The sequence below is a fragment of the Mya arenaria genome, chromosome 6 (genome assembly GCF_026914265.1).
Source record: "Mya arenaria isolate MELC-2E11 chromosome 6, ASM2691426v1".
In the NCBI taxonomy this organism is placed as follows: domain Eukaryota; kingdom Metazoa; phylum Mollusca; class Bivalvia; order Myida; family Myidae; genus Mya; species Mya arenaria.
In genome coordinates this window covers 72,095,766-72,167,854 of record NC_069127.1, presented here as the reverse complement: position 1 = coordinate 72,167,854, position 72,089 = coordinate 72,095,766, and the positions used below count along the sequence as shown (strand labels likewise).

At 37.3% G+C, this 72,089-nt stretch overlaps 2 protein-coding genes across 5 annotated transcripts in view; one reads left to right on the top strand and one right to left on the bottom strand.

Annotated features, from left to right (window-relative positions):
* Positions 1-611, bottom strand: part of LOC128236391 (uncharacterized) — a 3,835-nt gene extending 3,224 nt beyond the window's left edge. The window contains exons 1-2 of the mRNA XM_052951241.1: positions 453-611; positions 44-109 (exon numbers count right to left, since the gene is read on the bottom strand). Coding sequence (XP_052807201.1) covers positions 44-109; positions 453-455 — 69 coding nt within the window. The 5' untranslated portion in view covers positions 456-611. The remainder of the gene's footprint in view (positions 1-43; positions 110-452) is intronic.
* Positions 612-43,958: 43,347 nt separating this feature from the next.
* LOC128238197 (protein TFG-like) lies at positions 43,959-65,217 on the top strand. Of its 4 annotated transcripts, XM_052953827.1 has the most exons (13): positions 43,959-44,094; positions 45,903-46,113; positions 46,262-46,345; positions 47,213-47,374; positions 49,161-49,328; positions 50,709-50,798; positions 51,861-51,956; positions 56,867-56,965; positions 57,498-57,605; positions 59,247-59,276; positions 60,481-60,830; positions 61,403-61,620; positions 62,697-65,217. In XM_052953827.1, the coding sequence occupies exons 2-12, from the start codon at positions 45,927-45,929 to the stop codon at positions 61,598-61,600; spliced, it is 1,572 nt and encodes a 523-aa protein (XP_052809787.1). In that variant the 5' UTR covers positions 43,959-44,094; positions 45,903-45,926; the 3' UTR covers positions 61,601-61,620; positions 62,697-65,217. The 4 variants fall into 4 exon arrangements, with proteins under 4 accessions (XP_052809787.1, XP_052809788.1, XP_052809789.1 ...); XM_052953828.1 differs by lacking the exon at positions 59,247-59,276; XM_052953829.1 differs by lacking the exons at positions 56,867-56,965; positions 57,498-57,605.
* The last annotated feature ends 6,872 nt before the right edge of the window (positions 65,218-72,089 follow it).

Here is a 72,089-nt window from a genome sequence, read left to right as displayed (position 1 = left end):
ATCTAAATAAATATGTATATAACATGAAGGTGAAGGCACTTACTGATCTGGCTTCGGCAACAATGAGGCACAGGGCCAACACGGCAACAACTACTACGATTGTCTTCATCTGAAACATACATAAAGAAAGACTGAACATGAAGTCGGGTGGGGATTTTTCTAGTATTTACCCTTGCGTTCGACCAGGCCCATTCAGCAGGCATAGAGAATGAGACTCGACTCCGTTAAAAGCAATATAAAGTACGATGACGCTTTGCGCCCAATTATTTAGAAGATTGCAGTGAATGTTTTATTAGAATCTACAAATTATTGGGTATTATGAATATAAAATATTTGATGATAAACAAAATGTACATTTAATATATAAATATCAATGAAACCATGCAAAATAAAAATAAAATAAAATAAGAAATGCAAACAATTAAACATGACATGAAGTCAATGTAACGTACCATTTTTCCTTAGTTCCTGAACTTCAAGAATTTAATAGTTTTCTTCTTGGTGATATATTCCTTGTTAGTCCCGACCAGCAGGCTAATAGCGAGATAGTTGAATGTATTTTGTATTGGGCTCGGAGCTCAGCGCCAATTTATACCCACCCGGCACCCCATACACCCGAAAATCGTGACACCAGTCTCACGATCTCCCCTCAAGCGGAAAGTCTGAACAAACAATTCCCATTTATGCCATATCATTATGTCGTGAGATGATATTCGATATTCATGAGACGTTTGATTTTGTCAATAGACATGCCCTTAACATTGCACCTTCTGCGTCATTCAAAACTTAGTCATCACAAATCACATGAAGAAAATTTATTTTAAGCACGGTCATTTAAATATTTGTTTGTTAATATTTGGTTGATTATTCGAAAATCACGACCTTATTAAAAACACTAATACATGACTTGCTGTATCATATTTAAAGTAAATATTGGAATTCTAGTCTAGTTAAAGCAAATGAGACCACTCTAAACCTTAATTAAAAATATTATTGGTAGTGAAATCAGAAAAAAAAATCCTTTAGTTAAGACTCAAATAATTATGTTATACCATGCAGCTTTGGCATTATTCACGCCTTGTCATCAACACTTACCAAGAACAATTAACATAATAATGTGTTTCAAACGCTGGCATTTTTGTTTTGTTTTCATCTGTAACACACATACACACACACGCGCGCGCACACACGCACGCACACAAACACACACGCCCAAGCACACGCACGCACGCACGCACACACACACTCATGCAATGCAAACAGAAATTGAAATTATGACTTTGATTAAACTGTTTCGGTGCCGCGCGCACAATCGCTGGTACTAGAACTGTCTGTTATAAGTGACGGTATCTATACTGCCCGTTTCTGTACCACGCGACACGCCAACACCAACACTGCTTCTTTTCATACCGCTCACACAACAAACGGGCACAAGCTCGCCTCAATTGTAACAACTCGGCGATCTCCGGCAAGCTTAGAGATAGACAATTCCTGTTGGATACTGGGCGAGGTGTTCCGATTGAAATTCGCCTGCTATCTTACCACGCACGAATGTTGGTACAAGCACTGCCGGTTTCCGTAATTCGCACAAGACCGCCAGTACCAGCACTGCCGGTTTCCACACCTCGCAAAAGAGCGCCAGTACCAGCACTGCCTGTTTCAGTACCTCGCACAAGAGCGCCAGTACCAGCACTACCGGTTTCTTTACCTTCACACAAGAGCGCCAGTACCAGCACTGCCTGTTTCAGAACCTCGCACAAGAGCGTCAGTACCAGCACTGTCTGTTTCCGTACCTCACACAAGAGCAGCGGTACCAGCACTGCCTGTTTCCGTACCTCACACAAGAGCAACGGTATCAGCACTGCCGGTTTCCGTATCTCGCACAAGAGCGCCAGTACCAGCACTGCCTGTTTCCGTACCTCGCACAAGAGCGCCAGTACCAGCACTGCCTGTTTCCGTACCTCAAACAAGAGCAGCGGTACCAGCACTGCCGGTTTCCGTACCTCAAACAAGAGAAGCGGTACCAGCACTGCCGGTTTCCGTACCTCGCACAAGAGCGCCAGTACCAGCACTGCCTGTTTCCGTACCTCACACAAGAGCAGCGGTACCAGCACTGCCGTCTTCCGTATCTTACACAAGAGCGCCAGTACCAGCAATGCCAGTTTCTGCACCTCGCACAAGAGCGCCAGTACCAGCACTGCTCGTTCCGTACCTCGCACAAGAGCGCCAGTACCAGCACTGCTCCTTCCGTACCTCTCACAAGAGCGCCAGTACCAGCACTGCCAGTTTCCGTACCTCGCACAAGAGCACCAGTACCAGCACTGCTCGTTCCGTACCTCGCACAAGAGCGCCAGTACCAGCACTGTCGGTTTCCTCACCTCGTACAAGAGCACCAGTACCAGCACTGCTCGTTCCGTACCTCGCACAAGAGCACCAGTACCGGTACTGCTCGTTCCGTGCCTCGCACAAGAGCGCCAGTACCAGCACTGCTCGTTCCGTACCTCGCACAAGAGCACCAGTACCAGCACTGTCGGTTTCCTCACCTCGCACAAGAGCACCAGTACCAGCACTGCTCGTTCCGTACCTCGCACAAGAGCGACAATACCAGTACTGCTCGTTTCAGTACCTCGCACAAGAGCGCCGTTACCAGCACTGCTCGTTCCGTACCTCGTACAAGAGCGCCAGTACCAGTACTGCTCGTTTCAGTACCTCGCACAAGAGCGCCAGTACCAGTACTGCTCGTCTCAGTACCTTGCACAAGAGCGCCAGTACCAGTACTGCTCGTTTCAGTACCTTGCACAAGAGCGCCGTTACCAGCACTGCCGGTTTCCACATCTCGCACAAGAGCGCTAGCTGGTGCCAGTACCAGCACTGTTTGTTTCCGTTCTTTGCACGGTGCAAAGTGCAATGAATGACTACACTGTGGATGAAGTACGTTGAAAAACTACACTGTGGGATGACGTACTATAAAATGACTATATTTCGGACGACGTTCGATAAATAACTACACGGTGGACAAAGTACGTAAGCAATTTTAATGTCCAAAAAAATGACTAGACATTCATTCGATGGACAAAATTATGAAGCGTATAATTCATTTATTATGATTTTTTAGCTTAAGCTGATCGAAGTTATAGTTCAGTGCTGGATGTTTACTTGGTATATAACACATTACTTTCTGAGTCATGACCCACCCTTAAGAGTCTAACATAGTGTGTACTAAGCTTGATAACTCATAAAGACAATTTATAAAGTAATATGAATAATAGCACATATGCATATGGAGATTCCTAAAATGGAGAGGTATCACACGTGCGCGACTATAAATATCCGGTGCGGTTTAAGTTTAAACACCTTGACCTCGCATGCCTTGAGATGACCAGATGACACAAAAATGGTCAGGTCCGGGCTGAGGTCTAGCCCCTTCGGATTCAAGAACCCGTGACCTTCATCCGCCACGTGGCACACGAACGCCCCATCGTGCGTGAACATTGAAAAACCAACTGATTCTGACGGGAAATTTCCTTGATTTTTAGCAATGTTGCAGAATCCCTTATAACTTATAACTTATAAGCAAGGGTCTTGCAACAGTGACCAGATATCGTTAGGACGACCACCAGCGCTCATCCAAATACACAATGTATGACATGCTGCTGGCTGGAGAGGAGACCACTCGAAGGAAGACTCTCCGCTATACAGGGTTGCTGATGTGTTTGGGGTGAGTTGAGTGGCAATTTTGTAAAGCTTGATGATATTATAATTGTTTATCTGATTTAAGTGTAGAAAACTTACAATGTAGGTCATAACCGGAACCAGTCCTTTATAAAAGTATACACATTCATTTCAAATATCTGAAATGGTTGGAAACAGTTTCTTCACATTGTGGTATATTACCCTCTTTCCCATTTTTCTTGCTGGAAAGTACGACTTTATTTCCTGTGTAAGTAAGTTTTCCCTTTCCGGCCATCCATGCTTTGTGTACGTAATAACATTTTTAATGTTTTCATCATTTTGTTGTGACTGTTTTATTTGCTGTAGGCGAATGTCACTTAAAGAAATATTTTTAGTGGCCACTTTTATATATGTAATCACTTCATTCTCAAAAGTTTGATCAAACTCATTCAATGGAACCCTAGAAAGGGTATGTGACACAAGCATTTTTGCCCGGAATATAACTGCATATTGGATTAAACTTTCTCATTCGCATGAGAAGCCTCTGACATCTGAAAGGTGCTTGGTCAATGTCCTGATTGTTAATAAGCGATATCAGCGGCTTGTGATCTGTCAATAGAACAAATGAATCTAGCCCTATAAAATATTTTTCAAACTTTTCGCATGATCAATACGAGGCGGTCATTTCTTTCTCAAGCTGCGCGTATCTCTTTTCTGCATCGGACAACGTTCTCAAACAATACGCTACCGGCTTGAGATTCGAACCTTCTTAAACGAACAGTGATCCACCTAATCCGTAACTACTGCTATCAGCGTTTACAACTAAAGGTTTTGTTCTGTCATAATACGCTAAAGTCGGCGCGTTTGTCAACAAATATTTGATAGTTTGGAAGGCTTTTTCCTGCGGAACGCCCCATTGCCAAACAGATTTTGACTTCAACAATTCAGACATCGGGCTGTAGACAAATTTGGAGTGTATCTGCCTAGATAATTAATCATCCCTATCACGCGTCTCAATTCCGCGACATTGTTTGGCGCACTAAGGTCTTTTACTGCTTGGACCTTTTTGGGATCAACATTGACCCCTTTAACACTAATTATATGGCCAAAATATTCAATTTTGGTCTGTCTTAACAATTATTTGTTTTTGTTTAATTTCAGTACCGATTTTTTTATTCTTTGCAGGACTTTACTCAAATTTCTATCATGCTCCTGTACGTATTTACCATAGACGACAATGTCATCCATAATGGCAACTCTTGGCAGACCATCTAAAATCTCAGACATTTTTCTTTGAAATATTTTAGGAGCTAACGTGATCCCAAACGGAACACGTTTGAACGCATATCGACCAAATGGCGTTAAAAAGCTGGCGTCAATCGCAAGCTATTGTCATCAAGATTTAACTGATAGAAACCATTCGCTGCATCTAACTTTGAAAAGACTGGCACGTTCACAAGTTTCAGTGAAACTTTGTCAAGTTTTGGTATCAAATAGCGTTCGCGTTTTACGGTTTTTTATTTTTTATTTTTTAGATCGACACATATTATTACATTTCCTTTCGGCTTAACTACTGGTACCATCGGCACACATCAGTCTGTCGGTTCCGTTACTTTCTCTATGACACCGTCACTTAGCATGTCATTTAGTGCCTTTTTACACTTCGGCAATAGTGGAATTGGTACGCGGCGCGCTGTATTCACACTCTAGGGCTGTGCATCTGGCTTGAGCTCTATTCTCACAGGCTCGCATTTTATGAACCCGCGGTTCCAAATATGCTTTGTGAAATTACACCTAACAGCTGTACTAATTTCATAGCCTTCAACGGCTCCTCTACTTAGTAGACTATTTTCATCGTTTCCTGCGACCACGAACACGAACACTATGCCATCACGGATTTGTTCTGATTTTACGGCAGCGTTGAACTCACAGCTCTCAGCTAACTCGTACAGACTCCTGATGAAAGATTCGACCGATTCGTCTTTTTTGTTTTCGAGAATGAAACTCTGCTCTTTCATGAATAATGTTCTTTTTCGGTGTGAAATGTCCGTTGAATTTTTCCAATTCGGTATCAAATTTCTTTTGATCCTCTGCCGTAAGTCTAAAACTTTTAAATAAATGTTCAGCGTCTTTCCACATAAAGTAGATTAAACATGAATTTTCACCTCTTCTTCTTCTTTGTGCAATTTTGTAGCTGTCCTATAAACCCTGGTCGGACCTCATTTAACCGGGGCTGTGATTCATTGCAACATACCCAATGTGATACGCATAGAGCCTGGTCGGCCGCCAACTAAGTGGAGCGGTGATTCATTGAAAATGAACCTGAAAGATGCGCACTGAGCCTGGGCGACCCAATTTATCCAAGGCGATGATTCACTACAACAGAACCAAAGTGAAATGCACAGGTGGTCCCCATTTTACCCGTGCGGTGATTCATTCCAACAAAACCAAGGTTATGCGCAAAGGGCCTGGTTGTCCCCATTTGACCGAGGCGGTGGTTCGTTGCAACTGACTCAAAGTGATGCGCAAAGAGTCTGGTCAGTCCCCATTTAACCGGGCGGTGATTGATTGCAACTGACTCAAGGTGATAGGAAAATTACCTGGTCGGTCCCCATTTAATCGGGCGGTAGTTCATTGCAACAGACTCAATGTGATAGGCAAATATCTTGGTCAATCCCAATTTAACCGGGCGGTAGTTCATTGCAACTGACTCCAGGTGATGGGCAAATTGCCTAGTCAATCCCAATTTAACCGGGCGGTAGTTCATTGCAACTGACTCAAGGTGATATGAAAATTGTCTGGTCGATCCCCATTTAACCGAGCGGTGATTCATTGCAACTGACTCATGTTGATGGGCAAATTGCCTAGTCAGTCCCAATTTAATCGAGCGGTGATTCATTGCAACTGACTCATGTTGATGGGCAAATTGCCTAGTCAGTCCCAATTTAACCGAGCGGTGATTCAATGCAACTGACTCATGTTGATGGGCAAATTGCCTAGTCAGTCCCAATTTAACCGAGCGGTGATTCAATGCAACTGATTCAAGGCGATTGGCAAATACCGTGGTCGGTCCCCATTTAACCGGGGCGGTGGTTCATTGCAACTGACTCAAGGTGAGTACCGCGTCTCGGCGTACCAGCCTCTTGAGTACCGTGGTTCGGTGTACCACCCTCTTCATTACCGCGTTTCGGCGATCCGACCTTGTGAGTAGCGCGTTTCGGCGAACCACCCTCGTGAGTACCGCGTTTATGCCTACCACCATTGTGCATGAGTACCGCGTTTCGGCGTACCACCCTCATGAAAACCGCTTTTCGTATGCAACCTTCCTGAGTCACAAATACCCCCCTTAAAAGTCCCTGAATAACGCGCAATCAAAAAGGCGACTGCATTCTCCTCTAGGATCGCTTGCTATCGTCGTTTGTCGGTCGCATATATTCCATCGTTAGACCAAAATGATGGTGCTAGAAAGGGCAATTTCAACATGTATTGATTTATTTCACAATACATTTTTGTATTTAAGTTTTTTCAACGATCACGTTTTTCAAAAATGTGTTTGTCTTTTTTATCAGCAATGAGCATATTTTTTTAACGAATTATTTGCATTCAATTGGATTGAGATGATGATGACGATGATGATGAGGAGGAGGAGGAGGAGGAGGAGGAGGAGGAATGATGATGATGATGATGATGATGAGGAGGAGGAGGAGGAGGAGGAGGAGGAGAAGGAGGATGCTGATTGCATGATATTTGCATGATAACTTCATTGCTAGTACTTGTACCTTCCTACCAAACTCATCGCTACCATACTATGGCTTATCAAAGCGTTATAAAACCATATATATTTGATAGAAAAAAGTTTGCATGTCGCGACACACCATGTACGGAATGACGTAAGGGCCATCGCCTATGAATGTGTTGATCCGAAACGCAATACTACGACGATGAAAACGCGAAATCACGATATTACGATGGTGACAACGTGAAAGTACGATGGTGAAAACACGATAGTTTATCGCATTATCATCATCGTACTGTCGTATTATCGCGTTTTCGTTATCGTACTGTCGCGTTTTCATCATCGTACTGTCGCGTTTTCACCATCGTAATATCGTGTTTTCATCATCGTAGTGCCGTGTTTTCAGCATCGTACTGTCGTGTTTTCATCATCGTACTATCGCCTTCCGGTGCGCATGCGCATTTACCCTTCATGTGACAAAATGTCGGTTTTGGGGTTGCTTGTATTAAGTTATTATAATCATATCTTTAACTGAAGCTTTTATCGCGCATTTCGAATTGATCTGAAATACTGTTCATCATCATCATCATCATCAGCAGCAGCAGCAGCAGGCATCACCACCACCACCAGTAGTAGTAGTAGTAGTAGTAGTAGTAGTAGTAGTAGTAGTAGTAGTAGTGGTAGTGGTAGTAGTAGTAGTAGTAGTAGTAGTAGTAGTAGTAGTAGTAGTAGTAGTAGTAGTAGTAGTAGAAGTTGCAGTAGTAGTCATTTTACTTCAGGATGTGTTATTCGCTTGAACGCTGCGCTATCGATAGTTTAATGCATATATTCTTCTTTTCATCAGGGCACGTGACAATTGTCGGCAAATCGTCAAAGAAATGTTTGTGCTTAGGCGTTGCTTAAAATATTGTAGATTTTGCAAGAATGGAATCAGAAGAAAAGTTCCAGCAACGAAGCACAAATGCGGGAAGAACTGGACGGGCTCTTCAAAAGCAATGGAGCCTTTCCTGACATTGAAATGCCTTCAGGATTTGAAAAGAAAAGGCCTCGAGGTGAATGCATTAACAATGGACGACGACACGTCAACGTATGCTAGAGTGAAACGATGCCTTTTCCCGTCCCTTCGAAAAAATAGTGATAAAAACCATGTCGTGAAAAACATGACCAACTGCCTTTACAAAGTAAAATCAAAAAAAAAAAAAAAAATAATAGACAATGAAACCATTTCATTTGCAAAGAAGTGCTTTTCTTACGCTGTATCCCAAAACCAAGGTGATCCAGCCGGCATAAAGAAAAACCTTACCGCCATTGTTCCACACAGCTACGGGGAACATGGCGGCTGTGACCAGAAGTGGTGCCGTGCTGGGGACGCAAATTACCGTCATTCGAGCTTGCCGCGCGGGAAAAAACCTCACGGGAGGCAAATTAGTCAAAATCAACCCAAAGTGCTATGAAAAAATCGGACAGTCGTTTTCCCGTGTGATCCATCGGGACTGTAAAATATGACGCTATATATCGGGAGCCACATACTGTCTTAAAGCTGCACCCTCACTAATTGATCGAATTTTTTTAAATTATAGCTAAAAGCCTTTGTAACGCTTTACGAAAAACGAGTTCTTCAGCAGTTTTCAAAACAATTCTGTTCTATTGTGAGTTATCTTATATGACTGAATTAAAGGAAATGATGCCAAAATCCACTGATTCTAAGACAAAAAATAAAAAAATAAAAAATGTCAATCAGTGAGTATGCAGCTTTATCACGGCCTCTAAACGCCAGCTCCACCACTTTACGGTGGTGCAAAGAAAAAAACTACCGACACTTCCGTGGTGGAGCTGTGCCCTATGTTTACATGAACAAACGTGAGTATGATTCCTATTTTATTTGATTATTTCATTTAACGGACATATTTTGAAAATCGGAGAATGTGGTACCGTGTAAGAACATTTCTACTACAGGCTGGTTACTATTTCGTTTCAATATTGTGCAAACTGTGGTGCCAGGAGCTTTTCTCCCGATTCGGACTTGTGCATATTTTAAGGTTCTGATTGCATAGCATGTACACTTCGGTGCTTACACACCCCGTAAGAACATTCTCACGCATGCAAACATAATACCAGCTATTAACTATAAAATAGCTGTTGTTATCGAGAATAATCAACCCGTTTCAACACCTTTATGTTTACGTTAGCAATACACATCTAATCATTCAACAGATCCGCTTGAGGGCGCCTTACAGTATTACGTAATCAAAAGATTACCGCGCCCGCCATTTCGTTAAAGCATTTCATTGGTTAAAACTTAAAAAGAGATTCAGCGCATGCGCTAAATCGAGCGCGCAACCCCACCGATTCACTTTCGTTCAGGCAGTCGAACCGAAAGGTCAGTTTTTTTAAGAGCTAGGATTGCTATTTAAGAAAAAATAGTTGTTCGAATTAAAATAGTTTTGCTTAGTTAGTTGATGAATTATAGTACAGAACATTACATATACATTCAAATCATTAAATAAATCTTTCTATTTTACTTTGTTTTGTCTACTTGATCAAGAACTCGATCAATTTGTCGAGGAATGAGGTTTTAAAACACGCGCATACATATTTATATATAAATTGTAAATATTTATACGTCAGATGACGGTTATTAATTTTGCTTTCTTTTTCCGGATGGCATTCCCGCTTCGAGATATTGTGGAAGAGTTTCGGGCCGCTAAGCGGGCAAGGAGGACCCCTCCAGTACAGACAGGCCAGACGCCAAAATCAAACACAATCGCAGCAGTCCCCGCATCAGCCCCGACGGTGAATTCCGGTCTAGCCGCGGCTACAGCTGATGCATCTGTGGCGCTGACTACCGGTACTGTGGCTCTTGCAGATGATGATCCTATAGCGCCCATAGACTTGGCTAATACGGGGAGGATACTCACACCTCAGGTCGCGTCATCATTCCTCGCTGGCAACGGTTTACAAACCGCCGCCCTGGAAGGCCTCCAGCCATTGAATGGGCCCATCAGCATTCCGCAGGTATTGGTCGCGAACGGTGAACAAGGTGCAGGTACGGAACATTTCCTTTCTGATCCGTTGCCTTTAACGGTTATTGACAACACAGTGAATCAGATGCCAAGTGTCTTTTCAAATGTTGGGTGCAACATCTCGCATCAGATTAAGAATAAAATTGTGTCTGGTGCATTTGTAGAATTCTCTTCTTTGATTGATTCTAAATCAGGTGTCGAGGAGTCAAATAAATCGTTAATGATAGGCCAGGACGGTCGGCTAATTATTGACAACAAGTCCGCACAACAAAAAGTTAACGACATCAGTTCGTGGACAGATGCTTTCTTAGTCTACATGTCCATTTTTTTGGCTGCTCATCCGGGCAGGACTCAGGAATTGTTAAAATATGGCCGTGACATCCGGCTAGCTGCCAAAAAGCACGCCGGCCTAGGCTGGCGTGATTATGACCAGCAGGTTAGACTTAGATTAGCCGCCGACCCAACTGGCCTGTCCTTCGCAAAAATAGATTACGAATTGTGGCTACTTTGCATGGGTCCGTCCTTGGCAGTGGTAAGCAATGTTGGCAAACTCGCCGAGAAAAAATGCTTCGATTTCAATTATAGACAATGCCATCGAATAGTTTGTGCTTACCGACATAGTTGTATGTTCTGCAATCTTGATCATCCTTGTAGGTCTTGCGTTAGCCAAAGAAGTTCTGTCCCATACCCCGGGCCCCGACCTGTCCGTGACGCAGCTCACCTCGCGCGGACAAGGTTTCCACTCGTCCGGGGTCGTTCCTTTACTCGCCCTTACCTCGGGTCCAAGTTCTCCCCCCGTTACTAACAACGATTCGTGCCCCGTCCGTCGTCTTAAGTACCCCGGCTACAGCCCCATAAACACATCAAATTTAGACGCATTTTTACAGCGATATCCCGATAAGGTCCATGCAACATTGTTAAAGAATGGTTTCCGATTTGGTTTTAGTTTAGGATTTGAAGGGTCGCGCGAACCCATCGATGCAAAAAATTTGCGATCGGCTAAACTCCGACCAAGCGTAGTTTTCGATTAATTGGAAAAAGAAATATTGGAGGGCCGAATGGCCGGGCCGTTCTTTAGTCCACCGTTTAAAAATCTTCGAATTTCTCCCATAGGCTTGGTACCGAAGTCTGATGGCGGTTGGCGCCTTTTCACTCATTTAAGCTATCCACGGGCTGGCGGTAGTGTTAATGACGGCATAGCTAGTCAATTAAAATCAGTATCGTACACAAAATTTGACACAGTGGCAGATATGATATTTAAATTGGGAAGATCAACGTTAATGGCAAAGCGTGATATAAAATCTGCATTCCGGCTACTTCCAATATCACCTAAAGACTTCGAATTATTAGGCATTAAATTTGATGGCAAAATTTATGTAAACTTAAATTTACCTTTTGGCGCCAGTTGTGCACCATATTATTTCGAGGCATTTTCGACCTTTATCCATTGGCTGGTAAAAGACATTTCAAAAATTCCATCACTTGATCATTATCTGGACGATTTCATATTTTGCGGGGCACATGGAACTGGCAACTGCCAACATTTACTTTCCACTTTCCATCAAGTATGTGTACAGTTGGGTGTACCAATTAACGATGGAAAAAGCACGGTCCTTCCACTGTAATAGTTTTTCTGGGTTTTGGAAATTGATTCTTCACAAATGCTTATTAGAATACCCCAGCACAAAATCGCAGAGTTGAAGTCCCTAATTTTGCTCTATATAAATAGGAAGAAAATAACGTTGCGAGACCTTCAGTCACTCGCTGGTAAATTTTGCTTTTTCGGCCAGGCAATTCGTTCAAGCAGAGTTTTTTTTGCGGCGATTTTATGATGCAATGTCCGGTATAAAACATGAATTTCATAAAATAAGGATAACAGAAGGAATGCGCGAGGACTTCCGCATGTGGCTGTTTTTCTTAACAAGTTTCAATGGGGTATGTTACATTCCCGAAAATGCTTGGTTGGAAAACGAACATTTACAACTTTTTACCGACAGCGCGGGTAGAGCCGAACTTTGCGGCGGCTGTTACTTAAACGGCAATTGGGCATTTTTTCCATGGCCTCTTGACTGGAGCAAACATGAAGTCATGAAAGACATAACGTTTTAAAAAATGGTCCCTGTGCTGCTTAGCTTGTATCTTTGGGGTCCCGAACTAAAAAATAAAAAGATAATTTTACGAATCGATAACGAGGCTTTAGTTGCCATAATCAATAAACAGTCTGCGAAATCCAAACGCGTTATGCACATTCTCAGACATTTTGTGTTAAGATGCATGCGCCATAATATTTTTTTAAGGCTGTCCATATTCGAACAAAACTTAATAATATCGCTGATTCTATTTCACGAAAGCAGTGGGCGCGCCTTCGCCAGCTGGTAACCGACTTGGCAGAAAGGGCACCAATTCCACCACTTTTTCAGAGCATGATTTACGAAATGAGGCTCGACGACTAATTGGCTGTTCTATGTCCGGCAATACATTACAGTCGTATCAAGTCGGTTTAAACCGGTTCTCTAATTTTAGGCTTACGTATCAATTGCCAAATTTGTGGCCTCCATCCGTTGACAATTTGGTATTGTTTTTCTCATCTTTGTCACTTGATGGCTTAACCGCCAATACAGCTCGCCTCTATAAATGTGCTATCGGTGCCCAATGCAAGCTTTTTGGGTTCGCGGATACCACCGAAAATTATATAATCACTAAAAGTATAACAGGCATGGGAAGGAATACACGCGCACATACAACGCGACTTCCAATAACGGCACAATTATTATGCCTTATTGTTGAAACACTCCCATCCATGTGTATAAATATGTACAAAAGTGCCCTATTTACAGCGGCATACATTTTGGCTTTCTTTGGGTTCTTCCGCGTAGGAGAATTAGCCGTAACACGACAGTCTGTTGTAAATCACACGTTAGCATTTAGTGATGTAAGATATACGAGCGACGGCAATTTATTGCTTACACTTCGCAATTCAAAGACGGATAAAGAGTCAAAGGGTTGTATTATTCAGATCAATAAAACCGGTAAAAGGGTTTGCCCTGTACACAGTTTAAATATTTTTTCTGGCACGCAGGCCAAAGATTAACTGTCCGTTGCTGTGTCATATGGATGGTACTCCTCTTACACGCTCACAGTTTTCTTCTGTAAAAAAAATGTTTATCTGTTATGAACCTCAAATTTGCAAAGCATAACACACATTCATTTCGCATTGGGGCAGCCACAACCGCCGCTATGGTGGGTTGCACCACGGAACAGATAAAAGAGGCCGGTAGGTGGACGTCAGACGCCTACAAACGTTACGTTCGGCATGAAACTATACATTTGGTTCCAAATTTACTTTAGGTTTGGTTCATCACATCATATTACATTTTTTTTTTGCTTATTTAGATAGAACGACGCGCGTGTGGGTCGTCGGTTCTTCAATTATTAGGCATGCCTTTTGCTACGCCCGATCGCACGACGCGAACCTTGGAATTCCCAATAGTGCCTTTTGGTGGCAGGGCTATGGAGGTCTAAGCCTTAAAGCGCTTGTAAGGAAAGTCACGTTTTTGAAACATATTAATGAAGATGGACTACCTCATGTCATGATTATTCACATTGGGGGAAATGACATTGGCCAATATCCTACTAAAGTGTTAATGGCAATTTTTGCTTAAGTAATAAGAGCGCTTAAAGATTTATTCCCATCAACCACTCTCGCAGTATCGCAGATAACGCCTCGAACAACATGGCGCTATTCCAGTAATAAGCGTGCAATGGGAAATGTAAGGCGCCGATTAAATGGCTTTGTAAAAAAAACATATTAGGTTTTGGGGGTTCCTTCATTTCTCATAGCATAACGCCTGAACAATTGTCGACGGTGTCCACTTGAACGAGCAGGGCAATGCGCTTTTGATTCGCGACTTTAAGTCCTGCGTGTGCAGTTTGGTAAATCATTGATATAAATATCATCAGTTTTGTCCAGCGACGCTTTACGATACGCTAATACACGTTTACGGTATGCTTTACCGTTCATTCAAGTTTGCTGCTGAGTAATGCGAGGCTCCTTTTCTTGTTGCTTTTTTGCTGCCGAGCCAAAATTTCCTTAAAGTATGAATTGTTTTATAAGATAATAAACCCAGTTCTGTTTCGGGTTGTGATGCGTGTTATTTCTTTATGCTTATATTTTGGCGAGTTCGCTTCTAGTACCTAGAATCTCACATTGGCGTTCGGCAGCACTTAAATTATGATATTTATTAAGCTATTGGAATTATATAAATACAGACAGTATACTTAAAGTTAAAATGCTAATTTGTGAGTTCCGGCCATAGTACACCTTGACGGAATTCACGTTCAAATACTTAAGTTTATTTCATAATCAAACTCGTAAAGCCCAGTGGGGGCTATTCAAAACTGCTGCTTTGCCCTTTGGAGCGGTCGCCAGTAATACGCCAAGTTGGCAGGTGACCAGATTGCTTCGTTCGCTGTTCATGCTTGTGAATTTGTGCTTGTGTAAATAACATGGAGCCTCGCCATTAAATCCAAACTTTAAATGTAAATAAAACAAAATAAAATTTTGACAAGTTATTTGCTCTGTTGTTTTATATAGCAAAAACCTATGGTTATGGTTGAACTTAGAGTAAGAGAAGCTAAGCGCTCCAATCGTTCTTGTAAGTTGAGGATTTATCGATAATACCAGCTATTAACTATAAAATAACTGTTGTTATCGAGAATAATCAACCCGTTTCATCACCTTTATGTTTACGTTAGCAATACATATCTAATCATTCAACAGATCCGCTTGAGGGCGCCTTACAGTATTACGTAATCAAAAGATTCCCGCGCCCGCCATTTCGTTAAAGCATTTCATTGGTTAAAACTTAAAAAGAGATTCAGCGCATGCGCTAAATCGAGCGCGCAACCCCACCGATTCACTTTCGTTCAGGCAGTCGAACCGAAAGGTCAGTTTTTTAAGAGCTAGGATTGCTATTTAAGAAAAAATCCCTCCCACCCACCCAATTGCCGTGCCTTTTGCTTCTTAGCTCTTGATTAGTTTAAAGTTATGTTCATAAATAGCGGCATGTGTTGCATTTGTCTGCGCCCGTTTTGCATATCTGTTTTCAGCAGAGCTAAAACATCCATGGTCGTATAAAGCCACCACGACGAACTTGAAAAGTCGCTGACCACTACGCAAACACAGGTGCATATTCTTCACGCGTGGGACCTAAACTCTCATCGGATGGACAACTCGTGAATTTACCAGCGGCGTGGCTCTTATTAAAATCGTGATATTTTGTGTTTGTCATGTATATAATGCTTTATGAGTTGTGATTAGCGTTCGGCAGCACTTAAATTATGATATTTATTAAGCTATTGGAATTTTATAAATACAGACAGTATACTTAAAGTTAAAATGCTAATTTGTGAGTTCCGGCCATAGTACACCTTGACGGAATTCACGTTCAAATACTTAAGTTTATTTCATAATCAAACTCGTAAAGCCCAGTGGGGGCTATTCAAAACTGCTGCTTTGCCCTTTGGGGCGGTCGCCAGTAATACGCCAAGTTGACAGGTGACCAGATTGCTTCGTTCGCTGTTCATGCTTGTGAATTTGTGCTTGTGTAAATAACATGGAGCCTCGCCATTAAATCCGAACTTTAAATGTAAATAAAACAAAATAAAATTTTGACAAGTTATTTGCTCTGTTGTTTTATATAGCAAAAACCTATGGTTATGGTTGAACTTAGAGTAAGAGAAGCTAAGCGCTCCAATCGTTCTTGTAAGTTGAGGATTTATCGATAACTGTTATGTATAGTTTCTATGCCGGAACACAACAAAACTGATAAGCACTTCTTAAAAAGGAACAATACACAAATTTATAAAAGTGGTGGCGCTGTTGCCCTAGTGGTGGCGCTGTCGAGTAGTGGTGGCGCTATCAAGTATTTTTTGCGCTTGAAGTAATATAAAAAGTTAACGCTTTAGGAATGAATACAAAGGTTGCTATGTTTATCATTCGCTGTTATGCTGGTTTATGCATACTTCTTGCGGAAACAAAACTCTTCGCGAACTACCTTAACCTTACTGAAAACTATTTCTAAAACAAAAGGCTAGGTGCTGTTAATTTTTCCATAGAACTATAAGTATCTATCATGTGTGTCCTGTACGGATAGAAAAATCCGACCCGAGTGCACGCGTTTAAGCCGGTAACGAGGCTTGCCGAGTTACCGGCCACGCAGCGTGACCGAGGAACGGATTTTTCCATCCGGACCGGAAAAACATGATGGATTTTTTTCTTGCATATCTAAAATTATCAATTTGTGGAAAAATTGACGTAGAAAACGCACTTTTGTACATTTTACCAAAAAGCGCGTGAAACGTTGCTTACTGACGTCATAAAGTGCAGTAATTTTAAATCACTATTGATGTCAAATAGTAACTATTTAAATCGCATTTTTACGATTATTTACTATCAATTTTAATTAATTGCATACTTAAATATTTGATTGCGCTTTATTGAAATGAAATAATGTACTTTTCATAAACCATACAATAAAAGAAATAAGAAGTAGCGCGTTGTTGCGCGTAACTCATCTTACATGGTGGTGTAAGATGCGTTGTTCCAGCACTGGTCAATGACCGGAAACACACGTCCGGTATGCAAGAATACCTCTCTCATAACCGGATACACATGATAGATACTTATAGTTCTATGGAAATATTAACAGCACTTAGCCGTTTATCTTCAAAATAGTTTCCGTAAGGTTAAGGTCGTTCGCGAAGAACCTTTGTATTCATTCCAAAAGCGTTAACTTGTTATATTATTTCAAGCGCAAGACCACTGGCACCGGATTTTCAAACTTAATCATTTTTTTTAAGAAATCAAAAAAGATCTTATAATTCCTTACTAAAAATTATAATACCGAATATACTATAATATACAGTACAAAGTGCATATTTAAAAAAAAATCAATATTTTTTTCACATATTCGGTATTATAATTTTAAGTGAGGACTTCTAAGATTTTTTTTTAATTTTTTTAAAAAATGTTTGAGTTTGAAAATCCGGTGCCAGTGCGCAAGACATACTCGATAGCACAACCCATACTCAACAGCGCCAACACTAGGGCAACAGCGCCACCACTTTTATGAATATGTGCATTTTTCCTTTTTAAGAAGTGCTTATCAAGTTTGTTGTGTTCTGGCATAGGTATTATACATAACAGTTATGTTTGCATGCGTGAGAATGTTCTTACGGGGTGTGTAAGCACCGAAATGTACTTGCTATGCATTCAGATCTCAAAATATGCACAAGTCCGATTCGGGAGAAAAGCGCCTGGCACCACAATTTGCACAATATTGAAACGAAACAGTAACCAGCCTGCAGTAGAAATGTTCTTACACGGTACCACATTCTCCGATTTTCGAAATATGTCTGTTAAATGAAATAATCAAATAAAATATAAACCATACTCACGTTTGTTCATATAAACATCGGACACAGCTCCACCACGGAAGTGTCGATAGCTCTTTTTCTTTGCACCACCGTGAAGTGGTGGAGCTGGCGTTTAGAGGCCATGTTTATATGAACAGCAGATCCGACGATGAATACAAACATTTATTTTCATAGAAAGTATTTTGTCGATCTAAATTGTTTTGTTAAGACGTCAAATGTTCATAGAACGGTCTGCCCTCTGCGGATGTGCGAATTAACTATGATTGACAGTTAAACGTGCCGTTTTCTGGAGGCAGTTGAAGCTTATGACCCAGTCAATTGTACCCACGCCCCCCACCCCCAGGTCCGGGGTGTACCGGGAATAGCGGGGAAAATGGGCCGTGTTTTAACCTTCCAGGTGGCCCCGCAGTGCCGAGTGACTGCGGTGGTTTTGTTTTCGCGCCAAAAATAGCGGGTAATGGGCCTAACCTGTGTTGCCCTTGGGGTGCGAGGGCTTGTGGCAGGACTTTTACCAGCAGTTTGTTCCCTCAGTGCAGGGCTTTAACAGGGGTTGGCTGGACCGAAAGTCAAAGTCCCCGCTATTCCCCGGACCTGGGGGAGCGGCGTGGTTACAATTGACTGGTGCATTACGTCATGAATCCGAATTTGAAGTAGATATGTACACAGCTATCCAAACGTTGACATCTATTTAGTGCAAAATCAAAATAGTTTTCTTTTACAATATTCAAATACAAATATCTAATTTATGTTACTTGCTCAAGCTTTTGCTGATCATTATGAATAAAAAAGTTAACGAGGCCATCCCAGTAAAGTTATGTAAGATGCACACATACCTAGGTATACCCAGGTATATCTAATAGCCTAAATATCAACATTGCGTTGATTTTTAAACGAAAATATTATAACCTTCATGTTCATTTTATTTGTTTTTTATAAAATATTTACAAAGCCGCGATCATTTACCATCGCGCGACACTCATTTAATGAAGCTAACGGCTGGGCGGTTTAACTTTCGCGCCGAAATAAAACGTCACTACACAAAGGGTGAAGCTTGTGGTTCAAATAATTGCGAACACCAATACGTTAGAGTTCATTTTGGCAATCTAGAGAAATTGGTATGAGGTTTCTCGGCCTGTGGCCTCGCTGCGCTCGCTCCATTTTCTGTAGCTCTTCAAAGTAAACTCTAAGTAATACAAACAAAGAAAACAATATTACGAATATATTTTCTGTGGTTTTATTTCAATACTGATACAAAGTGTAACATGCAGTCGCCTGTCAGTATGCAATAACATTTCAACAAATAGTTTAATTTAACAATTAATGAGTAATTGACGTAATTTTGTTTTTAACAATGCTTGATATATGTCCCGCATCCTTAACTATTATTTAAATAGTAAACATCGATATTTATATATATGGAAATCATCCATAATGATCATTTAGGTTACACGATTCAGTCCATTAAAGGGACACTCCGTCGGTTTGTTTCTTTGGATTGTCTTTAAGACGTACGTATCGCTGTACAACAACTGAAGGTCATCCAGGAATATCAGGATTCATTATTGAGTTGTATTAGTTTTAAAACCATGATGGAACTATTCTGGATTATTTGAAAGATTGTTAATGAAATGACGAAGTATTCCTTTGAATCGCAAACACATGGCACATTTTTGTTCTGGACAGTATCAGATTATGTCTCCTACTTGGCCCCGCCATCAACTGAAGGGGCACAATCGACGCCCCCCAGCAGGTTCGCACGCTGTTGCGCAATGTTGTTTGAATTTGTCCACAATTGCTACAAGGTCCGCAGACGTTTTCTGCAATGAGTATTGAACAATACCAATGTATTCATATATACAGTACCTGGCCAAATATATGTTTATGACTAAAAATGCATATTACATTTGTAGTATTACAATGTTGGTTATCACTTAATACAGTCGACAACAGAATTGTTTTATTATTGTTTTATTTATTAAATACAATTATTATAATAGTATTTGATTTGTTTTGATTTTCGCTTTATATAGTCGACAATTGTATATCATTAAACCATGATACACATTGCACAGGATTCTAACTTCTAACTAGGAAAAGGCTAAAACCGTGATTATCACGGTAACTTCTATCTATCAGCTCCCTTGACATTAAAATAAACTAAATTAAGCTTGCACTTAACGGACAACAACAACAAAAACAACAACAGCAATATATACGTACCTCCGTGGGCACGAATTTCTCGACTGCATAACAGATGTGCTGCAGCATCCCTACCGGCGTATGTTCACCATCGCCCTCGGGCGTCCATATTCTGACCCGCTCCCGTTACTCTCAATTGACACGCTGTCGACAACCTCAATTGACACGCTGTCGACAACCTCAATTGACATGATGTCGTCAACCTCACTTGACACGCTGTCGTCAACCTCAATTGACACGCTGTCGTCAACCTCAATTGACACGCTGTCGTCAACCTCAATTGACACGATGTCGTCAACCTCAATTGACACGCTGTCGTCAACCTCAATTGACACGCTGTCGTCAACCTCAATTGACACGCTGTCGTCAACCTCAATTGACACGCTGTCGGCACTCTCGGAGATGGCCCTTTTACAACCGTGGTTCCCTTTAAGTGGTGGACTTCTAGCTGTGCACTTGGTACGCTGAATATATACTGTATGGTTGTTTCATAAGCGTTGCATTAGTTTATACTCTTTCAACTTTAGCTAGATTGTGAGGACAGCGAAATACTGATGTAAATCAACTGATAGAACGTCTCGTCTCTTGGATAGTAAGCAGAACCGGTGATAGGGTATGAGAAAGTATACCTATTGGGTATAGAACCACCATCACTTGTAGAGTATGACATATATACCACTATCACCCCGGTGGCGATCGATCTACAACCTCTTTAGTGTGGGGGGCATCTATGCCAGTAGACCACTCTCATCCTGGTGGCCAACGATCCACAACCTCTTGGAGGAGAGGGGGTGGGGGCACCTATACCACTAGACCACTCTCACCCTATAGGAGATCTATTCACAACCTCTTTAGTGAGGGGGACCTATACCACTAGACCACTCTCACCCTGGTGGGGATCTATTCACAACCTCTTAAGAGAGGGGGGGGGCTATACCACTAGACCACTCTCACCCTGGTGGGGATCTATTCACAACCTCTTAAGAGAGGGGGGGCTATACCACTAGACCACTCTTACCCTGGTGGGGATCTATTCACAACCTCTTAAGAGGGGGGGACCTATACCACTAGACCACTCTCACCCTGGTGGGGATCTATTCACAACCTCTTAAGAGGGGGGGGACCTATACCACTAGACCACTCCCAACTTGGAGGGGATCGATCAGAACAGAACAGAATAGATCAGATCCGAACAAAACAGTTAATTAAGACACCAAAACACCGTCTAAAGGTTTGTGTAATTTCGTTGTAAATATTTTACGTACCAAATTTGATATTTTGAACATATATATTGATCCAGGATTAACGCGTATGGCAATTAATTGCGATATATGCAAGTAGTAAATTAAGTGGTCCATAATTCGACTCCCGAGGGCCATATACTGTAGTAGACCAATGCTTTGCTTACTTAGGTAACATTTTGACATACATGTATAAAAACATATGCCGGTATAAAAATTTACTGAATGTCAGCCAATCCATATATTATCATATTTTTTCTACATGGAATACTAATGCACATGCATTTTCAATAAAAAAAAATATAAAGTGTTTTAGAATAGATATTGAGTAATAAATAAAACTGACCAGCTAGATTAAGAAAGACGTTAGAGGTTCTCTCTTCCATACTTAAGTTGGGTGTGTAAAGTAAGAAACCGCTTGTAACAGTTGTAAAACGCCTTTGATCAGAGTCGCAAATAAAATAAATTGTATACTTTAAATCAATCAACTCTATATGAAATTAAAGCTGCACTCTCACAACACAGTTTTGGTTGTCTTAAAACTTGGCTGATTTTGGCATCAATACCTTTAATCCAGTCCTATTGGATATCACTGGTTTCCAGACATTATCGCGAAAATGGCTAATTTTAAGACAAAAAATAAAATAAAAAAATGTTAAAACGTTCAATCTGTGAGAGTGCAACTGGCTTCGGCAACAAGAAAGCACAGGGCCAACACGGCAACAACTACTACGATTGTCTTCATCTGATACACACATAAAGAAAAGGTGAAAATGAGGTTGGGTGGGGATTTTTTGCTTATCTAGTATGTACCCTTGCCTTCGACCTGGCCCATTCAGCGAGCATGGAGTGGAGAATGAGACTCGACTGACCGGTAAACATATGTTTTTTATCGTTCACTTCACGATCGGTTTAATGCGTTTTTGTCTAATTTTGCCTTTATATTTAGAAGGATGAGTAAAAATACAAAATAGTGTGTTAGGTTCCTGCGTCTCTTAAGTATCCGTCAAAAGCAATATAAAGTACGATGACGCTTTGCGCCCAATTGTTTAGAAGATTGAAGAGAATGTTTTATTAGTATCTACAAGTTATCAGTATAAACTATTTGATGATAAACAAAATGTACATTTAATATATAAAAATGAAACCATGCAAAATAAAAAAATAGAATAAAATAAGAAATGCAAAAAATTAAACCTGAAATAAAGTTAGTGTAACGTACCATTTTTCCTTAGATCCTGATCTTAGTTGTTTTCTTCTTGGTGATATATTCCTTGTTAGTTCCGAACAGCAGGCGTATAGCGAGACTGTTCAATGTATTTTGTTTTGGGCTCGGAGCGCAGCGCCCATTTATACCCACCCGATACCCCAACACTCGAAATTGTGACACCCGTCCTACGATGTCATCTAAAGGTGAAAGATTGGGCAAACAATTCCCATTTATGCCATTATTGGTCGTGAGATGATATTCGATATTCATGGGGAAAAAATTGTAAAAAATTATGTCCTTAACAATGCACCTACTGCATCATTGATGTACGACATTTAAAGTAAGTATTGTAATTGTAGTTAAGATATACACGCTTATTCAGCAAATCAGACCACTCTAAACCTCATTTATTATTATTAATTATACATATAACGCTGTTTTGTTTTTTCTCTGTCTATTATACAACATAAAATTGCATAAAGATGATAAAGTAAAAATCCTGTTCACCCATTAAGGTGGCACAGAGGTGACATCCGCAACACTTTATTAATATTGTGTCCAAAATTTAGAAACTTGTGGCCACAACTTAATAAATCGGTACTGCCTGTTCCCGTACCACGCACATGAGCGCCAGAACCAGCACTTCCTGTTCCCGTACCACGCACACGAACGCCGGCACCAGCGGTACCAGCACTGCCTGTTTACGTACCATGCAAACGAGCGCCGGTACCAGCACTGCCTGTTCCCGTACCACGCACATGAGCGCCAGAACCAGCACTTCCTGTTCCCGTACCACGCACACGAACGACGGCACCAGCGGTACCAGCACTGCCTGTTTACGTACCATGCAAACGAGCGCCGGTACCAGCACTGCCTGTTTACGTACCATGCGGACGAGCACCGGTACCAGCACTGCCTGTATCCCGTACCACGCACACAAGCGCCGACACCAGCACTGTCTGTTTCCGTACCAAGCGTTCATGCGCCGGTACCAGCACTACTTGTTTCCATACCATGCGTTAGTGCGCCGGTAACAGCACTGCCTTTTTACGAACCATGCCGAAGATCGCCGGTACCAGCACTGCCTGTTTACGTACCATGCGTACGAGCGCCGGTACCAGCACTGCCTGTTTCCTTAACATACGTACGTTCGCCGGTACCAGCACTGCCTATTTCCGTACCATACGTACGTTCGCCGGTATCAGCACTGCCTGTTTCCGTACTACGCTTACATGTGCCGGTACCAGCACTGCCTGTTAACGTACCATACTTTAGTGCGTAAGTACCAGCACTGCATGTTTCCGTACCACGCGCACGAGCGCCAGTACCAGCACTGCCTGTTTCCGTACCATGCGTACGTGCGCCAGTTCTATAACTGCCGGTTTCCGTACCATGCGTATGAGCGCTGGTACCATCACGGCTTGTTTCCGTACCACGCGCACGAGCGCCAGTACCAGCACTTTCTGTTTTCGTCTCATGCGTACGAGCGCCGGTACAGCCCTGCCTGTTTCCGTACCATGCGTACAAGCGACAGTACCAGCACTTTCTGTTTCCGTACCATGCGACGCGCACGAGCGCCAGTACCAGCACTGTCTGTTTCCGTACCACGCGCACGAGCGCCGGTACCAGCACTGACTGTTTCCGTACCACGCGGACGAGCGCCGATACCAGCACTGCCTGTTTCCGTACCACGCGGACGAGCGCTGGTACCAGCACTGCCTGTTACCGTACCACGCGGACGAGCGCCGGTACCAGCCCTGCCTGTTTCGGTACCACGCGCACGAGCGCAAGAACCAGCACTGCCTGTTTCCGTACCACGCCCACGAGCGCCGGTACCAGCGCTGCCTGTTTTCGTACCAAGCGTACGAGCACCGGTACCAGCACTTCCTGTTTCCGTACCACGCGTACGAGCGCCGGTACCAGCATTGCCTGTTCCCTTACCATACGTACGAGCGCCGGTATCAGCATTGCCTGTTTCCTTACCGTACGTACAAGCGCTGGTACCAGCATTGCCTGTTTTCGTACCATACGTGCGGGCGCCAGTACCAGCATTGCCTGTTTTTGTACCATACGTACGTGCGCCAGTTCCAGCATTGCCTGTTCCCGTACCATATGTACGCGCGCCAGTACCAGCACTGCTTGTTCCCGTACCAGGCGTGCGCGCGCCGTACCAGCACTGCCTATTTCCGTACCAGGCGTACGCGCGCCGGTACCAGCACTGCCTATTTCCGCACCATACGTGCAAGCGCCGGTACCAGCACTGCCTGTTTCCGCACCATGCGTGCGAGCGCCGATCCAAGCACTGTCTGTGTCCGTACCATGTGTTCGAGCGCCGGTCCCAGCACTGCCTGTTTCCGCACCATTCGTGCGATTGGCGGTCCCAGCACTGCCTGTTTCCGCACCACGCGCAAGTGCGCCAGTACCGGCACTGCCTGTTTCCGCACCATGCGTGCAAGCGCCGGTACTAGCACTGCCTGTTTACGTACCATGCGTGCGAGCGCCGGTCCCAGCACTGTCTGTTTCCGTGCCATGCGTGCGAGCGCCGGTCCCAGCACTGTCTGTTTCCGTACCATGTGTTCGAGCGCCGGTCCCAGCACTGCCTGTTTCCGCACCATTCGTGCGATTGCCGGTCCCAGCACTGCCTGTTAACGTACCACGCGCACGTGCGCCAGTACCAGCACTGCCTGTTTCCGCACCACGCGTGCGAGCGCCGGTAGCAGCAGTGCCAGTTTGCGTTGATCGTGGGTGTGTTTAACCCGTTCAAACAAAAAATGTAAAGTATACTTTCTTGGTGATGTGTTTCGATGGGTAATATATTATCCCAACACTTGGGGCATCATGGGTATTAAAATGATTAAAAAAAAGCATACTAAAAAGGTTAAAGCCGATCAATTCGAGGGTAAACAGATTGGTTATAAATAACGGACGTACGTGATACCGAAATCATGCGTATACAGTAGCAAACGAATGACAAAATTGGTAATCGAGTATTCGGTATTTTTTTTTACTATAGGAAGTGTAACCATATAAAGTTTTTATTTGACTTAGTTGTATATGAAAATCGTCATTAGGTTGTACTTTATTATCACCATTTTGGAATTCCACAGTAATCTAAATTATTTATATATAAGCCTGAAGCATTGAAGCAAACTGTCCTTGAGAATAATTCTGCATATGTTTTTCTCCGTAAATTCGTATCATTATTTCTAACGGCACACACAGCAAATGTATCTTAAAGGAATGTAAGCTCGATTTATGTCTATAAGAAGCATGTTATCGCGAGCATATGTCTCTAAAAGGCATGTTAACGCGAATTCATGTCTCTTTAAGGCATGTTGATATTAGCTATTACATACAAGCTCGAGTTTATGTCTCTAAAGGGAGCGCAAGCTAGATTGTATGTCTCTTAAAGGCATGAAAGCTCGAGTATTTGTCTCTAAAAAACATGCAAGCTAGATTGTATGTCTCTTAAAGGCATGAACGCTTGAGTATTTGTCTCTAAAAAACATGCAAGCTAGATTGTATGTCTCGTAAAGGCATGAAAGCTCGAGGATTTGTCTCTAAAAATATTGAAGCTCGATTGTATGTCTCTTAAAGGCATGAACGCTCGAGTATTTGTCTCTAAAAAACATGCAAGCTAGATTGTATGTCCCTTAAAGGCATGAAAGCTCGAGTATTTGTCTCTAAAAAACATGCAAGCTAGATTGTATGTCTCTTAAAGGCATGAAAGCTCGAGTATTTGTCTTTAAAAACATGCAAGCTAGATTGTATGTCTCTTAAAGGCATGAACGCTTGAGTATTTGTCTCTAAAAAACATGCAAGCTAGATTGTATGTCTCTTAAAGGCATGAAAGCTCGAGTATTTGTCTCTAAAAATATTGAAGCTCGATTGTATGTCTCTTAAAGGCATGAACGCTCGAGTATTTGTCTCTAAAAAACATGCAAGCTAGATTGTATGTCTCTTAAAGGCATGAAAGCTCGAGTATTTGTCTTTAAAAAACATGCAAGCTAGATTGTATGTCTCGTAAAATTATGAAAGCTCGAGTATTTGTCTTTAAAAAACATTCAAGCTCGATTGTATGTCTCTTAAAAGCATGAAGGCTCGAGTATTTGTCTTTTAAAAACATGCAAGCTAGATTGTATGTCTCTTAAAGGCATGAAGGCTCGAGTATTTGTCTTTAAAAAACATGCAAGCTCGATTGTATGTCTCGTAAAATCATGAAAGCTCGAGTATTTGTCTTTAAAAAACATGCAAGCTCGATTGTATGTCTCTTCAAGGCATGAAAGCTCGAGTATAAAAACATGCAAGCTAGATTGTATGTCTCGTAAAATTATGAAAGCTCGAGTATTTGTCTTTAAAAAACATGCAAGCTCGATTGTATGTCTCTTAAAAGCATGAAGGCTCGAGTATTTGTCTTTAAAAAACATGCAAGCTAGATTGTATGTCTCTTAAAGGCATGAAGGCTCGAGTATTTGTCTTTAAAAAACATGCAAGCTCGATTGTATGTCTCGTAAAATCATGAAAGCTCGAGTATCTGTCTTTAAAAAACATGCAAGCTCGATTGTATGACTCTTAAAGGCATGAAGGCTCGAGTTTTTGTCTTTAAAAAACATGCAAGCTAGATTGTATGTCTCTTAAAGGCATGAAGGCTCGAGTATTTGTCTTTAAAAAACATGCAAGCTAGATTGTATGTCTCTTAAAGGCATGAAAGCTCGAGTATTTGTCTCTAAAAAACATGCAAGCTAGATTGTATGTCTCTTAAAGGCATGAAGGCTCGAGTATTTGTCTTTAAAAAAACATGCAAGCTAGATTGTATGTCTCTTAAAGGCATGAAAGCTCGAGTATTTGTCTCTAAAAAACATGCAAGCTAGATTGTATGTCTCTTAAAGGCATGAAGGCTCGAGTATTTGTCTCTAAAAAACATGCAAGCTAGATTGTATGACTCTTAAAGGCATGAAGGCTCGAGTATTTGTCTCTAAAAAACATGCAAGCTAGATTGTATGTCTCTTAAAGGCATGAAGGCTCGAGTATTTGTCTTTAAAAAACATGCAAGCTAGATTGTATGTCTCTTAAAGGCATGAAAGCTCGAGTATTTGTCTTTAAAAAACATGCAAGCTAGATTGTATGTCTCTTAAAGGCATGAAGGCTCGAGTATTTGTCTCTAAAAAACATGCAAGCTAGATTGTATGTCTCTTAAAGGCATGAAAGCTCGAGTATTTGTCTCTAAAAAACATGCAAGCTAGATTGTATGTCTCTTAAAGGCATGAAAGCTCGAGTATTTGTCTTTAAAAAACATGCAAGCTAGATTGTATGTCTCTTAAAGGCATGAAGGCTCGAGTATTTGTCTTTAAAAAACATGCAAGCTAGATTGTATGTCTCTTAAAGGCATGAAAGCTCGAGTATTTGTCTTTAAAAAACATGCAAGCTAGATTGTATGTCTCTTAAAGGCATGAAGGCTCGAGTATTTGTCTCTAAAAAACATGCAAGCTAGATTGTATGTCTCTTAAAGGCATGAAAGCTCGAGTATTTGTCTCTAAAAATATTGCAAGCTCGATTGTATGTCTCTTAAAGGCATGAAAGCTCGAGTATTTGTCTCTAAAAAACATGCAAGCTAGATTGTATGTCTCTTAAAGGCATGAAAGCTCGAGTATTTGTCTCTAAAAATATTGCAAGCTCGATTGTATGTCTCTTAAAGGCATGAAGGCTCGAGTATTTGTCTTTAAAAAACATGCAAGCTAGATTGTATGTCTCTTAAAGGCATGAAAGCTCGAGTATTTGTCTCTAAAAAACATGCAAGCTAGATTGTATGTCTCTTAAAGGCATGAAAGCTCGAGTATTTGTCTCTAAAAAACATGCAAGCTAGATTGTATGTCTCTTAAAGGCATGAAAGCTCGAGTATTTGTCTCTAAAAACATGCAAGCTAGATTGTATGTCTCTTAAAGGCACGAAAGCTCGAGTATTTGTCTTTAAAAAACATGCAAGCTAGATTGTATGTCTCTTAAAGGCATGAAGGCTCGAGTATTTGTCTTTAAAAAACATGCAAGCTAGATTGTATGTCTCTTAAAGGCATGAATACTCGAGTATTTGTCTTTAAAAACATGCAAGCTAGATTGTATGTCTCTTAAAGGCATGAAGGCTCGAGTATTTGTCTCTAAAAAACATGCAAGCTAGATTGTATGACTCTTAAAGGCATGAAGGCTCGAGTATTTGTCTTTAAAAAACATGCAAGCTAGATTGTATGTCTCTTAAAGGCATGAAAGCTCGAGTATTTGTCTCTAAAAACATGCAAGCTAGATTGTATGTCTCGTAAAGGCATGAAGGCTCGAGTATTTGTCTTTAAAAAACATGCAAGCTAGATTGTATGTCTCTTAAAGGCATGAAAGCTCGAGTATTTGTCTCTAAAAACATGCAAGCTAGATTGTATGTCTCTTAAAGGCATGAAGGCTCGAGTATTTGTCTTTAAAAAACATGCAAGCTAGATTGCATGTCTCTTAAAGGCATGAAGGCTTGAGTATTTGTCTTTAAAAAACATGCAAGCTAGATTGTATGTCTCTTAAAGGCATGAAGGCTCGAGTATTTGTCTTTAAAAAACATGCAAGCTAGATTGTATGTCTCTTAAAGGCATGAAAGCTCGAGTATTTGTCTCTAAAAACATGCAAGCTAGATTGTATGTCTCTTAATGGCATGAAAGCTCGAGGATTTGTCTTTAAAAAAACATGCAAGCTAGATTGTATGTCTCTTAAAGGCATGAAAGCTCGAGTATTTGTCTTTAAAAACATGCAAGCTAGATTGTATGTCTCTTAAAGGCATGAAAGCTCGAGTATTTGTCTCTAAAAACATGCAAGCTAGATTGTATGTCTCTTAAAGGCATGAAAGCTCGAGTATTTGTCTTTAAAAAACATGCAAGCTAGATTGTATGTCTCTTAAAGGCATGAAGGCTCGAGTATTTGTCTCTAAAAAACATGCAAGCTAGATTGTATGTCTCTTAAAGGCATGAAAGCTCGAGTATTTGTCTTTAAAAAACATGCAAGCTAGATTGTATGTCTCTTAAAGGCATGAAGGCTCGAGTATTTGTCTCTAAAAAACATGCAAGCTAGATTGTATGTCTCTTAAAGGCATGAAAGCTCGAGTATTTGTCTCTAAAAACATGCAAGCTAGATTGTATGTCTCTTAAAGGCATGAAAGCTCGAGGATTTGTCTTTAAAAAAACATGCAAGCTCGATTGTATGTCTCTTAAAGGAATGAAAGCTGGAGTATTTGTCTTTAAAAATAATGCAAGCTAGATTGTATGTCTCTTAAAGGCATGAAGGCTCAAGTAGTTGTCTCTTAAAACATGCAAGCGCGATTGTATGTCTCTTAAAGGCATGAAAGCTCGAGTTTAAGTCTCTTTAAGGCATGAAACCTCGAGTTTATTTGTCTAACAGGAACGTAAGCTCGAGTTTATGTCTCTAAAAGGAACGTAAGCTGGAGTTTATGGCTGTAAAAGGCACGTTGGCTTGAGTGTATGTCTCTTAAAAGCATGTACTCTCGAGTATATGATCTTAAAGGCATGTAAGCTCCAATATATGTCTCTTAAAGGCATGTACTCTCGAGTATATGATCTTAAAGGCATGTAATCTCAAACGTATGTCTCTTAAATGCATGTACTCTCGAATATATGATCTTAAACGCATATAAGCTCCAATATATGTCTCTTGAAGGCATTTACTCTCGAATATATAATATAAAGGCATGTAATCTCGAATATATTATCTTAAAAGCATGTAAGGTCGATTTTCTATGTATTCAAATGTAAAACTATTGTGGAAATTTCATGTATTATAAAGGTAGATAGTTTTTAAGTTAAGACATTAACTTATTTTTATAGATAAAGTGATGAATAGTAAATGAAAGTATGTCGGCCGCAGGATTCGTACACGGGTACATCGGGTTTGCAATCGGGATCATATCGTAACCTTAGTGAATAATTCAAGATCTGCTTCTATTTGCTTTATATGCAGTTATTCAGTTCTTGAATTAGGGTGACGATATCATTAATTCCGCCAGCCACATTAAGTCTGAAAAGGTTTAATTCAAGATGTAAACATAATTTTAAAAAATGCTAACATTTAACCAAGGTTGTCAACATTTGAATATTAATTAATGGATTTGAAAATTGTTGTTGTTTGCCACGGTGGAGGATACTTAAAAATCATTTAAAATACTTGAATAATTTGTGTCTGCAATTGTTGCTGTTGTGTAAAGGGAAGCTTTCACGATGTCTTATTCAACCTATTAATTATTATTTACATTCCTTTGTATAAAAAATGGACTTCGCGAACGCTGAGCGTTCCACTTTTAAGGAGTGCTTACAAAGTTCGTAGACAGATAATTTATTATTTATAATTAATGTGCTTTTTGAAACGCCTGGCTGAAGTTTCCAAGACAAGCAAGGATGAGGTTCACACTGACACACATTCTGCACATAACAAAACCTTCAACGATCAAGTTCATTTATCTTTAATTTCTAGTTCTGCTAAATCCATTCAGTTTGATAGTGGCGAACGCTTAGGATCTCTTAAAGAATTACCCTCATTATTTTATTATTCAAAGCAAACGAACTGTAGCTTTCTCGGTTAAGACTGTTTCTGAAACCAGTCCAAGCTCTCAAAGCACCAACATGTTCGCTTTAGCCAGTAGGAGAAAAATGATGCAAAACAAACACAAGAAGAAAACATCAACCAAGCAGTCATCTGTACAAGAAACTGTTGCTGACCTTTCCCTGAACAATGCACAGACGAGGGGAGTGCAGTTAGAAGGTAATGACTATGGCAACGCAAGGGCAACAGGCTGGGATGGTATGGCACCAGTCAATGAGACAAAGGGAGTTATGACAAAACCTCACCCTGAAGCGGTTTACAAGGAGCTTTTAAACACATCTGGTGGTCATAGGGGCGTAGCGCAGCCCGAGATCAGGAGTTTTTCAATGGCTTCGATATCACAGAATGCGAATAGATTTTTGAACACCAAAAAGGTAAGTGAAAACTATGTTTTGTCGATTGTAAATGTAAGTTTTCGCTTCAAGTAACCTATCTTGTTAATGTCTTGAAAAATGTGTTCTCTCATTATCTAAGATGGACACAGTGGTTTAATAATATTAACAATCGCCTAGCATTCTTGTAGAGAGAACTTGACGTTCAAATTGTATAACCCGCAAGAGATTTATATTATTATGTTATTGTTTATTCTACACGCTTCTTTTAAAATTTGGAATCGTGCCCTCCTGTGAGTACAGCATAAATGCACGAACAAATGCCATACATTCTTCAATAGCACTATTTAGAAAACTGAATACAAAGAACTCTTGTCTTGAAGACTATAAGTAACGTCCATGGTTGCTCGTGAAAGATAGGTTCATCCCAGTCCGAGCGTAGGGTGTTTTGTTAAAACTAGGTTTACCGAGTTTTCGAAAACCACCCTTGGCGAGGGTTGGGATGCACCTATCTTACACGAGCGGCCATGGCAGATGCCTTTTTCTCCCACCTCAGTTTAACAGAATAAAATTAAAATGTATTTTTTCGCTGGAATTCTTCTGTGCGTAGTGAAAATAACTCGCATACAGATAGGTGATAATTTGTGGTTGTCATAGATATGCGCGCAGTAATTCGAAATATGTAAATAGTCAAATCGTTCTTAAATAGTTATAAGGAGAGTGCAGCATTATTTCTTGCATGCAGCGTGAAAACATGTATGCTGTCATTTCATGCGAGCAATGATTTATTTGGACTTTAAATATTTCCACAAGACAAGGTTTGTTTGTTGCTACAGACGACGGTCTTCAACAAGGGAGGTTATTGCGTGATGTCAATAAAAACGTAGTTTCAAATGGGTGTATTATTATCTTTGGCCGTGGGCAGGATAAAAAAATTCCAGCATGACCAAATATTTGGATCTAATTATCTGAGGTGGGAGAATATAAATAACTGTACAACAAAATGTGTTTCTGGTCCTGCGTTGCCAGGTAACCAGGCTTGCCGAGTTAACGGCTACGCAACGTGCCCGAGGATCGGATTATATTTTTTCCATCATACCTTAAATAACTCTTTTGCGAAAAAAAATGACATAGAAAAACGCATTTTTGGTACATTTCATCAAAAAGCGCGTGTGATGATGTTTACTGACGTCATGAAGCACAGTAATTCTTATTCACCACAGGCATCTGAATCATTGTTTGTCACTAAAATGTTGTTTAAAACCATTTTGGGTACATACAATGAGATAACCAACACATCTGAAGATATGTAGTGTCTTTGATATACAAAAAAGAAACAAGGTATGTAACTCAAACTTACCCGATTTCACGGTAGAGTCCAGTTTTATGCAAATTTCTCAACCAACATATAAACAATCCATTTTTAAATAAGTGACATGGAAAGAAGAGTCAATTACCTTTAAAATGGTGTGCGATATGTTGGTATAACTATATTGTCTTTAGACAAACAAGCATAATTCAATGTCCAATTCTCGTGTTTTTCTTTAGTCGGAAAGAGTACAGCAAATTCAAATCTTCAATTTTCCCCGAGTAAACAGTACTAAACACAGACCTATTGAAATTATTTTATGCTTCAGTGTACAGATAAATTAATTCCATTCCTTAATATTACAATAAGACTAACACCACAATGTTAGAAACAACTGTATCAGTCTTCAAATTAAATCCACTTATAAATTTTGTTTGAGGCGGACATTTTCCTGACAGCGCTCAGATGTTTCTGATCAACCTCCAAAGAAGAGTATTTGACCCATTCAAGCTTGTGTGGCTCACATTCAAGCCGGTACAAAGATGTTAAATGTACATGTCAATTACATCATCAGGGCGCTTGTCGGTAAAATGGCCTGCTGCCTACGAAATTTAAAGAGGATTTAGTTTAAAGACTGATACAGTTGTTTCTAACATTGTGGTGTTAGTCTTATTGTGATATTAAGGAATGGAATTAATTTATCTGTACACTGAAGCATAAAATAATTTCAATAGGTCTGTGTTTAGTACTGTTTACACGGGTAAAATTGAAGATTTGAATTTGCTGTACTCTTTCCGACTAAAGAAAAACACGAGAATTGGACATTGAATTATGCTTGTTTGTCTAAAGACAATATAGTTATACCAACATATCGCACACCATTTTAAAGGTAATTGACTCTTCTTTCCATGTCACTTATTTAAAAATGGATTGTTTATATGTTGGTTGAGAAATTTGCATAATTCTGGACTCTACCGTGAAATCGGGTAAGTTTGAGTTACATACCTTGTTTCTTTTTTGTATATCAAAGACACTAAATATCTTCAGATGTGTTGTTTATCTCAGTGTTTGTACCCAAAATGGTTTTAAACAACATTTAAGTGACAAACAATGATTCAGATGCCTGTGTTATTCACTGCATACGTCAAGAAGTTCCTTCAATATAACATCTTTGAAGGATATTTTGTTTTGCTTCGAAACTGTTTTTTTAAGTTAATGTTTATGGAAATCATCTATTGAAATATCAGAATTATGCTAATTTAAAGTGTATAATAAAAGAAATTAAAAAGTATTGCGTCACAGCGCCTATCTAGCCTGACTCATCTAGTATGGGGTGCCAGATTATAAGTATCTTCCATGGCCGAGAGTGTAAGATAGATTCATCCCGACCCGAGCGTAGGGTGCTTTGTCGCAGAACACCATGCGCGAGGGTTGGGATGATCTTACACAAGCGGCTGTGGAAGATGCTTTTTCTCCCACCTCAGTTAAACAAAATAAAGTAAAATTGTACTTTTTCGTTGGAACTCTTTTGTGCGTAGTGAAAATAAATGCGTAAAGATACGTTATATTTCGTGGTTGTCATGGATATGCGCGCAGTGACTCAGATTATGTTAATAGTCAAATCGTTCTTGAAATAGTTCTGAATAGAGTGGAGCATTATTTCTTGAATGGAGCGTGAAAACATTTTTATGGTGCCATTTGAAGCGAGAAATAATTAATTAGGATTCTAAATATTGCCACAAGACAAGGTTTCCATGATGATAATTGTGTGACGACAATAAAAAAAAGTTCCATACGGGTACTTGTTTTATCTTTGCCCATGGGCAAGATTATAAGTATCCTCAATGGCCGAGAGTGTAAGATAGGTTCATCCCGACCCGAGCGTAGGGTGTTTTGCGGAAACGAGGTTTACCGAGTTTTCGCAAAACACCCTGCGCGAGGGTTGGGATGAACCTACCTTACACGAGCGGCAATGGTAGATGCTTTCTCCCACCTCAGTTAAACAAAATTAAGTAAAAATGTATTTTTTTTGCTGGAACTCTTTTGTTCGTAGTGAAAATAAATGCGTATGGATATGTGATAATTCGTGGTTGTCATGGATATGCGCGCAGTGATTCAGATTATGTCAAATTGGTCTTCAAAAAGTTCTTAGGAGAGTGAAGCATTATTTCTTGAAAGGCGCGTGAAAACTTTCTTTATGGTGACATTTAAAGCGAGAAATAATTAATTAGCATTCTAAGTATTGCCACAAGACAAGGTTTCAATAATGTTCCAGACGATAGTCTTCAACAAGGGAGGTAATTACAATGTGACGACTATTAAAAAGGAGTTCCATACGGGTACTTGTTTTATCTTTGCCCGTGGGCAAGATAAGAATTTCTAGCATGGTTAAATTTTTGGATCTACTTATCTGAGGTGGGAGAAAAAAAGTTCTAGCATGGTCAATGTTTTGGATCTACTTATCTGAGGTGGGAGAAAGAGTTTTCAGCATGGCTAATTTCACCGGAAATGCCTATCCGGTGTGCTATACTGTAAATTGGTTTCTAATTACTAATATTTTTATATTCATCACACAGACAGTAAACTCATTGCAGGATGAAATGGACTCACTGAAAGACATAAACAAATACATGCTGACGTATGAAGTGGGAAGTGACGTCAAGATCATTGTGGGCAAATTAGGTGACTTCATACGTGCGCATGCGTATATTCTTATGGCGAGAAGTAGCAAATTGGACGACATGTTAAAAGAACAGAAAGGATCTGTGGAAAAACAATAAACATTCCAGACGAAACTGCTGATTCCTTTACTTTATATCTAGAGTAAGTCTTGTAATTTGTTAGATAATTTGTTTCGGAGAAGCTATTAACTGTATTCTCAATCGTAGACTTCGTACGTTGAATATGTGTTGAAGTTAAATACCAATGTTTTAAGTCCAATTTTGTTTGGAATTATTCTTAATATTTCGTGTTAAGGGAATATCTTGCAACTTAACTTAAACGCAATTCTTGAACGTTCGTCTTCCAATTTAGCTTGGATGAAGCCCATTGTTGTGTCTTAATATGCATGCATATGATACATACAGAACATTATGTAGATACATGTGGAAAAGTAAACATTGCAGTGATATTTTTGGAATAATTTTTACCGCATGTTCTTTCACAATTGGGATTTTTTTTCTCGACTTTGGGAAAATTACAAAGTAATGCTTAAATAACAAATATAATAGCAATTATACATATATTACGTTTTCGTGCATAAATAATGCTGTTATATAGCTAGTGTTATTAACATTTTGTTTATTTTAATAAATTCTTAACTTTTTTTATTCATTCACAGGATCTGTATTCAATAAATTGGGAAAATATTACGAACTTTTTGGGAAAATGAACACATTTTCATTAGGGAAACGGTCTTTAGAAGGCAGTAAATTGCACCAAAAATCACTGTTAATTGAAATAATTAAATTGCGACAAGATCAATAAATTGCGTGTAATGTATAAGTTTCGTTTAGGTATTGTTACATCTGACATATAAAAGCTTTTTTTACATTGACACAGATTCCTCTACACGAATGAACTAAAGTTGCGATCCTTCTTAGAGACGAAAAACATGATTCGGATTTCCAGCATTTATGGACCAAAGTCTTTGTTTGATAAGAGTTTTTCATCTTTAGTGCAGGATTTGAAGATTGACAATGCATGTTCAATAATGGAAACAGCCCATCACCACCAGCGACCTAAGGAGTATACACAACGTCTTCAATTCATCCAATTGAATGGAAAAGATGTCATAAGAGGCAGGGACTTCACAAACCTATGTAAAACCTGAGTGTGTTGAGATAGTTATCAAATCCGACAACCTTAATGCTGACGAAGGTTCCATCTATGACGCCCTCGTCCAATGGGATGAAGGACGATGCGCGCGCAACAAGATCCAGCCCTCGAAAACCAGTTCGAGGGAATCAGTTGGGGAGCTGATTTACCATGTGCGGTTTTGCAGATTAGACAAAGAAACATTTGTTTCAAAGATTTATCCCCATGATATTTTGCCGACAAAAGAGAAGACATTATTGCTTGAATTTTTAAAAGGCCAGGGACAAGGATTGCCTGAAAAGTTAAAGATTGGGCCTCGAAAAGGTGCAAAGGCCCTTTGAATTCCCTCTCTTTAGAGGTTTAGTTTAAGCCTTCTATAAGCGATCCCCATCAAAATCCGTATAGTATTTGTTGTACAAATGATTGGGCCGGACGCAATATATCATAATAAATATATCTATATATCTATCTAAAGACCTAGTTTAATCCTTCTATAAGTGCCCCCCCCAACAACAAAAAAAATAATTAAAAAAATCGGGTATAGTACAATACCTCTGTGTATTAATCTAAGTGTCTTATCATATCTCCGATCTGAGTATCACAGCAGGGAATTGTCATGCCAAACATTCCTTAAACTAGGCCTTTAATCTAATTGCCTTGTGCCGACTTATCAGATCTCTGATCTGCGGATCCTGCTGTGAAGTTTTGGACGTTTTTTTATAGAAATGGACCATACATCTTGTCTTTTAATTGTTGTAGTTGTTTTCAAATGATAATCAATCACTGACAGAGCCTGTTGAGATACGTCCAAATGCCCTATATCCGCGTCCAAATGTCCTATATCCGAACAAATAGTCATAAAAGGCGTTGTGTGGCACACCATATTTCGTACACAAATCGTCTATTGTCTGGTCATTCGAGAGCATTAAATATGTCTATAAATTGGCAAACCATATATTTATAGTTTAAAAAATACATTTATAAATGCTTAATAAAATTATATTTTTAATTTTGATCTATACTTAAATCATAGGTTTAAAAAAATAATCATTGTTTTTTATCATCAAAATCAAATGAGTTAAACATGACAATGCATTTAAATAAAATAACAACTTCAACTTCAAAGTTTATTGACAAATCGGCATATAACAATACCTTTGGCCATTAAACATATTTAACATTGTACAGACTGCCGAATGATATTTTTTACAACACAATTACATATATAGTTATAAGGAGTACATGTTTTTAAAGAACATATAGATAGAGAAGTTGTTCTTGTCTATTTAGCAAAGCATGGTGAATATATTTAGAAACATTTCTAATTGTTTTTGATTTTTCACACGACATTAACTTAATAAACTTTTGAATAGTCGGGAATGCTACAATTATACAATATTTTAATCTTAAATTACGATAAAGTGGGCAGCATAAAATAAAATGGTATTCGGATTCGACTACTCTCAAATTACAACATTTACAAAGTCTAGCATTTCTATCAATATTTAGATATCTGCCCGTTTCAATTTCCAAAGAGTGAGAACACAAACGTATATAACATCAACCTATATTGTGCGCTTTTGAAGTTTAAAAATAAAACCGATATGAATTTGCCTATCTTATTTTTTTTGACAATCATTCTCACACATATACCTTTGAAAACATTTTTTTATTGATATTGGATATTGTTTCTATAAAAACTGGTAAATACTGCATTCTTTCATCTTCAAAGTATGTACATTTCAAAATAAACATAATAAAAATTAATATTTAGCGGGTATTTGATCTAATCACAATGTCACCGATTTGAGAAGGGCGCGAAAGGTACTAAGAGTAGACCTACATTGTTGTATAAACATCAAATACTTCAAACTTACTTACAACCTTTCCGTTAAAGTATTCTGGCCAGTTCTTCTTTTTGAAATATTGTTGTTATGTGCCATTTCGTTTTCTTTATATTTTTTATTATTTTCTATACTTTGCTTGTTGTGGTTATTGTGTTCTAACACCAGAAATACGCGTTAAATTTCAACAATAATTGATATATATTTATTTATATATACCCTTTAGTAAGTATAATATTATATAATTCAATTATGTATTATATAAAAAAGCAAATAAATAATTTGTTGTTGTTTTTTTATAATGACGATCAATTTCAACAAAAGTTGGATTATATTCTTATTTAGATGCAAATTTAAAAAAAGAAAAACAAATTATTTATATAATAATAATAAGTTGTTTGCATCTTTCCTTGAATTTCGCATTGAAAACTTGAATTTCCTATAGCGATTATTGCAGAAAATGGTTAAATTGTTCTGATATCACCACTCCTGGATCAACTTCCATACAATTTGAAATATATCATTAATGCGACACAGAGGTTCCTGCTCTTTTAAGAGATGAATAGAAAGAAGAGCCAACGAAATTTCAAAGCTAAAGATCACCTTTAACAGCGGGGTTAATTATAACAAGAGGGCAATGATGTCCCTATAGCGCCCACCTGAGTAAAACTTTGTGCTATAGACGTGTTGATAAATAAAGGGCAATAACAGGGATTTGGCTAAATTGTGTGATGATTGGACAAATGCTTAAAAAGTTATTGATAGGACAAGAGCAATTTTAAGTATTTTCCATAATTAAAGCTCAATAACTCTTCGGGTAACTACAGCAATTTGCTAATTATCAAACACGTTCATACACATTCTGACCAAATATGGTCATGATTGGACAAAGGGTTCAAAAGTAATTGATCGGACTACATACTGGATGGTGCCTGTGTGCCCTTCCATACACTAAAGGAGGAACTATTATATGTCCAGTTTTTTTAAACCGGCGTTTACAAACATGACAAATATGTATTTGTTTAAAAAGATTAAAGGGCTATAACTCTTACAATATTTAGGTTGGATTTATATAACTCGTCATAAAAAAATCACAATTTACTGTGAATAAGTTCATGAAGTTTGAAGTTGGTACCTTCAATGATTTTAAAACAATAAAATAACAATTAAAAAAAACCCAGATGACCCATATTCGAACTTGACTTAAAAATTATCGAAACAACCTTTCTGACAATTTTCCAGGATATATTGGCCGAAAATGTTACCACTAGAGTGTTAACAAGGTTTTTCTATATTTGGGCTCTGTGACCTAGTTTTTGACCCCAGATGACCCATATTCGAACTTGAGCTAGAAATAAACGAAACAATATTTTCAGGATAATTGGGCTGAAAATGTTACTTCTAGATTGTTAACAAGGTTTTTTTCTATATTTGCGCTCTGTGGCCTAGTTTTTGACCCCTGATGACCCATATTCGAACTTGAGCTAGAAATAAACGAAACAATATTTCCAGGATATTTGGGTTGAAAATGTCACTTCTAGATTGTTAACAAGGTTTTTCCATATTTGCGCTCTGTGACCTAGTTTTTTACCCCAGATGACCCATATTGGAACTTGAGCTAGAAATCAACGAAACAACCTTTCTGACAAATTTCCAGGATATTTGGACTGAAAAAGTAGCCTCTAGAGTGTAAACAAGATTTTTCTATTTTTGGGTCACGTGACCTAGTTTTAGACCCCAGCTGACCCATATTTGAACACGTCCGATTAATTACTGTGACAAACATCCTGACAATTGAGGCAAAAATTGAGGGAAGTTTCGTGACAATTGGCAAAGAAATTACCACTAGAGTGTTAACAAACTAAGTGTGGACGGACGTCGAACGACAGACGACGGACATTCATCGATCCTAATAGCTCACCCTCAGCCTACGCCTAAGGTGAGCTACAAAGTAAATATGACTCGTTATTTAACTAACATCACGATTATGAGGAATTATTTAAGAAATAGGTGAATGCAGTGCCATAAAAATATGTATAATCTTCACACGATCTTCTTCATCAACATTATAATGAACAATTGTATCAAAATAGAGATCTTTATGAATCAAACAACACTAACCAGTTTACAGATATGTGTTGATCTTTAAACTGTTAAAACCAAAAGGATTCATTTTATACATTTAAATGTCAGATCATTACTACCGAAAATATCTGAGATCAAACATTATGCATCGTTATATAGATTTTTCAGCCATGGCATTCCCAGGAACATGGCTCGATGAATCTGTTACTAACACAGAAGTCAGTCTTGAGGGACATTCGGAACTCCTCAGCAATTTTTATCGAAAACAACCTAGGATGTATTTTGGCGGTTTACATACTCAAAAAAAATGGTACGTTTAAGTCCGCTGCAAGAAGATCGTGTAGTAATTTTATTTAACAGTTTAACGTTATGACTTATTTTTGGGGAATCTTAATTATGTTTGCAATAATACACTTCACTCTGATACAACTCTAAAACACTACATGTAATTAATGATATAATTCAAAAAATTCGAACTACTTCAACTGTTGGCATACACCCGATGTTGTTTTCGATAAAAATGGCCGAGGAGTTCCGAATGCATTGAGGGATACAATATAATCAGAAAGGGCAGAAACTGACACGGCGGCAGTGTGTGTCTCTGCATCAATGAACAGTTAGCTTTCAGAGAGATAAGTGATTTAGAGATGGACAATGTTGAAGCTGTCTTTGAATAAATACTCATACTAAACCTATTTTGATCGTTGTATAGACAACTTAAACAAAATGACTGTTTAGATTTTCTTAGTTTGTAACATCAACTCTTAGATCAGAATATTGCCAGTTAGTCTTATTGACCATCTACCCATACAAGAATGTCTCAAAACGGTACTTTCAATAAAAACAAGAGTGTATTACTTAGGTCATTGAAAAAATACAGCATACATTACTTTACTCTTAGCTTAAGCTTAGACAATGTGATTGGTCTAGTATGTTAACTGTCAGCTCTGTACAGGATTCATGGTTTATGTTTAAAGAAATGTTTTATCAGTTATAAACTCAACCGCCACTGTGAAGGAAGTTCGTCTAAAACAGAGAAGTGAGCCTTGGATGGACTCGCACATTTAAGAGCCTATTAAGAGCTTGTTTTTCATCTTTTTTTCATTATAAAATATTTTGTTTTACAGAAATTTAGTCCAAAAATAGATTAAAAAATGCTGTCTCAATTTTTGGAAGATAAATTAGAAGAAAGTAAACCCTAAAGAACTTTTGGTCTCAGATTAAAAACTAATCTTGTTCTAACGTTAATATAAAAATTGATGATGAAAGTCGTTTTGATAATAACAAAATTGCAGATTATATCAATATTTTTACTACAGTAGCCTCTGTACTTGTTGATAAACTATCCTCACTATCTTATTTTTTGTGTGTAGATTCTGATATTTTCAAGAATTTTACAAACAGAAAACTTCTAATTCTGCCAAATTGCGCACAGTTAGTGAAGATTTTGTGATCAAAGAACTCAGCAACCTTAAATGTAACAAAACGAGAACGCTTAATTATATTCCAGCTAGATTTATAAAATATACTACACCCTTTATAAAGAGCCATATACATTAATCATCAACAGTTCAATAACAAGTAATGTTGTGTCTAGTGATCTTAAAGAGACTAATGTTAAAGCTGCACTCTCATAGATTTGCCATTTTTACAACTGTTTTATTATTTGTTTTGGACAGAGTATTGTTTGCGTTAATATCTGCAAACCAATGATATAAGATTGCTGAAGAAGAACGACCGATCAGATGTCTCTAACTAAAGAATTCATTGTCTCAAAGAAACGTGAAAGAGCAGTGTATAACCAACTAGAGTCGTTTCTTATTTAAAAATGATCATTTGTATGCATTTCAAAGTGGTTTTTAGAGGAAGCTACTCAACTGATACCTGCCTAATACACTTGAATGATTATATCAAAACACGAAGCTCTAAATGTCTTAATACAGGCATGATCATGCTAGACATCCAAAGGGCATTCGATACAGTAAATCATGTTAATTTGCTTGACAAATTGAAAGCTACGGGCTTGGAATCAGTCGGGTGGTTTAACTCGTACTTATACGAAATTCGACAATGTATAGATGTCAATAATACCGCGTCTAAGTTCATGAATATTTTTCTGGTGTACCTAATTGTAGTATACTTGGGCCATTTTTGTTTTTTATGCTATATCATTGACATGAGGATTAGTATAAATGAAACATGTAAATTGATTTTTGCAGGTAACTGCTGTACATAAGCATCCAATTGTTTTGCAGAAACTCTTGGAAAACAACTAGAAATTTGTCATAAATGGCTTGTAGACAATAAGCTTTCATTACGCTTGGGTAAAACTGAATGTGTTCTTTTTGGATAAAAACGTTAACTTTCTAATTTTAAAATCTTTTCCATCAAATGCAATGGTGATACTATATGGTCTTGGAAATGTCTCGGTTTTTGAAATACCTTGGAGTTGCGTTTGACAATGATCCATCTGCTACAATATAATACAATTGTTAACGATAAAGCAAGGAAAGTGAACTGTAGGATCAAGTTCTTGTACAGAAAAATATGTTTTTAAACTTGAATCCTTGCAAAATGCTATGTTATTCGCTTACTCAATGTCATTTTGACTATGCTAGCTCACCCAGGTACATTAGTCTTTCTAAACGGTTGGAAAATACGCTACACAATTGCTCTAAACAAAGTTATTAGATTTATTAATTTATATGCATGTAAATGTCATTTGAAAGTATGAGTTTTTAATAAAATTGGATGATTATATATTGAAAATAAAGTAAGGAAACTAAGACATAATCATGTGTATAAAATTGTGAACAAAAAACACAGTTTCAAGCCACGCAATTTTCTATTTTCACTTTGTAAACAAGCAATCGTTCAACTTTCTTGTTAATGCCTGTAGAAATAAATGTTAAAAACCGAAAGAAGCCGTAACACCTCTGGCTCTGGCAGTGGTACCCTCGGCTGTTACCCCACGGACCTGAAATAGCATCAATTGAAATTTTAAATTATCAAAAGTGCTTTCGGTGTTTACTTTAACACTGGGTCAAATAATCCGTAAAGTATGCGTGGACAACATACATGTACTACCAATCGGCATTCCAATGGCACGCTTCCTTTCAAAAGTAGGCCGAAAGGGACTAGGCCGATTTGGTCCAGGCCGAAAAGATATTTGGGCCGAGTTGACCCGACATCCCTCCGTATGGGCGTATTAATATTGCAATAAAAGTGCTATAAACTTACTTACCAGGTAAACACCAAAATACGTTAACAAACCGCAATTTTGTTCCGCATCTAACATTTCCCTCACTTAAATTTCCGCAAAAATAAATTACGTTGAACCCACTGGTTTGTCAAGTTCCCGGAAATTTAACATCGTGTACGGTAAAAAAACGGGATTTGGCGGAACCGTTTTCAGGGTAGGTCACTGCAGAGGAATTGTTATATGTTAATTATTGATGTAAGCGACTTCTACAGAAACGTAAGCGACCGGCCACAACATCGAATTGATTGCTGTCGCCGGAACAAAAATCCGGTTAATTCTAGCTATTCAGGTATAGTGTCGGTGTTGAAAAACAAATATTTATACCCCAATGAACAGTTACCGAGGTCAGTGAGTGTCTAATAAAAGAAAATGTAAATTTTTGAAGATCATATGACAATGAATAAATGTCTGATTGCTATTTCAAATTTTCAGCAAGATTCAAGCTTATGAATTAAGACACCGCCAAATCTGTCGGGCCATCGGTCGTGACTGGTAAAAATCTTGTAGGTCCGACGAAATTTCTGATCTGATTTGACCAACTGTGTGAATGAAATTAGGACGAAAAACATGTTCTGGTTTTCAATCAGTACAGTATGTACCGAAATTCCCAAATCTATTTTCTTAAGCAGAAATTTATGATGTTGTATTTTTCTTCTATGCATAAACTCATATAAGATTACACTGAAGACGGGATATGGAACATACTAAATTCTATTTTTTAACACGACATCAGCATTGTCCGATGCATAGCAGGAACAACCAGCGTGTAATGCGTAATTTAAACAAATACTGTAACACATGATTTCAAGCGGAAATACTAAAGTAAACCTTGGAGGAAAAGTGCGCCGGGTGTTGGGCTCAAACCCCGAACGCCGGAACACTAGCATTGTGCTCTAACCAACTGAGCTAACCGGGCAGCTGGTTCTAGCCCACACACACTACAATACACAACATTCAGATGGTTCTGTTCCATGTGTTTGAAATTATATTTCTATGAAATGCCTGGCTGAATATCATTACTCGTCATAGAGGTCATTACAGGGGCATGATGTGTTGTTATGCCACTCCCATATGACCACGCCCCCTTCCCATAAACAAATCAAATAATGATAAATAAATATAATTACATATAAAGAATGATGGGGAACTGTAAATAGAAATAACTAACAAGAATGATATTTTTTATTCTATTATTCTATAATCTTTGTTAAGAGTGACAACTTGCCCCTCTATTTCCCTGTATTTGCTGAGATGACTATGTTCAACAGACCATACCTTTGTCAGATCTTAACCAAACTCAATAATTTTGGGCTTTTCCTAGTTACCATCTTTAAGAAATTGTACAACACTTTTATCGAAAGTAATTACCATTTTAAACTTTAGACCAACTTTCCGCTAATTTCACCCAAGTTTTCCAGATTAAAAATGCATAACACCGCCATGGCATCATCAATTCAACACGTGTGCCTATAAAAAATATGTCTATCAAAATAACTGAAATGGAAGTCAAATGTTGTCCCACAGAGCCATGCACACGACTGGTTTATGACTAAAATCTAATACCCCTTGTACAAAACAAAATGATGTTATAAACAAGAGACAGTCTACAAAACTTGTCTGTAACAATGTCACAGAAAAGTCTCTTTGATTTTGGGTATTGGACAGATGTCCAAAGATTAAAGTGCAGCTGACAAAAGCTTCTCGATGCTGAAAATTCAATATTGTAAAAATAACCAAAAATATCAATACTTTGGTTTACATATAAGCATTGGAAAGCAATTATTCATAATGATACTGTACCCCCCAAAATTTTACCCTGAGGGTGCATGCACCCCCAATTAAAAAAGTTAGTATGAACCCTGCAGGACTTCTAACAACACGGAACTACAATATTAATGCTGATATTGTAATAATGTTAATATCTGCATTTTTATGGCAATAAACTTCATACAAGGCAAGTATAACTTTAATGTCAGTTCCAGTTGCATTTCCATCCTAACAGAAAAAAATACATTCAACCTAAAAGGAAAATGCATTCTATGGCACCACCAGATAAAAAACAAATATTGTTAACAAGACCAATGGTATATTTTTCAGGATAGCCCATAATACACAGGCACTATGAGTGAGCCAGGCATTGACCTTACAGGGAAGCTCATCATAAAAGTTGCCCTGGGGGATGACATTCGGCGCATTCTCATCACTAATGAAGACATCACTTATGATGAGCTTGTGCTTATGATGCAGAGAGTCTATCGGGGGAAACTGAACAGCTCTGATGATATTGTTATAAAATACAAAGATGAAGGTATGTTATAATATCTTTTACTTTATTAGATTCACTGTTATCTGAAAAAGTGGTTCTAGTTTAATTAACTGTTCTGTCAAAATTTGAATTATGTAAATGTTACTATAAAATAAAAATAGCATCTAACATTCTGTGCCATTATTTTCAGACAACGATTTAATCACGATATTTGACAGCTCAGACCTTAGCTTTGCCATCCAATGTAGCCGGATATTGAAAATTACCCTCTATGGTAAGTTGTACCATTTTGTTCAAACAATACGTTTACAGTTGCAAAGCATTTATCATACATGTATACTTAAGTCTTTCACATTTTAAAGAACATTGTTGTGTAAAAGATGTTTTTTTTAACTCTGTATAAATTTGAATTAGCAAAGAGACACTCATGCCAAGATTGCAGTGTAAACAAACATAATTGCATTGGGCCCTGATTCAAGCAAATGTTCATGACAATGGGGCTGATGCTAGGGTGCGACAGGGGCACTGATCACTCACTGTTTACATCTAGGTATAACTTGAAATTTCTCTTCTGGTAGATATTAAATAAATTCCTAGCAGCTCAGTGATTTATTTGCAAATCTGCTTGAATGCATCCCTCAGGGCTCCCATATTGCACAAGTATGGGTCCAAAGCAAATATTTGAGAGTCGTACGCATTACTTCATGCATTAACCTCTTAAAATCAGTTCTTCCAACAGTGAGCTTTTTTCTGATCAATTTTGTGCCAAAATTTGACCCCATTCTCATTTTTCCGTATCGTGAAATTACAATTATTATTTTTTAAATCAGCTATTTTTGTATGAAATAGTTGATGTATTCTTTTAAAAACAACTTTAACACATTCTTTAATAATTTCTGTCTATTTTCCAAGCAATCTTTTTCATTTCTAGGGAACTCCCAGTTTTTTTTCTCAATCTGAAAGGCTCACGCCATATCCCAAAGGGGTATCAGAATAAACACACTGTCCAATGGTGCACATAATTAGAAATAATTGTTTTCAGGAAAGCCAATAAGTAAAGCACTCTTGATGTTCAACGAAATGCATCATTGCAGGCGGCAGCTTTCTTCTCAATTTCATACGTTTCCCTTCATATTTCTAGTAAATGGCAAGCCCGAGCCACTACAGTCAAATGAGTTGAAACTGATCAAGGGTGAGTTACGTCTGATACGGGACCGATGTACACAACTGCTGGACAAACTCGACTCCCGGCCACAAATGGACCTACCCAGCTCAACTGTGGAAGCAGGACCTGCTGTTAAACGTATGGCTATATCACATAAAAAAATTAAGGCCATTGTTTCACATTCTAGGTTTTACCTACATGTAGTCTTGGTTGGTTACGGAGAAATGTTATGGTATTGTCATCGCACTTTGTGCAGAAACTCTATTTAAAACGCATTCAAGATATTCAACTGAAAATTGAAATCCATGTTGCCAGAAAGAATATGCACATGTATAGCAAAGCAAATAACTCTGGTTTTAATCATTATTGAGTTAAGACCCTTATTTGTGCGAAAAAGGAAAGGAAATAGACCAGAGATGGCATTCAATCTGCGATGTTCTTTTTAAGCCTTAAATACACAGACAAATTTATAATCAGGCTACAAGTGAACGTGTACATGGTCTTTATAAATATACATTTAACAGTAAACTCTGTTATAACAGTGTTCATTATATCCAGAGCCTTATATCCGTATAGCAAACTACATGTAATTCTGGGGTGTGTATAACAAACATTAATATAACGAACAAGGAAACTAAACACACGGCGCATGTTCCATTATTGAAACCATGTATCATGGCATAAGTTATTATTCTTCAAATAAACTTCCAGGAATTAAACTTTGCAATAACAGTTCATCTTTTTATATTTATTAACCTTCGCAAGATTTCATTTTTACCTCCTTTTAGAGAATTTTAATAAAAAGTTACTGCAGTACTTTTTATTCAGTAACTGTATCAGAGTGCATCACATTGTATTGATTACAAATAGGTGTCAATGACTGCTGTTATATAAATGCTCTTAGCGCTTTGTTCAAACATTGATTTATTTAGGAGTGTTTGTTAAAGAATAGAACTTTTTTCTCACCTCTTAAGTATTATTAAAAAGAAGGATGTGATTGTTTGGTGCCCAAATGTACCAACACCATAAATTGATTATCGCCAATATTTAAAGTGACACTCTTATTCAAAATCAATACATACATGTGTAACAATAAAAAAAGTGATAAAACTTTAACTACTTACTTAATATTGCATATTTTGAAAATATTAATTACGGATAACACGATTGTTACTGTGTATTTAATAGCTGAACACGCAAAAATATTAAATGATTGGTGTTTTTTCTGCACCTTCATTTCAAATAAAACTCAGTATCCTTCATAAGAACCATTATTTTCTACATTTATTCATCCTTTTTGCTATATTAAACCATTTGTATCAATTGTCGTAAATCTTACTTGGGAGTAAGAGTGCATCTTTAACAAAATGATTCAATTAAGTTTATGTTTGGCAAAGTATGTCAATAACTGATCTACTGTTGTTTGCTTTTAAATATTCAAAACTAAATTTGGCTATGTACATGTAGTTCCATAAAATATAAAAACAACAGAACACAAAATATTTGTTTTCACTTTATTTTTGGTAATGAAAGGTTTGTTATAAACACAAACTCCACTTTTGGGCTGAAAAAATTTGTTAGTTATATCTGGAATTTTGTTATAACTGGGCTACATTATGCCTATTTTTTACATTGAATAAAGAAGGACTAAATTCAGGACAAAATTATTTGGTCGTTATATTTAAAGGTTTGTTATATTCAGAGTCATTATATCCGGAGTTTACTGTTTAAAATGTAAGCAAATATAATATTAACAAATACAGATGTTAAATTAGCACAAGCTAAAAGCACTTCAATGCTTCCATGCTAGCTAAAAAAATCATGTGAGCTTATATCAGATTTTCAAAACCAAATAGTTTTGCAAAGGATCGGGCTTGTTGTTAAGATACAGATTTCAATGAAGAAAAACATGCTAACTTGACAGCTCCAAAAAATCGAGTGACAGACAGTCCACGTCGTACGACGCCCCAACCCAGTTTTGTGCCAGTGACGAGTGGCAGTAAGGAGTTTGACCCGCTGTCAAGCCAACGGTCGGGGGACGAGCAGAGTAAAGTCATGTCCTCGTTTGGCATTGGTGGAGGAGAGGCACGAGGTTAGCTTGTTTTATATTCACAGCTTAGTTTATATATACAGCTTGGTTTATATTCACAGCTTGGTTTATATTCACATTCTGTTGAGTGATCTGAATCATGCTCTGGTCCAGTTTCTGTTTAAAATCAAGGTGAATTTATTTGGAGGAGAGAATGGCCTCTTTCGGAGGTGGATCAAACCAGAAACCTTTTCGATAGGTAATGGACACCTAAAAGTTATATCACTTGATATTTGTTACTATTTTTAGATTTTCAGAAAATACGTATAAAATACATCATCTTAATGTCAGTGTTTTTGATACAGAAACAGAAGTAATATTACCTCTGACTTGTAAAATCTAGTTTATATTCAGTGGAGCTGCTAATAAATCAGACTGCCCAAACAGGTCAGAGTTTAAGTGCAGACGTCTGCAGAATTGTGTATGTTAATTTTCCCGCCAAAAAAGTCATAAATTTTTATACACTGTAGATTATTAATAACACCTTGGTAAGATGGGTTTTTTTTATATATAATGTTTCGACAGTTTTATGATGTCTTTGAGATTAACAGAAATGCTGATTAGTGGGATGCCAATTATCAAAGAATGCTGATTAGTGGTCTTTTGTACCGTACTGGTAACTAGCAACAACTCGGCCGAAGTGTGAAGTGATTTGACAAGTTGTTTATTGCACCATGTTCTTTAAAGTGACAGGTTATAAGGGTTATTTTAGCATGGTTTATAGAATTTTGATGTTGGTAGATTTCAAAGTGAGAGCGGTCGAGGGGTCTCAAAAGTGGTATATTTTACCTACCACCGGTAGAGTTCACATGTATGGATGTGATTATCCTGCTTCCTGGGAAGTTTTAATGATTTTAATAATGAAATTATAATTAAAATCAAAATCTGTTATGTCGAAGTTGCCAGAAATAGTTAAAAGCAATGAATATATGAATTACACAAAATGTAGCAACAAACCCCACACATTTGAGTCTTGAAATATGTTTCCGTCATGAAAACAGCAAACTCATTAAAGGAAAATAAAAACTGAATTTCTTTGTCTCAATTAATTTAATTCATGTTTATTGAAATTACGTGAAATTTGAATGCAAGGACTAATTAAATTTGGGACCAAGAAAAATGTCACAACCAAAAAATCAATATATATAAGAGATCGATATAGCAAGTTTTGACTGAACCAAATTACAAAATTCTATTATAGTGTTTGTTTGCATTCAATTCAACTTGATGGCCATCGACCTCGATAAGTTGATTTATTAGAGGGTTCTCCTGTTTCTACATCTTCACAAAATGACGTTCCGTTCTAACATTATGACATGCCAACAATCAAAGTTCTTAAAATGAATAAATAAATTTGAACTACAATCTATTCATATTGATTAGAACGTTCGGGTTCAGCAGACAGCATCTCGAGTCTAGGGTCAGCAAGCATTAGACCACAGCCAGGCACACCAACAAATCAGCCACAACAAGGTACGTGTTTATGGGCGGAATGGCTCCTCACTAATATAATTGTTATTTGATTGTTTCAGTGTGATATATGCAACATATTTCACCGAGTGAACACCAAAAGCAATGTTTCACGAGTGGAGAAATATTTACTTTTTGGTGTTCACGGGTGATATATATTGCATTCTTGCATACCGGACGTGTGTTTCAGGTCATGTGACTAGTGCTGGAAAAACTCATTTTACACCCCCCATGTAAGATGAGTCACGCGCCACTTCTTATTTCTTTTATTGTATGGTTTATAAAAGGAATATTATGCAATTTCAATAAAGCGGAATCAAAAATATAAATATACAATACTTTTAATTAAAATTGAAAATAAATAATCATAAAAGCGCAATTTTTAAAGGAACTATATGACGTCGATAGTGATTTAAAATTACTGCGCTTTATGACGTCAGTACACAACGTGGCACGCGCTTTTTTGTGAAATGTACAAAAGTGCTTTTTCTACGTCAATTTTTTTCCACAAATGCATATCTTTAAGTATGCAAGAAAAAATATCAATCATGTTTTTTCCGGTCCGGATCGAAAAATCTGACCCTCAGCAAGCCTCGTTACCGGCTTACGCGCGCGCCCTCGGGTCGGATTTTTCTATCCGTACCGGAAACACATGATAGATCCTTATAATCTTACACTGAAACAAACAATTTTTCTTTTTAATTTATGTTTTTAATATTACAAAAACAGAATTTAATTGAAGTTAAATTGGAAAACTGCTCTAAATTTCAACCAAATGATGCCATAACGGAAAGGAAATTAAAACTTTTAAAATGAAATGGGTAAAATATCACAAAACAGTGAAATTGTTTTTTTGATAAATTCACTGTTTCAAACAGTGAGTAAACAAGATGTAATTGACCGTTAAATTTCAATTAACCACTGGAAAGCATGAAATAAAAAAAACCTTATATTTCTGTTGAAATTTTCTGCAATGTTTGTGTTTTTCTATACCGCCTAGGCTCAAAATAATCATACACATTTACATTTTATTAAATGAAAATGTTTGGTAAACCTTTTATACAGGGGCATACCAACAGGGAGGAAGCGGGCAGAAGTTGCCACCCTGGCAGCAACAACAACCTGTCACACCCTCCGCCTACAGCCAGGGCCAACAACAAGGTAGGTCTAGATGTTTACAGGGCTATATCACTTTTACATGGAATAACGAATATACAGTGAAGTATCTCATATACAGACCAAGATCACATAAAAAGGGCAAAAGCACTTGTACAGTTGAATAACACATATACAGGGGAATATCACATGTACAGGGCAATGTCACATGTGCAGGGCAATGTCGCATGTACAGGGTAATGTCACATGTACAGGGCAATGTCACATGTTCAGGGAAATAACACATACAGGTCAAGATCACATAGAGAAGGCAATGTCACATGTACTGGGCAATGTCACATGTGCAGGGCAATGTCACATGAACAGGGCAATGTCACATGTGCAGGGCAATGTCGCATGTACTAGGCAATGTCACATTGTGCAGGGCAATGTCGCATGTACAGGGCAATGTCACATGTGCAGGGCAATGTCGCATGTACAGGGCAATGTTGCATGTACTGGGCAATGTCACATGTGCAGGACAATGTTGTAAGTACAGGGCAATGTCACATGTGCAGGGCAATGTCGCATGTACTAGGCAATGTCACATGTACAGGGCAATGTCGCATGTACAGGGCAATGTCACACATACAGGGCAACAACACGTGCAGAGCAATGTCACACGTACAGGGCAACGTCACACGTACACGGCAACGTCACACGTACAGGGCAATGTCATATGTATAGGGCAATAGTGTAGATAATCTGTTTCTTGAAATGTACATTGTACAGCTTTCCAAAGTCAGGGAAGTGATTTCTCCTGAAAAATCAACAATGAAAAATCCACTTTTTACTATTGGTTGTAACTATTGACACTCCTGTTTACAAGGAGAGCTCTCAAAAAGCCTTCTTCAAATTCAGTTTTGCTTCTGCGGCAGAGGGCCTTGTCCCTTTTATCCCCATTGGGGGCCCAGAGGAAGCGAAACCATCACCAAACTTGTTTCAGCTCTTCAGCTGCCTGATTGATCACATCCCTGAAAATGTACATTGGATTGAAGGAATGTAAAAACAAGTTGCTTCAATTTTATTTCTTAAAATTGCATGAAAGTACACTTATTATGCAGAATTAATGTTGCTTCTTCATCTGGTTGCTGATTTTAGAATTGCTTTTTAAAAAAATAAAATTTGAATGCATTCCCACTTACCATGCACATGTATGATTTTAAAATCAAAAATGTCACAATGATGAAAAGAAACCTCTTTTACTAGAAACAAAAATGTAGAGATCATAAAAGATATCCCATCTTCAAAATGATACATGTATCTAGATATGAATTATGCACCAACCATTCTATAGAGGATAATGGCTTGCTGCAGTGTAAGATTGAAATATATATTTCAATGAGTCACCAAAAGTGCAAAGTCACTAGTGAAATATTAAATTTTGGTGTACACATTGTGAAATATATTGCAATCTTACGCGGAAACAAATAGTCATTATTAATTTTATTTCATGGTTTTATTTCATGAAAATCAAATATAAATTGATATTTATTTTGACAATCAAGTATAAGTTTAGTGAAACGGGCAAAACTGAATGAAACAGTGAATTTTTATTTTTTTCAATACCAATTTTTATCAGGGTGTATGTAATCCACTGTTATTTTTCAATAAAGAAATATCAGAAAAAATTACTATATTCATAATACCATTATATATTTCATACAATTAGTCATTACCGTATTTTATTTACTCTTAATGTCCTTTTCTTTTATAACTTTCTTATGCACTGTAATTCAGTACATGTATTTAGTTTATGTCACTATCTTCATCATCATTTTCATTCACGTTCCTTCCTTTCCCTAGCCAATAGCCGCTTCGTGAAATTCGATCACTGCAACCTCAAACCTGGGTAGCAAGAGGGCAAGCAGATTGGATTACGAAACTGTTGGAAATGTTGTGTTTATTAGATAAAACCCTATACAGTTATGCTTCTTCAGAATGTTTTGCTGTAATATTGAATGAAATTTTCAGGTGTCCTAAGTTCAGGGTTAATCCTGACCTCAGACTTGTGTACAGTTGTAAAGATAGTTTTTTTGCTCGGTCATTTGCATCACAGACAGTAGGCAGGGTTCGAATTTAGACTCGCATACTCGCAAAATGCTAGCGACATTTACAAATTGCGAGTGACTTTTATTCAAGCTCGCAAAATTCTGCGAGTGGCTTTTTCTAGACCACAAAATGTTAAAAGGAAAGTAGAATAAACATGAACTTAACTCTGCTACGTAGTCGAGTGTAAACAGCCTATAAGTGGCATGTTTACACTACCAGTATAAAGAAGACAGTACCCAGTCAGGCTCTAGTAAGTTTTCAAAAATAGAACAAATACGGAAAAGGCCGAGTTTTATCTTGAATCTTTCCGGGATGCTCCGATGCGTGCATTATACAATGTGAATACGAATGACATAATCACCTAGCTCAATCATTGGCTAAATCTAGCGCTTTCGCGCACTATATGTAAACCCCATCATCCTTTAAATATATTTTCGCCCAACTGTCAAAATGAATAGACTTAGTCGATCGATATATTTCATTGTCCAAAGTATCCACGCTACATTTACTGTTGCTTTTTTTATTTCAAATTAATAATGTTATTGATTTTAATACTTACAGACTTAATGATATCTGTAGCGTGCTTGTCAAATGGGTATTAAATTACCCGATGGTGAAGGTAAATAAACAAAGTGGACAATGTCAAATTATTGGATAGCTTTGTTATCAAAAAGCTGCCAGCATTAGATGAGTCTTTCCGTACCCCCCAAATAGAATAAGCCATCAACAAGTTCTAGTAGTCGAATCACTCAAGATTGATACTTTTTAATATTCATATTATGTCTTAGGTGTAAATTTATACTTTAATTAGACAATATTATAAGGGAATAAAGCAAATACCGTAAATGCCTGGGTATAGGACGATAGGGGGTATTAGACGCAGGGAAAAAAATCTGTGAAAAGTCCGAGAAAAAAACTTTTAATCTATGTTTTTGGTTAAAGACGCATAGAAAAAATGTCAAATTTGTCCGGCATTTTCAGCCACCATGTTTGTTGACAGTGACAAAAAAAAAAAATTCATGAAAATGGCGATGGTTATCTTTAAAACCCATACTGTCGATAATGAAAAGTTGTTATGCAAAAAATATTTTGACAGTGCCCAACTTTGCTTTTTTATATGTAAGTTTGATTATTGTTTAATTCAATTTATTATTCAAAATAATATTGAATACCGTAATTCACAAGAGTTCGGACACCATAAATTAATTATTTTTTTCGCTCTCCGAATACATAGAAAATAATCATTTTTACATTTTATTTACATGTTTGTTTAACCTGCCTTTTTTCTTCATGTTTGCTTTTTACCACTTATTAATTTATCCGTAGTAATCAATGGTCATAAACTTATTTATTACGCCTATAAGTGTAAATCCTTCATCAAGTTAATTAAAACACAATTTTATACATGCACTGAACTGAAATAACACATTCTATCGGCTTCAGATCAAAGAGTCACACTGTGTGACGTCACATAACTTACAGTTATACCCACGAGGATCTCGTGGAGAGCATGGACATTGCTATGCAGGATTAATGTATAACTGTACGATTATTGCTTCATATAGTCAATAAGTGTGGTACAAGTTTGAAAGCTTATTGGCAGATCGTTTTACAAACATGCCATGTCGATGTTTTCTTAATCCCTTGATTGCCCTTGTTGTTTATTTAATCCTCAAATAAATATATCACACTTTCTTTTCAACAGGCAATAAATCGTTTAGGATGGGTAGTAACTAATTAAATTGTCACAGTGGTGTATACGGTTAGGTAATCTAGCCAGGCATTGTAAAGATAAAAATCAATAATCTTCGTCTGTGAAACTTGGTAACTATGAAAGTTGTGATTGATGTCCTTTGGGTGTCTGTATATTAGGTACGCAAAATAAATTATTTTGGGAAATAATTATGGGTGTCCAAATATTTAGAGTGTCCGAACTCTTAGGTGAATTACGGTAACTTTAATCGAAAAATATTTTTGTTGAAATTATAAACGTCTTACGATATACCGTATCCCGATCTTCAACTGCCGTTTTAACCCGTATATACTCGATCAATATGACGCGAGTAACATCCCTTTCTACATAAATCTAAACAAACTCTCGGCTTGAAATTGACCTCAGAAAAAAAGTTCAAAAAATTGTTATTGGGTATTATACGCAGGCATTTTTTTGCATCAAAATCTGAGAGAAAAAAGTGCGTCTAATACCCAGTCATTTACGGTAATAAAATTGCAAGTTGATTTTTCATTTTGCGAGTTGCCTCAAAATGCACTCGCAAAATTTTGCGAGTGCTCCTCAAAGTTAAATTCGAACCCTGGTAGGAAGTACCTTAAAATGAACATATATGTCTTTGGAAACACTTCTGGTATTTAATCCCCTTCTTCTTGCTTACACATGAATCTCTCATACTCAAACAGACCCCCAGTCCGAATGGTCAATTATCCGCTGTTAGAAAACTTGAATTTAGGTTAAGGGCGGAACCTGTAGTATGTTCAACGCACATGTGCCACATGGTTAGTTGATTTTGAAAGGGATCTGGTCTCTTTAGTGGCCAGTTGTTAACTTTTTAAGTAAGACAATCTAACGTGAAGGGCTTCTGAAATTTCTATGTACCTTGGCCACAACTCAAAATTCTTCAAGATATTCAAATGAAACTTGGTACAAATGTTACTGGAAACAAAACACACTTGCATATCTAAAGCACCTCCGGCTCTAAGTTATGCCCTTTATTAGACCAAAAAATGACAAACCAGCATTTGACATTGCTGTATGGCACTCTTGTTAATGTCATGTCGATTGTTTTTTGTTTTTTTACTACTAAATCCTGACCTTTTACCTGCACAAGCCTGTGTGTATTTTTCTCCAGTGGGTTGCCCAGTTGTGATGAGTGACCAGAAATACTACAGTTACCCTCTCCGTGGGTTGACCTCTACTGCGGGAAGGGACTCGCCCCAGACCTATAAAAGTATGATGTACCGGTTTCCTTATTTCGCGTAACTATACTGGCTGTGATTTTGGCATGCCTTTTGAAGGTTTTTAAAATGATCTGAATATTGCAACACATATAAATGGTAAATATTTGTTCCTTTTGTGGATGTTTGACCTGTTTGTAATGATGCTTTCACATCATTTAGAAAATAAATAGGCTTAATGGTGAGAAGAGTGGTCTAGACAAATTGTCTATAGGTGTCTGTCTGTCATGAGTTCCAGCCTCCGCATGGGCATATTTTCTTGGCCTCTCAAAAAGGACACAAGCTCTGGCTTCTACCAGGAAAATGGAATTAAGCATGATTCTTATGAATTGAAAACCTGTAGAAATCGAACTGATATTACTTAGTATCAGTATAAGTTAAGCAAAATATTTTTTGTAAAGATGTCAAATTGTTTGTTTTTTTGTTGAAAAGAATATGATTTTGAAACTAACCTAATATCTTAATGACATTTATTGACAGCCAATTCTTAACTCTGACTAATTGCGTGTCTGGTTGTGTGTGCAGGTATGCAGCATTACCACCACTCCCTGATGCAGGCCCACATGTACACAGGCCATGAGGACCGAGCGAGTCCCTCCCCCTTATCCCCCGCCCAACAGCCAACGCCCAAAAGTATGTCATCTTTCATTGTAGTTAGCTCTTCAGCCATTACATACACATATACATATGTTGTATGCTTGTAGTTAGCTCATTATCTGCTGTAGATAACTTTACTTTCTCGAGCGTAGCAAAATTAATGAATGTACCCATATTTATCAATGATTAAATTAATGGTGTTGTGATTTTTACAATTTACATAATCTGCAAAAATCAAATAAACTCGAGAAATGGAACAATCTGCAGCATTATTACAGCTTTCTCCTCATCACATGACTCATTGTTGGATCCCTGTAGCCCCAATTTCTCAAAAGAAGTTTAGTTCATGATGTCAATATTCATATTTAATCCTAATTTTACTGAAAAAAAATAATAGTTGAATATCATAAAAATAATTTGCTTTTAAAATCCAAAGACTACTAAGAATGTAAATATTACACAAATGATACCAACACAAAAAAAAAATATTCTGATATAAGTAACTTGAGATGTTTCGAGAAATTTAGGCCTAGTACATAGTTTAAGAGGTAAAAGGCAATCATTTAAATAACACTCTCAATTAAAGCAGATAGCAGCATTAGTGACAAAAAATAACCATATGGGAATCATTATTCGCCCACTCCAGATTAGTGGCCATGATGGGAATCCTTATTTTGCCCACAGGCAAAGATAAAAAAGTATCCGTAGGTTAAAAATAAGTAAAAATAAATTTTTACAATATTAGTTAAACTGAGTTTGGAAAAAAAGCAATTTCCATGGTCACTTGTGTAAAATAGGATCATCCAAACTCTCGCACAGGATGTTCTGCGGAAACTCTGTTAACCTTGTTTCCGTAAAACACCCTACGCTCTGGCCTTAGACTCTCGCCATGGAAGATGCTTATACTCCTGGCTTTTTAGAATGAATGCGTATCTCAAATATTATTCAAATACCGGAACTCGTCAATTCATCACTTTGTCAGTATTAATATTGTTAGTCTTATTATATGTATCCAAAATCATATAAGTTCAAAAATAGACTCATACAATGAGCAGAATGCAGCTGAATAAAGTATTCTTTTGCTTTGTTTAAAACACAGGCAACACAATTTCAACATTTTTTAAGAATGGTTTCTATTTGAGTTAGATTATCTGTCCCTGGATCATAGAAATATTGTTACCAATCTAAATTTTGGTAAATGTTCTTAAGGTTCATAGGATATCTATCAATAACGTGGTTACATAACACCTATTAACTGAAAAAGGAAATGTGCAAATGTTTGATAGGAAGAGAATTAATACACTCTATAAATAAAACAATTTTTAAATCAATATTTTTTTGCAAATATATGCATGATAAGCCCATAACAAAAGCGTTGCAGATAGGATTTTTTGCCCTCATTTTTGCTTATTAGGAATACACTGTCTTATCAACATTACTGCTGTTGGATTAATAAAAAATGTCCTCTTTTTGAAGTTATGAATCAAATGTGTACCATGGGTGCTGATGATGCAACAACTTCATAATAATGCCACATCATACAGAATCATTTATATCATCTTGATTTTACAATTACTTTACTGCTGACATTTGCATCGTAAAAGTTACATGCAAGTTTTGCTAATAAAATATTTAAGAGACTGTCACATTTTTATTTTTTTATGTGACTTATTTCAGGTTTTTCATGTCCATCTTTAGCTGCAATGGGTAACTTTGTGCATTTTCTTTTTAAACTGTTTCTCATATGTTCTGTTCAGCTGTTGCAGATGTCATGTTTGAATGATGTTTTTATCTATTCTAGTTTAGATTCATTACAATTGATCTTGGGGCATATAACACAAGCAACTTAATATTTATAGAATTTTTCAAATCTTTGATCCGAAGTTGAAATTCTTGAAATTTTGAATTAATTCTAGAAAAGAATTCTTGAAAATAGTGTCATTGTTTTAAAATCAGTTTATATTTTTTAGTGAGAAAGTATGCATTAAGCATTACCTTTTTTCCTTAAGAATTAAACAGTCAAGGGAATAGGCCTCTTTGAGGAACATTTAACTTGAGATGATACTGTATGGCCCAAGTTTAATTTTTAAAAGAAAAAAGTTTAGGAACTGCTATATGCTTTGTTTTCATGTTGCTATTTATGTTGTTGATTGCGCAAACCTTTTCATGTTGGCCATGAATGAGAAACGTTCACATTGTTCACAATGTCAATAATCCCTGTAGCTAAAATAGTTTCTGAGTTATGTCCCATAGCAGTCTTCATGATTACCAACTTGTCCGGAACCCGGACCAAGCAAAATTGCTAAATATTCAATTTGCATACCCAAATGGGCGAGTGAAATGCCAGCAAAAATAAGATTAGAAGAAATATAATTGTACAAGGTTTTGTATCTAAATTAAAGCAATTTTACATATTATAAAACAATTTTTAAATAAACATGGTTTTATTGGATATCTTTTTCATAGCAAAGAGCAAAACAAAATACACAGACAACAGACTTTGTTCAAATTACTTAAAAAATGTTTTTTGGAATTTTTTCATATTGTTAACAATATGTTTTGGCGAGTGAAAGTGGCTTCTGGTATTTCATTTTGACAGCTTCCTGCCCATTCGGGCGACAGGATTAAAAATATGATCATGAAGACTGCTAAGTCGACTGAAATAACAACAGATGTGTTTCATATAAACATTGAGATGATAAAAAATAGTTTTGAGCTGATTGTGATTGATTGGTTATTATGACATTATCTGACTGCTTATAAAGGACAGAATAGTCAGAATTTAGCCATGCAGCAATCTTTAATTCCTGTCACATCACATTATTCAGGAAATTGATTATAATTCAATTTCTAAGTTGAAAAATTTATTGTTAACTAGATGTTAACCTTTGTTATTCCTTGTGACCAACAGGTTACTCTGGAAGCCCCGCACCCGCAGGCCAACCCCAGCAGGCTGGCTACCCAGGACAGCAGGCTAGTAGTGGTCAACCCCAGGCCCCACCCCAAAGCCAACAGCAACCCCAGGGTGGAGGTGGAGCATTCACTCCTATAGCCCCTCCGGCTGGGAGCCAACCTCAGGCTCATCCAGGTTACCCCCAGGGGGCAGGGCTAGCCACAGTTCAGGCCTCCGGTCAAGGCCCGGTGTCATCCCCATTTAGCGGACAGTTTGTACCCCAGGGCACACAGCCCGGACAACCTGTTGCCCCCCAGCCTGGCTACAGTCACCCAGGCATGCAGCAACAGCCTTACCCTACGCAACAGGTATAGCACAGTCATTGAAATTAGACTTTTGAATGAAGAAGCCTGACTTCTCATACTTTTGCTTGGCGTCAAGTTTTGAACAAGCTGTGCTATATAAAATTCAGAATTTTAGCAAGCCTGGATGACATTTTTCCAGTGCTGGGCTTGTGTTAATTTCAACTACTGATAGCAAAGATAGATGTAGAAAGTTGTAGCATTATATTGCTCGATCATTCACTTTTTATCAATGTCAGTCAGAGTCCCAACAGACTTAGATGATGTTTGTATTCATGTTCTTATTTAAATGATTTGCAAAGAATTTAATTTTGGCACATGAAATGTAAGTTATAGAAAAATATGTTGTTATTTTTATGAAATATTGATAGTTTAGCTGATACTGCGCTTGGTTATAAAGACAGCTGAAAGTTGATTCTCTAAATCTGTTTCCTGAGGAGAAACCCGTAGAGGTGTCCTACTGAGAAGTCATGAATGGTTATAATTATGTTATCATGTAAAAAAAATATTCTAAAACACTACATATTGTACATGTTTTTCTTGCTATAATTCAACATAAGATGATTTCTTCCTTCCAGGTTACAGGTGGTCAGCCAGCTCCTGGTACCCAGCCCCAACAGTTCGGTGGTGGTTACCAGACCGGACCCCTGCAGGCTGCCCCGGCCCCACCTGGTCCAGCGGGTTCCCAGCCAGGTAACCCTTATGCCCGCCAAGGGCCTGGGTACGGGGGAGGATACCCCAGACCCTCGGGAAACTACCCCCAGGGCTACCAGTAACATCTGCACTCATTATTATGGTATGTTGGTCTAGTGAAGCATAAAAAACAGAGAGCATTTAAGCATTGTAGATGTGGAATTTTCAAGCACAATACATGATAAATGGGATATAAAATAACTGGGGGTACGTTTATCATGTTCATTCAATTACCTGGATAGAGAAGCCTTTTGGTGTGCCGATGGTTAAGAACTTTAAGTTGATAACGTTGATTAACGACATTGTTGTTTATTTTTAAAGTTGAAATATTTGATGTTGTGTTAATATATTTAAATAAATAAATTGCAATTGAAACATTTGCCTCAAACCTTTGTAAAAATACTGCTGACCACAAGTTCATCCATTATATTTCCAGAGCAGTAAAGATTTGAAAGTTAACAACGATGAAGTTAACAGTGTTGTAAACTTTAAGAAAGTTCTGAACAATTGGTCCATTGTCTGATTTCAAATTGAGGATATTGTCATAATCTTTGTGTTGTCATCTTTTGGTAATGGAGGAAATATCTCTATGCCTCAAGTCAGAGACTAAAGAAGATATATACACAAACTTGGTGGACATGATTTCCGTGACAAAATGCATATGGTGATTCCTGTAGACTTGGTAAAATATTTGTTGTTACATATTATGTCCCTTGTTCTTCTGAGAAATACAGACTGGTGTCGGCTACCAAGCAATCTCAGTGTTACATTAGTCCTGAGCCAATTATTCAGAACAGCATCTTTTAAATGTGAAATAGTTAAAACAAGTACAGCTGAAACAGTTGTCTCAAATTTTGTTAAGAACTTTGCAGATTAAATGTGTATCCATTAAATGTCCAGGGCTGTAAACATTTAAAGTTTAAAAACAATGTTAACAGCTTAATAAAGTTCAGGGCAATCAGCATATTGTTACAAAAAGGTGATAGCTTTTCCATTTGTAACATGGTCCAAGTGTATAAAGCTTAAATGTTAAACTCTAGTTTAACACAATATGCTTCATACACATGTTACCATCATATGTTACATGTTACAATCTTCAGTTTTGTTACAAGTGTGAGTACAATATTCAGCTAAAATGACAAAACTTTAACTAACAAAGATACTACTTTACAACTGTAGGCTACATGTTACCTCCGGCACCAAAGCAGCGACGCTACAATGATGATGTACAGCACCTACACCCCAACTTCAACACTTGAGCAAGCCATAAAGACTTCTTAAAGAGAGAGATCTAAAAGTGTCTGACTATAACATAGTCAGCTAGGTGCAGGCAGAAAATGTGCCCTTGTCTGCATTTAATCAGATTATTTCACCATTTCTGGTCGATACGTTCTCCTATGCTGTGAATTGTGTTTGAAATACAGCTCAGCTGAAATAATGATGTTGTGTTCATAATCATGTTATAAAATTGAAATTTCATAAATTTCAGTTTCGCCTATATATTTTGTAATCATGCCCCAATTTCTTGGAACTTCTTAAGCTTAACCGGCTTAAATAGCTTATTTCAATTCCCCATGGCACATACTTAACTTGAATTTTGATCAATAAAAAATGGTATATTGTGATTATCATGAAGATAATTCCTTTCCAACGTATAAATACTATTAAAGAAGTAAATATTACGCAAATTATTGATAAACAAAAATAGTGAGCTTAGCTTAATCCTGTTATAAGGGACTTGAGAAGTTTCGAGAAATTGGGGCCAGAAGTTTGGTAAAGGAATAAATGGCGTAATACTATTTTTTCCAATAGTTAGTTGCTAGCTTGTCGGTTGTTCGAAGTAAAGAAAATTAAGGTATTGCAATAGCCTTGATGTCATCATGGACCTCATGCAAAAACCTTGGCTTTAACTCAAAAAACTTTGCAAGATATTCAAATTTGGTAAACATGTTGGTAGAGAGCAATATGTACATGATTGTACAGTAAGGCATATAATTAACAAGGCCTAACAAAAGAGTTTGTTTGGGAAACCCGACCCTACCTAAGAAATGCCATCGACCTTTGTATTAAAATTAACAAAAAAACAACAACAAAGAACCGGTCCAACTGCCATAAACACAATTTTGTTTAAACATAAACAGTCATTAATTCTTGCAGAGAATAATGGTCCATAACAACAGCAATGTATGAGTGACATTTGCAAGAAATAGTGCTATTTGCAAGAAAATGATTTTGAAAAAGTATATTTTGAAAGAAAAGGAGAGAGGTATAAATATTAGCTCTAAGCTATCTTCTCAATCCATTATTATCATGTATGTAATTAATTTTGCCTTTAACAAACATTTATTTTAGGCCTAATGTTCCATTCATGCCCCAACAGACGAGTGTTTGGCGTTCGCTCCACGGTGCACATTTCATGTGTTTACTTGTAATTGTTTTAAAATATGACTCGTGGTAGTTGTGTGAAATTTAGATATATTTGGACCCCATTTACAAGATTTATACAAAGAAGTGAACCACTGATTTATATGTATGTATGTGTGTGTGTATGTATGTGTGTGTGTGTGCGTGCGCGTGCGTGCGTGCGTGCGTGCGTGCGTGTGTGTGTGTGTGTCATCATCAAAATATAATTGACAGTGGCCAAAATGTTCCAAGAAATTAAATTATTTTTGTTGTAGTTATATTTTGAATTTCACATGTTTAACCAAGTGTTGTGTTAAGGAGATTTTGATGATTAATGTATATCCAAAGTATAGATGTACCATAGATTGATTTTACAATCTTAATGTGTTTATTTGTTATGATTTGACAGATTTTGACCACTGTTCATAATTTGCTTGCCAATTTATGCCCTCTCATTTTATAACTTAATCATTAGTTGGCAGAAAACAAAGTGTATTACAAGGCTCAGATAACCCTTGAAAACTCTTTACAAACTAAACTAGCATTGTTTCCCTTTGTTTGATTCTTAAAATAGAAGAAACTCATTGTTAATTTCTTCATTCTTAACAGTTTAAGTTAAATTACTTAACGCAATTTTTATTTGTTTTCATATTACCTAATCACTTATTCATTTTAATCAATACAATGATGTTAAAAAGGTTCAGAAAACTATTCTTAGCTGTTTCAGCTGTGGCAACTTTTTACAGCAGATGTCCATCCCTTACCTTCTTTGCTGAAACTTAAGTTAAGCCAAGGTTTTAATGTTTACAGTGTTTGAGCTAAGAAGCAAATGATTCATGACATGTGCTTTAAGACCATCAAAGGCATTATTAGGAAGTAGTGATAAGCTTGGTATGAAAACATGCTGTTAATAAAATCATTGATAATAATCACATATATTTATTTATTTCCATTTGAATGCTACATAACATTTTCCAAAACTTGTGTGCTGTAAATTGTAACTAAGAAAAACATGTATTTTTTTCTTATATTTGGCTTTAATCGTTCAGTAAAGCAAAACATTAGTTATAACTTTTCTTATTGTTTCGCATGACTGTTTCTGTGCTGGCCAGAACACATCAGAATCAACCTAGCGATCCCATTGGCTTGTGAGAGACATGTGCATAAACACTAAGACATGAATATATGTTAGTGCTTAAGTTCATTGATACATTTTGTATTACAGGAAAGAATATGTTGTGTACATTGTATTTTATTCATTCTTGTGTATAAAACATTAAATTCAATTTACATATAACATGGTGTTTGTATTTCCTTCAGAGCACCGTTTTTATGCACCATGCTGTCATCAGGGCCGATTTTATTTTGAGCGAGAAATTAACATTTTGTTTTTAAAAGTCTTAAGAGAAGAGGGATAAATTTCAGATAGGAGTTGATCTCCGACAATCAATTTTAGATGATTTAGATCAAAGAAATGTATCAAAAATCAATCAGATTTTGTGATGTATTGTTTTTTTGGAAAAAGTTGCACTTTTTTGTGTGTTTCTGGCATTGTTGTGTATCTGCAACAAACAAGAAATATTAGAAGTCATGGAACATCAAGTTAGGGCATGGTTGTGATGGAGCCATACTTTATACTGAACAATATTATCATTGGCAATGAAAAGCTTGAAATTAACTATCAATTCTTCCAAATATTAAATTATTCAACTGAAAAAATAGAATTATTACATCATTTTCAGAAAATGTCAGAGAACTACAACTGTCATTCTTGAGTTTGACTCCTTTTGTACACGTATTTCAGAACCATAGGCATAGAAAATAAAGATTTTTTTTTAATTTCAACTTATTTTATATTTTTCTAACCTAAAAGGAGCTAAAGCTTACTGTATAGAAAGAACATCAGATATCACAACTGATTAATTGATGTATCTTGAAAAAACTTCCAAAAGTGTCCGAGACCTACACTCAAACTGGTGTACAATTAATCATTTAAGATATAAATTGCAGGCTTAAAAACTCAGTCCTATTTTTGAAAACATTTGTAAAGAAACGTTGTTAATTTAAAATGACTAAAACATCAGCAGACCTAAGCCATGGTTTGTCAAATGCCTTACAGGTTTTATAAATTTAACCTCTAAAATGTTTTAACTCAAAGATAAACTACCTTATCTAAATACTCTGCACTTTCCTGATAGCACCTTAAGTCTTCTTTTGGGTGCCAAAATACCACAGCGCAACATTTACAAGATAATCATGGGTGCCACTTGAACGTTCGTATATTATTCAACATAGATCTCGACCAATAGATATCAATCTGACACGAGTCTCTGAAGGTCAACTTAATAAGTAAATTTGTATGATGAGATTGTCAAATCTCGCAGTGACATTATAAACATCTGTTTTGGTTAATTACTTCTACCTTAAATAATTACGGTACCCAATATTCAAATTAGATTTTCGTTTTATCATGCCATTGGTTGTAATGGTGAACTTTGATGCCTGATGACCCCATATAATTTGCGTTTCATTTAAAAGGGGTAATGTTTGCTGAATACTTTGGTGCAAAATAAACTACCGCAAAGACAGAAATCGGAAGTGAAATGACTAGTTTTTAACCAGGTTTTCAGCAAAAACCAGGTTATTACAATCACAGTGGCTTGATGACAAAGGCTCATTAAAGTCACAATAAATAATTTCAACTAGCCAAAATTTTATACATACAGTAAAACTGCGGTCGTTCGAACAAGCGGTCGTTCGAGAACCAGCGTTCCCTCGAGGTCGGAGCTTGGTCCCGAACTTTTTTCCTTCTATTTTCATATAAAATATACCTACGCTGCATCGAAACCTAATTATGTCGAAGAGTCGAGCAATATTCTCGGTCCCAAGTACACAAATCATGCACAAAACCTTATCGCTCCCTCGAGGTCATAATTTCACACTTTTTCCCTGAACACAAACAATTGCTAGATATTAAGAATTTCGCAAGCTGTACAAATAGCAATGACAGTTGAACGGCAATTGCTATTAAAGGTGTGAAAAGTCGTTAAACACTGTTAACGCACGACCGATATTAGTTGATATAGGCATTTTAGAAGATAATTATGAGAAGTAAATGGCGAGAAGTTAATTGTGAGAAATGTAAACGTGTAACAAAAATATGAATAAACACTACCATATCGATCCAACATCGGAATCTCTAAAAATAATTCCTTTTTGTCACTTTGCTTTGCATTATGGCCATTTTGTAAAAATAAAATCGATTTATTGTTATATTTATATTTCTTTTACATTTCATATTTATTCTACATATAGTAAATGACAGCCTTTCAACATACGAGTGATTTCCACAATGCAACACATAATCGGTGTCTTAGAAAACAGACTACTTCATACTTAAAATACACATAAATATATTTCATAACAGACTAGAGAAAATTGAAAATCTGATCGTTCGAAACATCGGCTCCCTCGAGGTTAAGGCTAGGTCCCCGGCGACCTCGAGCGATAGCAGTTTTACTGTACTTCAACATGTATATTATCAATATAATACATTGCCATGAACATAAAATGAGATTCGACAAAATTAAAAAAACAACCTATACTGTCATATTACAGTATAGGGTATTTATTGTGACTTGAATGAGCCTTTGTCATCAAGCCACTGTGATTATAATGTCGTTGGGCGAGTGGGCGGGCTTCAAAAGTTGGTTTCTGCCAAATAACTTGAGCCACCATTGATGAATAGTGATGAAAGTTGATGTGTAGGTAGCTTATGTGAAGAGCTAGGTTGGGATAAGGGGGTTTGGGTCAAGGTCAAGGTCACTTATTAAAAATAGGGAAATTGTTTCCACCCAATAATCTTAGGAAGAATGGATGGAAAGTGATGAAAGTTGGTATGTAGGTACCTTATACGAAGAGCTAGCTTGGGATTGCTTTTGATGGGAGTGGGGTCAAGGTAACTGTTACTAAAACAGAAAAATGGTTTTCATCCAATAACTTAAGAATGAATGGAAAATATTGAAAGTTTGTGTATAGGTAGCTAATATGAAGAGCTAGGTTGGGATTGCATAGGCAGGACTGTGGTCAAGGTCACTCACAAATACTAGAAAAATGGTTTCTGCCCAAAACTTCAGTAAGAATAGATGGATAGTGATGAAAGTTGATGTGTAGGTAGCTTATGTGAAGAGCTAGATTGCAATTGCTTTTAGGGGGTCTGGAGTAGGTCACTGTTTCTAAAAATAAAAAAAAAGGTTTTCACCCAACAACTTAAGTTTGAATTGATGGATTGTAATGAAAGTTGGTGTGTAGGTAGCTTTGTGAAGAGCTAGGTTGGGATTGCTTTAGAGGGTAGGAGGTTGTGATTGCTTTAGAGGGTAGGAGTCAAGGTCACTTTTACTAAAAATAGAAAAATCGTGTCCACCTAACATAGTTAGAATTTATGGAAACTAAACGTATAAGATACTTTACTGAGTAATGTTCAGTTGCGTCTCTTTTCGCTAAAGGTGAAGATAAAGGCTGCTACTTTTTCCTAAATTTTACAATAAATCATAGAGCTTTATCTGTTCCAATATGTATGTCCTTTAATTGTAAGTTATGGTGATAGAGAAGAAAATATTAACATATTCCAGAAAGTCTTATTTTTTCATCATTTGAATAATGGATTTGAATGAAAATATCCTGAAAAATTACTTACTTTTTCAGAAATTAAATAAAAAATATTATAAATGTAAGGGAAATAATTATGAGATGCATTTGTAAGGACCCTTCAATATTTGTTTACAATCATGTAAGTAACAAGAAAGTTTTTTCGTTCAGTGACCTACCAGTTTGTTATATTATGGAAGTTAAAGACAACACCATAAAAAAATACTGCCATTCTACAGCTCCTCCAGAAATGTTCATTCTCCGAAAATCCCCTAAGGATAGATATTTTATTTATCATAACCCTGGTTGAGTAATTGTTATATTATTGAGTTATTAAACGGTTATTGCAATATTTAATAAACTATTTGCCAAAAATTACATGCCATAACTCACTTTTTCATTTTCCTTCTCGGTCAAACGGGTTGGTAACATTATACCCCATGGTTCATAATAAAATACTTGATTCCCCTTGTGTATTAGAAGCTTGACTTCAAAGATTACCCTTCGCCCAAATAGAAGGCAAAATTAGATGTATGCATGCAACCGCACAATAACATTTAAAGGAATTTGTGAAAAGTAGTGATAATAATCAAAAATGCTCAGTTTGAATGGGGGAAAATTTAACTTTCTTTATAAAAATGTTAGTTTATCATAGAGATGGTTAGAATGATTGAAACATTAAGTAAATCATGGCATTGTTCGAAAATTATCAGAGGTTGAAATGAAATTTGTAACTGTTTCCATTCTGTTTTGTTCAGAATTTAGTAATAATTGCCCCCTGTTTAAAACAATGAGTGTCATGTTTGATTATTATTCTAAATAGACAGATAATTGAATTAACCTTGCCCATTTTGAGATAGCAATTGTTTGAACATGTTAGTCACCATATTTAATAGTTTTCTGGTTGTTTGAATAGTTTGTATTGAGATTCCTGTGACACGGAATTCCTTGTTTTTACGTTGGTAGAAAGCCATCATTGTATTTACCTATCTTTTATTTAATGTAGACCTGGCCCAAATTTCTCAAAACATCTCAAGTCCCTTATAACAGAATTGAGCTAAGCTCGCTATTCTTGTTTCGATATAATTTGTGTGATATTTACATCCTTGAGAGTTTAAAAGAATTTGATCTTTATGAAAATCACAATAATTTATTTCATATTAAATTTTAGTAAAATCATAAGTAAGAAATTTGGACTAATGAAATAAGCTGCTTAAGCTAGTTACGCCTAAGAATTTCCGAGAAATTACGGCCTGGTATTGTTATAGCCTATGTCTCACCATGCAAAAGTTTACATGTTGGCCATAACTCGGAAACATGAAATCTGCAAATATTTGCAATGGTCCAATGAGTAACAGTTCCCATAATCCTGCATTTTTTTAATAATGCCTTTGACTGCAGGACAAAAATGACAAGTCTAGGCTGGTGCTTGTTGTCATAATGCTTTTTAATTTCGCATTTGGAAAATATTGTATGTAAAATGGCAGTTTCTCTGCAGGTGCATGCTGAATTTATTGTTTACAAAATCAAACACAACTATAAATAAATCTTAAATTTCATTACCAACGCCACTTTTTTTCTGTCAGGAGCCATTTCTATGTACCAGTAACAATTTGACAGAAACTGATGAAACTTTTGTGAAGTTTGTTTAACCATGGTATGATGATGACTCTAGAGCAATTAGTAACACTCCCAATTATTGCCCTTTGACTAATCAAAATTGTATTTTCATTCCATTGGGAGCTATTACTATTTGACAGAAATAAGTGTGATTTGTATGGTTTGTGTATAGCTATAGCGTGGTTTTGCATGTGCAAGATTTGTCGTGATTGTGTCAAATATAGAGTAATTGCCCTTTAAGTTATGAAAAATGCTTTAATTTGGCCATCCGCAGCTTTAATGACTTAACTTAAGGAAAAAAAAACTTACATGAAGCTAGTTACGTGACATGTATACATCTATAGTGTGATGGTTCTTGCGCAAGATGAGCATGAATGAGTTTGATAAGACAAGAGTAATTGCCCATTAATTAATAAAAAAAAGCTCTAATTTGATGGTTGGGACCCATTTACATATAACTAATTACCAGAAACTAGTGAGACTTCAATGATGTGTACAACTATAGTGCAGCAGTGCATGGGCATGTGTCGTCTATCTTGTATCAGTAACATTTGAGTTATTGCCCTTAAACTTACAAAATTGTTCTTCTTAAATTTCTCCATTTGCAGCGATAACTATATTTTTGCTGAATATAACTGTAAAAAAGAGAATATCAATTAACTTTTAAAATAGTGAATTCACAACAGCAATAATTTTCTTCATCTTGAATTTTGCATTTTTGTGTCGCCTGACCAGGCGACATAGGGGTTTCTTGCCCTTTGTTAATTTTCATGCTTAAAGTTTTGTCCAGGGCATATCTTAAAGAATATAAGAGGTATCAACTTGAAACTTCATAGCTAGATAGATCTCATTGAGAGCAAGTGCAGTGCACAAGAACCGTAACTCTTACTTCAATATTTTTAGAGTAATTGCCCTTTGTTGGCGTCCGCGTCCCATTTTCACTTGACTGGGGCATATCTCGTAAACTATTATTAGTATCAACTTGAAATTTCATATGTAGATAGGTCTCATTGAGGGCAATAGTAATTGCACTTTGTTAATTTTCATGCTTAAAGTTTTGTCCGGGGCTATCTTGAAGAATATAAGAGGTATCAACTTGAAACTTCATAGCTAGATAGATCTCATTATAGGCAAGAACTGTTACCCTTGCATCTATATGTTTAGAGTTATTGCCCTTTGTTAATTTTCAAGCTTAAAGTTTTGTCCAGGGCATATCTTAAAGAATATAAGAGGTATCAACTTGAAACTTCATAGCTAGATAGATCTCATTGAGGGCAAGTGCAGTGCACAAGAACCGTAACTCTTACTTCAATATTTTTAGAGTTATTGCCCTTTGTTGGCGTCTGTGTCCCATTTTCACCTGTCTGGGGCATATCTCGTAAACTATTATTAGTATCAACTTGAAATTTCATATGTAGATAGGTCTCATTGAGGGCAATAGTAATTGCAGTTTGTTAATTTTCATGCTTAAAGTTTTGTCCAGGGCATATCTTGAAGAATATAAGAGGTATCAACTTGAAACTCCATAGCTAGATAGATCTCATTATAGGCAAGAACTGTAACCCTTGCATCTATATGTTTAGAGTTATTGCCCTTTGTTAATTTTCAAGCTTAAATATTGTCAGGGGCATATATCGCAAACTATGAAGTATATCAACCTGAAACTTAATAGGAAGATAGATCTCATTGAGGGCAAGTGCAGTGCACAAGAACCGTAACTCTTGCTTCCATTTTTTTTAGAGTTATTGCCCTTTGTTAATTTTCGTTGATAATTTTTGTCCAGCTTAACATTGTTACCTTCAGTTCAAATGCCACCTACACTTCAAAAGTTAAATGGCAACATCATTGTCTATAAATGAATAAAATGCCAGTCAAACAGCTATAATGTAGACTAATAATAAA

Coding starts and splice junctions, on each gene's coding strand:
- LOC128238197 (XM_052953827.1), top strand. CDS start 45,927: ATGAGTGAGCCAGGCATTGACCTTACAGGGAAGCTCATCATAAAAGTT. Junction 49,329..50,708: donor TGGTGGAGGAGAGGCACGAG/GTTAGCTTGTTT, acceptor CATATTGATTAG/AACGTTCGGGTTCAGCAGAC. Junction 56,966..57,497: donor CTCGCCCCAGACCTATAAAA/GTATGATGTACC, acceptor TTGTGTGTGCAG/GTATGCAGCATTACCACCAC.